The sequence below is a fragment of the Polistes fuscatus genome, unplaced genomic scaffold, assembly GCF_010416935.1.
Source record: "Polistes fuscatus isolate 324 unplaced genomic scaffold, CU_Pfus_HIC Scaffold8, whole genome shotgun sequence".
Lineage (NCBI taxonomy): Eukaryota > Metazoa > Arthropoda > Insecta > Hymenoptera > Vespidae > Polistes > Polistes fuscatus.
Window position 1 is genome coordinate 2,999,418 of NW_025113162.1, and position 50,862 is coordinate 3,050,279.

The 50,862-nt window shown below is 32.0% G+C and overlaps 2 protein-coding genes across 2 annotated transcripts; one reads left to right on the forward strand and one right to left on the reverse strand.

Annotated features, from left to right (window-relative positions):
* Positions 1-4,553: 4,553 nt before the first annotated feature.
* On the forward strand, positions 4,554-45,890 carry LOC122525015 (venom dipeptidyl peptidase 4). The gene is made up of 11 exons (XM_043647544.1): positions 4,554-4,631; positions 9,975-10,177; positions 21,525-21,694; positions 23,444-23,683; positions 24,622-24,857; positions 34,479-34,704; positions 37,097-37,284; positions 39,925-40,119; positions 44,445-44,605; positions 44,994-45,205; positions 45,313-45,890. The coding sequence occupies exons 3-11, from the start codon at positions 21,617-21,619 to the stop codon at positions 45,409-45,411; spliced, it is 1,635 nt and encodes a 544-aa protein (XP_043503479.1). The 5' UTR covers positions 4,554-4,631; positions 9,975-10,177; positions 21,525-21,616; the 3' UTR covers positions 45,412-45,890.
* Positions 45,891-46,705: 815 nt separating this feature from the next.
* On the reverse strand, positions 46,706-48,246 carry LOC122525019 (DNA-directed RNA polymerase I subunit RPA12). Its single transcript, XM_043647547.1, has 3 exons — positions 47,762-48,246; positions 47,171-47,387; positions 46,706-47,036 (listed from the first exon to the last, which is right to left on the reverse strand). Exons 1-3 carry the CDS (start codon positions 47,895-47,897, stop codon positions 47,012-47,014), a joined length of 378 nt encoding a protein of 125 aa, XP_043503482.1. The 5' UTR covers positions 47,898-48,246; the 3' UTR covers positions 46,706-47,011.
* Positions 48,247-50,862: the final 2,616 nt, after the last annotated feature.

Genomic DNA, 50,862 nt, shown 5'->3' on the forward strand with positions numbered 1-50,862 from the left:
ATGTAAAAAAAAAAAAAAAAAAAAAAAAGATCGGAATAAGGATGAAAGATACGACGGCGGGACACGAACCGATATGGTCGCTATTTGCGAAATGTCGTGAAAAAATATTGCCGATAGTAGTAAACTTTCCTTTGTATTATAATATCAATAAAATTGTAGCTCTGCAAATTGAATAAATAATATAAATATGATACACAGAAAATATTTTCTCTTCTGAAATTAATCATAAATATATATGTACATAAATATAAATGTAATTTATTAACACATACATACGTGTACATATATATTTTTCTTCATTAAAATATCATATTAAATTATATATTTTTCGTATTTCTTTGTAATCTTTTATTATTACATTTCCCTTGTATAATTTGTTTTAATTAATTTTATACATTAATAAAATTAAATGAATTTTTTCTAAAACTGCGAGTTGTGCGTGTATTAGAAGGAGAGTATTTTAAAAATGGTTTTGAATGTTATAGAAAGAATTGCACTAATTCGTGAAGTTTATCGTTCACTTCTATACCTATTGTTTATTCTTCAATAAATGTAATCTTACATATATAATTATTATTATTATTAATATTCTGTAACATGAAATAGTAGCAGAATATTATAAGAGATTAAACAATACTTCATTGATATAATTCCATAGAAAAGTGTGCAAGCAAAATTTTGACGAATCTTTCTAATATATATTATTAATAGTTTCGAAGAAGGATGCGCGTGTCTGGAATTGCATATCATTAGTTATGAAGCTTACCATTACGTTTAACGCATTGACAATCGCTGTCGTATTATCGAATATCTTTTCTACCCGAGTTCTTAAACAGACGATACTTATAAAAGAAACTATAGAAGAAACTTTAATATAATTTCGCGTTCTCTTCTCCTCGTGGTTATCATTCAAAGAAGAAATTATTAAAACTTTTATCTAACAAGTGGAATATAAGAACTTTTCTATAGAATTTTATAAATAATTAACATAAAAGAAAATAAAACCAAATAATTTAACTGATTATTCTAAGCATTCGCAAAAAAAGAAATACGTACACAATTATTTTCATATATTTATTATAAACTATTTTAAAATGAATCTGAAGAATTTGATACAAGTACCTTAGCAAAAAAAATATTAACATTATTCGTTGTAGAAAAATAAAACCCGTAAATTCGAATAGATAGAATTTGATTTACAAAAATAAAACAAAAAACAGATATATAACCATTTTTTTGTCATTTTAATTTTTGATTAATCCTTCCATCGACATCAATGGCTGATAATATTAAAACCAAATACATGTACCTTGAAAAAGTCTAGATTAATTTGATATTGATAAAAAAAAAGAAAATAAAAATGTACAATAAATACAATAGTATCCATCCGATGCGTTATTCAGATTGTTATAAAATTTATCGAATCATTTTCCGATATGATGTTACAGATAATTGACTTATCGTGTATGTATGAATATAAATCGATAAAATGAATAAAAAGAATTATATTTTATTATTAACAATAAGACACAAACTATAGATAATTTCGACATATACTCGTTTTAAGGATCGGTCATCTATCTTACTAAACAAAAAGATCTAAAGAAAGTCCTCTAACGGGAAAATCGTTAAACGAGATAAGAAAACCGTACCGTGTATCACCGCATCGGCAATCTTACTTGAACCACGGAACCCTTGGCAATAAAAGCGGAACACACGATAGCAGCAGCACCTTTCTGAAAAGCCACAAACGAAGAAATATATCTCTACTTTCTTTCCATCTTTCTCTTTCTCTCTGTTTCTCTTCTTCTCGTTTGCTTTCGTGCTTATGTGAATAGGTCGTAAAGCAAGCACCAGTAGAACTTTTATTGGGAATACGTTAGCGTCGATACATATTCGATTTTAGACGAACGTATAACAGAGTAGTGGGGATGGATATGAGGATGAAGAAGAAGAAGAAAAAGGGAGTTTGAAGGGTCGCGGTAACAGAACGAGCGTGCTTACAAATACCTTTCTCCCCGTTTTGAATTTCAATGCCGTCCGAACATAACGTCGTCGTCTTCGTCTTCGTCGTCTAACCGATCTATCGAACGACGGATCGATCGATCGACGATCAATCGTAAAAACGGCTGTCTACATTTTCCTAGCTATAGGAATATAAAATAGAATGGGAGACTAAAAATAGACTATTCCCCCCCCCTTTCATCGTCCTTTTTTTTTCTTGCATCCCTCGAGAAAGGATGACGATTGAAAAATTCAACAAACCGAATCGATTTTCTTTCCATTCTTTTGTTTTGTTTTTCTCTTTCTTTTGTTTATTATTTTACTGGATCATAAGACAAGTATCGCGTGCTAGAAAGGTACTCCCGATAAATCTATCAAAAATGTTCAGTTTCTAACTAGATTTTTTTTTTTTTTTTTTTTATTTTATTCATTACAGAACATACAATCAATTCTCGACGAGAATTATAAGTACTTTAGGCTGACGTGATGTAATAACATGAAATGTAAATAAATAAGATATACAATGGTGAGTGTAGATATAATACATTAGACTCAAATAATATTACGATGTTTTAAATCATTCAAATCTTGTTTTAAGGTCAGAAGGGTAGAACCTTTTTAGTCTTCGTACTAGTTCATTTGTTTCCAGTAAATTTTTTGCTAAAGGGTTGGGATGTTTGGCTAAACGGGAGTTGTAGCGTTCACTGAAGCTAACAATTTCTTCTTTTATTGTAGATATTCTTAAATCTTGATGAATTCTTTCGTTTGTAACGTACCATGGGGCATTGCAGATGTTTCGTAGAATTTTTGATTGGAACCTCTGTAAAATCTCTATATTGGAGTTACTCGCAGTTCCTTCTAACTAGATAAGGATCAATCAGATTTTTTGAAAAAAGAAAAAAAGAAAAATTTACTAACCGTAAATTATAAGTTTTTCTCCTTGATCAGTCGATTTCAATGAAAATATTATTTCACAAGCGAAACTTACGAAGATGAAGAACGAAGAGAGAATTTTAAAAAGAGCAAGATATTTAATCATTTTCAATATTTTCAATATTATTCATTTGCTGAAATATTTATTTGTGTATCAAAGATCAGTAGTATTCGTTACGTTGTAATGTTACACGTGTAAAAACTCACAGCTCGCAACTCGCAACTCACAGTTCACACCTCGCACCTTGCATCACACCATTTTCAATCATTCGAGAAATTTTCTATAGAACCCCTCCGTGCAATCCAACGTGCGAATAGTTGAAAAGGCGAGAGAACGACTATACGATGAAAATGAGCATCGATCTCCTCTCTCTCTCTCTCTCTCTCTCTCTCTCTCTCTCTCTCTCTTTACTCGTGTTCTAGACCACGTTTATACGCGGCCGTGCATTTCACAGAATCGTGGTAGCCTCGAATGCGTGAAAATGGCGTTATTCTGATCTTATCGGTCGATCCGCTTGATTTATGATCGAGTCCTGAAAGAGTTAATGGAGGCAAAATAGCGTAGAGACCACCATGAATCGTTTCATATCGAAGCGAGCACTATCGATGTTCTCCGTTGATGGTGAACGTCGTCTGGTACACTACATCCCATACCCTCATACTACTCCCCCCTATCCTATTTTCTCTCTCTCTCTCTTTTTCTCTATTTCACTCTATCACCTCGTTCAAACATAATTTATGATCCTGATGTAACTGTTAATCATTAACCGATCGCAGAAATCCCCAAACGATTTATCGGACTTCGCTTTCGAGTAAAAAAAAAAAAAAAGAAAAAGGACTACGAGTTTATCCAGAAGCTTGACATTTTTCAGAAAGTTAAATGGCGAAAAGTTATCGAGGAAGAAGTACTGACTATAGTAGTGGTAGTAGTAAAAGAAATAGAAATAGTAATAGTAGTAGTAGTAGTAGTAGCAGCAGCAGCAGCAGCGGCAAGGGAAGTTAAATTTATCCATCATTTTACGACGGTAAAGATATCGAACGCTTGTATAATATTTGTTTTATATCCGATGGAAAATATCTGTAGAAATATATACATACAAAGTTGATAGAACCGATGTTATATGAAATTTATATAAACATTAATAAATTGAACTTATAAAAATATAAAAATATTACAACTTTTTTCCAATTATTCCTACAAATTTATTATGTATTCATTGTTATAGGGAGGGTAGAATTTTATTAAAAAAAATCCAAGATAAACCAAAAATATTTCATTTCGTCTAGAGTTATACGTTCACCTAAATATATTACATTGTTTAATAATTCATGAAAATTCTTGAACATTCAACATTCATCCAATCTTCCTAATCGACATTTTATACATCAATCAAGAAGTATAATTTTACTATCAGTGTGGAGTAGTCTATTTAAAATAACCCTGTTCTCGTTATATGTTCTTTATATTCTATCTTACACAAAGTTCTATCCAACAAGAAAATAAAATCTTCTTGATCTCTCTCTCTCTCTCTCTTTCTCTCTCGCTCTTTTTCCAAGTTTTCCTCGTTAAAGTCGTTCGCTTGGCGTCTTTGTTACCAGAAGAAGGCTCATAACAAGTAACCCGTTTGCTTCTTGTTACAGCTATACCGGCACACATACCTGGCCCACTACAGGATCGTGAACCTGAAGACTTTGTAAGTAAACGAGCAATGCCTCGAGGGCATTTACGATAATCATATCTCAGACTTATTCATGTGGTCGAGTCTGGATTTGCATTTTAATCTCACATTCTCCTAGAGTACTCGTAAGCTAGAGCGAAATGAAGAAAAAGGATGGAAAGAGATAAGGATAGGTAGAAAAGTAAAAGAGATAAAAGCCTAAGGCGTACCCGTTTGGAAAAGCCTGTAGCGTAGAAATTACAAACTACGTGAAAATTTAATCCTAGCGTCGTCTTACCATCACCCTTTTTCCGTTACCACATTGGAAGAAAAAGAAAAAGTAAAAGAAAGTAAGGGAAAAAGAAAGAGGGAGATAGAGAATACGAGAAAGTGGTTTCCTTCGCGGATTTGAACGTTAACTCAGCATTTAAAAAACCCTTATATCACGATGAGAGTAAATACTTCACCATTTTGTTATTCTCTTTCTATCTCTCTCCCTCTTTAAAATGTTCGAGAAAGGTAAGGGAAATAAGTGAGGGGAGGTCAAAGATAGTTGGAAGATTCGAAAATGAAATTACTTACGTGAGAGAGAGAGAGAGAGAGAGAGAGAGAGAGAGAGAGAGAGAAAGAAAGATGGGGGAAAGGGTGGAAGAAAACGGAACAATTCGCAGTGTAATAGACGAAGTAGATTTTTTAATGGGTTTAATTTCTCTCCAAGGGGACAAGCGTGGTTTGGTTGGAAAGGGCTGAAAAGTGTGAGGGAATATAAAGAGAGTAGAAGCCGCGGGAAAGTTCAATTCTCGAAGGTCTCGCAATGCTACATTGTCGGTTCATCTGTTAAAAACTTTTCTTCGAGCATACCAACCTAAATTCACTATCCCCTTATTCTTCTTCTTCTGCTCTCTTTCTCTCTCTCTCTCCTTTTTTCTTTTTATTTCTTGCTTTCTTTTCTCTTAAAGCGCGATTAAACCAAACCACTCTAACTTCTGATATGTTTACTATCTCTTTTTCGAATACGTTGCAATGGTGTTCTATAACATTTAACAATAATACAATGAAATATTTCTATAAAAGAGAATATAAAAAGTTACATGTTTAACACTTAACAGATCTAGTATCAATATACTCTTTCATCTAATTTCTTATACGAACAACAAAACATTTTAACAAATATATATTCCTGGAAAAGATGTAGAACAAGATAGTATACACCAAGATATTAATAATATAAATTAACGATAGGTATAGATAAGAAAGTTATTATCAAATACAATTCTATATTTAAAATTATTTTTTCTATCGTTCGCCTCAATTGAACACACGTTTCATAATTTATTAAAAATCAATTGTTTCAGAACGTTTTTAGAGAATACTTTTTCTTCTTATTTAAAAAAATGTCTCAGGTGTATATATTAATCGTATCGATATTACAAAATTCATCAAAATTCAGTCAGAGACAAATTAAGTGTCTACGCTACTCGACAAATTGTAAAAGTCGTGGAGGGAAGAAAAAAAAAAGGAAAAAAAGGAATGTATAAAAGAAACGTGCAAGCCATTTTTTAAAATGTACGAGCCACAACTGTCGATAATATTTTGTCTCTCCTCTCTTGCTCTTTCTTTCTTAGGTACACAGAAAGTAAGTATAGTATGGGTAGGTACCTTTTGTCAGGGACGAAAGTACCAACGACTTTTCCTCTCGTACTTTCCTACACCTGCACCTACTATAAAGGAACGCCACGGAACGGGGACGTAAACTCTCAACTTTTAAAAATCGCGTTATTTACATTATGTTTTTAATACTTACTCGAGCGTGGTTCCCCTTCTTCTCCTTTTTTCTTTGTTTTTTTTTTTTTTTGTAAAAACTTCGACTTTTCCGTAGCTTTTTGTCAACTTTTTTTTCCACGTACATACATGCAATACATGCAAATATACTTTTTTTACCAGCCAGCGAGAAACGTTATCACTTTACAAAAGTCGCGTTAAAGTTTAATCCAACGATCAACTAAAAACAAAACGAAAAATCATTTAACAAAATCGCACGAGTGATTGCACTTATGTTTTTTCTTTCTTTTTTTACCATTCTATCGACAGAATCAAAAACGACTAATAACATATTGTTGGCAACTAGTGAACCACTACAATGAATCAAATTTTGGTATTATATCAATTTCAATTGATTTTTTTGTTAAGATTTAATGAAGAACAAATAATAATGAATGCTAAGTGTACTATTTATTTTCATTTTTATTAAATATCCGATGTCAGTAAAAATAATTGCAAATAATTTTACGTAATTTCTTTATTTTTGATATGAAATAACAGTAAGGTAAAAAAACTCATATTTCCGTCCTCTAATAATCCTCGTAAAGTGATACGTAATTAGAGTAAACCGTGATGTTAGAGGAAGTCGCGGAAAACATAGTTCTCTCTTTTACGAATTCCAAGTAACTTCTCTACGAACATCTTTTCATACTTATCCAATACTACCAAAGAAATCGCGTCTTGTTTCTCATCTCTTTGGAATCAACAACACAAGGTTTTTATTAATTTCAAACGAATGGTGGTCACCCCTATCCATTTTTCTAACCGTGCCCACGTTGCTTTACTTTAATAATCTGACAGAAACTAGTAAAATCCAACGTGATGGTTAAATCGTTGTCTCATTTTTACAGTAACATTTACATATCAATGAAAAATCGTTGGAACTAAATCAGCTATATATATATATTTAAATTTTACATGTTTAATGATAGAGAAAATTTCATAACCGTAATGGTTCGTTAATTCAACATTCAAAAATCAAGATGATCTTGAGAGTTTCTGTACACCTACGAAAAAAAATATTAATACTACCTTATATACCTTTTCATGCCACATAAGTTTTGCATGTAACATTTTTTTATATTACAACAAATAACGGAAATATTTAGATGCTAATAGTTGTTGAGACCATCCTGTATATGTTGTAAACGATAAATTATAAAGAAAAGATGATCACGAAAAAGGGGATCGTAGGTAACATTGAAATGAATCGCAAATTTCAACCAAGTGGCTGTTCTCACGATAGATAGAAAACGTAAGCTATCGTCGTCGTGTTTCTCTACGACTTTCATCTTATAGTGTCATAGTCGCAAAGTATACAGGGGGAGAAAGAAGAGACTTGTATGCACGAAGAACAAAGAAGTCATAAGTTCTTACGCTTATATATATGTATATTTCTCGTAGAAAACCGGTGGTAAAAGAGGGAACTACTACTCGTCTACCATAAACTCGGTTTGTACGCTGCATGAATACCGTCGACTTTATTTATAGCTTTTCAAGAAGAAGTTTGCCTTTGAGCTAGACGAGGAAGAGTAATAATATCTGCGACACCGCAGTCAAACCACAATACAAACCGGATCAGGACTAGTACGAGCCCACCCCTCCCCCCTCCACTCCTCTACACACCGATCAATTGTTATCTAACTTTTCTTTTTCATTTTTTTTTGATTGATTAAATTACTTATCATAAGAATTTGATAAACTCGATAAACAAACGATTGCATTTTCTCTCGAACGATTCTGGTAATAAATTCGATTAAAATATTCGATCAATTTAGAGAGGAGAATCGAAACTTGTATTTTTGTATAGGAAAGAGAATAATTTCAATTTGTTATATCATATTTTGATTGTCGGAGATATATCGAAAGAAATAACGTGATAAATTCAATCGATAATATACTTTCTCGTTATTGGTATTACAATTTCGATTGTAATTTTTTCACTATCAGAAAGTTAACCTTTCTGATTGTTATAAAAAAAAGAACATAAGAGTGAACATAACATTAATTTGTAAATAATAAGATATAAGCATTAATTTTCTATATTTTTGTTTTCTTTCTTTTTTTTTCATAATAAATCACAAGCAGAAATAAGCTTTGTATATTTCAATCGAAAGTATAATGAAACTATTGTTTTTTAAATCTTGATTAACTATTCGATGTGTGTATTAATTATTTGAACGAGCAATTGACTTTCTATCATTTTGTTTCCCCTATTGGTTGGACCTTATTAGAAAATATGACAACTTTTCTACGAGACGTGACAAAGATATCTCTATGAAAAGAACAATATTCCTCAAGTGATACGTTCGTTTGAAATAAATCTTTGAAAAGTTTTGAAGAGAACGTAGGTGAAAACTCGTCTTCGAGAAACCTAATACCGATGTAGAACATAGTCAGAAATGGCGGTGGTTTGTTCGAAAAATTCATTTTAACTTTCACAACTCGCGATAAAATGTTTTCAACTTGATAGAACGTGCCTTTAGTGAAAATCGTCCTTTTCTTTCCTACGTGAATCCTTTCTATCTCTTTTAAAGGAATGAATATAAGAAACAAAAAAAAAATAAAACAGTTAGAATATAAATAAAAAAAGAAATTATTATTATTATTATATATTTAAACGGTATTATTTTTTTTTCTTTTTTCTTTTTTACAAAAATAATTCACAAAGATATTCCCAAGGTTTATGGACACTCACCAGCTGCAATTTTCATCCCTTTTTCGTAAACATTTTAAAACCAATCTACGAAAAGACGCTTTGTTTTATGCTCGAATAAGAGTTTTTCCACATAAGAGAAAGTACGTAAAAGCTTGCGCATCCGTGCAACCATCAAACAACATTTTCTCGAACTTTTTCCGGTTATTTTTTTCCAAGTAATCATTAAATAGATTCAAGATAAATTACGATAATATTTGTCAAAGTTCAAAAGTTCATATGTATTACATATCATATAATTAGAATCAATGTTACTGAAAAAATCATCTTCGTCTCTAAAAATTGTTATTAGAAACTATATCACGTTCTCAATTGAGACAAAAAATTTGCGATGATGAAGGTATGCGAGAATGAAAAAGAAAAAAGAAAGTATTTTTGTTTTAAACTAGAAATGCGTTAAAAGTAAGAAAATTTACGAATCATCCACGAGGAGCGAGAAACAATAATTTTAAGCTTCCAAGATATAACAAATTTTATGACACAGTTCTGGCATCACTTTTGGAGTGGTACTATGACTCAAAGATAACGGTCTACGCAATTAAAGCGTCGTTACACTCCGTGTGCAGTAAAACGTGGCCGGTCGAAATTTTGAGAATGTCGTTTCTGGAATGCAATTTCGTGGGAGTCGCGCCAACGTGATGGCGACGACGTTGACTGCAGTGAGCTAGCTAGCTAGCTAGCTAGGTACCTACTCACCCACCTACCTCCTACCTCTACCATCATTCTGTATGCGACAAAACTTCGTTAGAAATACAAAACATATAACGACTCCATGAAATAACGACGTAATCACGATCTCCATATCCGAATAAACATTCAAATAGAAAAATATTTTTTTTCAGAACTGAAACTTCATTGGTGGCTGCTAACGATTCCATATCCCTACAACTTGTTACCTGGGCACCACGTGGAAACGCTTTGATCTATGTTCACCAGAATAATATCTTCTACCGACCATCAGCTGAGATTCCTATCGATTATCAGATAACTGACAGCGGAATTTTCGGTACCATTTACAATGGAGTACCTGATTGGGTTTACGAGGGTGAGTCAATATTTTTCATTTATCTAAACATCTACTTATAGAATATCTTCTCAAACTTTTAACAAATAATAATTGAATAATTATATTAATAATAATAATAATAATAATAAGAATAAGAAGAAGAAGAAGAAGAACGAAAAAAATCACGAAATGGTTTTTCAATGATTGCTTTTACTATCGATAATGAAATTATTTTGAAAATATTCATAGTACGAAATAGATTCAATAATAAAATAGAAAATCTAATAGAAAAAGCTTTCCTATTCGAAATTTGAAAATTGTATATTCGCTTATACGATGTAATATTATTTTTCTCTTTTATTATAAACGAATAAAACGATGATAGATTTTTATTTTAACGTTCGTTAACCTAAGTAATCTATTATAGTATTTGTTAGTTATCTTGCGAAGCGTTACGAGCGAATTACACGATGCTCCCGTGAGACTTCATTGTATAACGATACCTATCTCTTATTCCAACCTTTTCTGTCTCTCTTTCTCTCTCTCCCTCTCTCTCTCTTCATCTATTATTTCATCCTCTTTATCATGGGACCTTCTGTCTCTTGTGATATTTCAAACGTCTATTTACTATCGGATTTTGTTTCTGCAAAAAATAAATAGTAATATAATAAGATTAAAATGATTCGTCCCTATTGAAAATATAATAACTACGAGTAAAAAAGTATTTAAACACGCACACCTTTTTAAATTTAAAAAGGGATTACTTTAATATTTATTATATTATTCTATTTATTTCTTACTAAAAGAGAGCATTAGACAGATTGAATATTTTAAGCGAAATCCTGTGACAACTCGGTAAAATTTCTCGACATTTTTAATATTTCTAATGTGTCCGAAATTACATAACGATATTCAACATATGTATATGTAAGTATATATATCTACGTATATTACGGATTCAATATACGATTCTATATGTATTTTTTTTTCTTTTCTTTTATTTTTTATTTTTGTTTTTTGGTTTCACGTTGACTTTTTGCTTTATCAAAGAATTTTTTTCTTTGTTCCTCTTTTTTCTTCTTTTTCTTTTTTTTTTTTTTGTTTAGTCAACACAACGATTTTTACACCAAAGTATATTCCTATTTCGCACGGAACAATAAAGTATGGTATATTGTGCACAGGTAGCATCATGCCATCGAGGGTAATACGCATAGCTGATGTTCGGAGAAACATCGGCCGCGTTTGCATATTTCCGGAGCTTTCATCAGCTATGCTCTTTCTAACTTTCCTGCGCACTTCCCTCCCCCAACCCCCTTTTTGTCCCTATCAACGACAACGTCCCCGCATTTCTTTGCTTTCGTTCAGCCCGAACGAATGAAGCGTAAAAATTCATCAGGGAATTTTGATGTTGTCAAAAGAGAAAAGACAAAGTGCACAGAAGGAAAAAAAATTACAAAAAAAAAAAACATTTGAAAATATGAAAAAATAAATTTTGTTTTGTCTTCTGTGTTAGATTCGAAAAATCTAAAATCGATGAAGTCCATGACTTAAAACAATTTGTAAAATATTATGTACGAGTACGAGTAATATTTAAAAATTCAAATGTCCAAAATATCGATGAATAAAATTGATATTTTTGTTTTTGTCACATTTTCTTTTGAAATTAGAATACTTCGACGGATCTGGAAAAAAAGAGAGGAACATTTTTAAATGTATATTTCATAGATTAAAAATCAACCTGGCTAGTTAGTTTCTTCCTTTTTCGTTTGCTCGTTTGTTTCTTTTACAAATTGATGTAAGAAAAATCAATAACTCGTAAATAAGCTTTAACGTAAGCGTTAGAAATAACGCTTTCCAAAGAAAACGAGTAATAGTGTAAGACAAAGAAGGAGGATCGTTAAAATTATTTTGTGAATCATGTTATATTCGTCAACATGGGTAGAAAAATTATAATATCGCAAAGTAGATGAAGAAAATTGAAAATAAAAAAAATAGTATATGAGATGAAACGAAAAACACAGAGAGAGAGAGAGAGAGAACGAAAAAGACAAAGATAACTTGACGAGGTCGAAGAATGAAAAAAAAGAAACTGCTATGTCATGAGGATAGAATAAACAAGACGAGAAGGAAGAAAACCTCGAACGCATTTTATTGGATAAAAATCCCTTTTCTCCTAAGAAAATGCGTTGTGTGCAATAAAAATGTGAACGCCTTGTTGGTAACTTTCTCTTTCTATCTTTTTCTTATTTTTTTTTCTTTTTTGTCTTTTTCTTTTTTTCTTTTTTTCTTTTCTTTTCTTTTCTTTTCTTTTCTTTTCCGTAGCAATGAGAGAATAGGAAAAACCAGCGTTAAGGTATAAAACCGTAAAGGGATAAATTTTAGTACAGGCGTAAAAGCTGAAGAATAAACACGAAAAATGCGAAGAAGGAAGAGTGGATAGGATAGAAGGAAGAGGAGAAGGAGGTATTCTAGCGCATAGTGTTAGGGAGTAAAAGTTCAGTCGGATGTCTTTAGGGCTTCTAGGATGGAAGGCTAAAGTAGCGTAAAAGCAGATGAAAAAGAACAGCCAGACAAGAACGGGAAACCTATTTCCTCGATATACTTAAGTCGTACAGTGACAAATTAACGGCGAATTCGAACGGATGTTTTCTTCTATGGGAAGAGGGGGGGCGGGGGAGAATTCGAGAGGAATGAAAAAAAAAAAGAAGAAAAAAGAAATGCATGCGTATTACTTCGATATATCTTACTTTATATCTCTCTGTTATCGATTTTAAATTTATAAAAACGTCATCGTTAATTACGTTAACACGATATACGTATTTTTTGTTTGGTAAAATAAAGCAGAGCAAAAATTCGTACAAGTCCCCACAAGCGTTTGTTTAAAAGATTTCATTTCAATAAATAAGATATCCAAGAGAAAAGTATAATATAATTGTTTCTTTTCTTTCAATCTTTTCTCTCTTTATTTCGTCTCCTTGCAAATTATTTTAATGACAAGATCACCGCTAAAGTAAAAATAAAAATCTAAGGTGTTACATTGTGTACGTAAGTACGTACGTATAAAATGATATTAAAAGGGAGCTTTAAGAATAATTATTCCAGTTCTTAAAGAAAGCAACGAAGCTTTCTAATCTGAATTGTTCATCTAAAGCGCAGTCGCGACTTCCTTCTCGTTTTATGTATTCAGAAAAGGATATCGGGTAACTCGCGAGCTAGGAAAGAAAGTCCAGCAGAAGGAAGTAGCTGCCTTCAAACGAGGGTTTTACTATGCACGAGCAAGCTCCCTCGTATCGCACTGTTTCTTTCTTTCTCTCTCTCTCTCTCACTCTCTCTTTTCTTTCTTTTTCTCTTTTACTCTTGTTCTCCTCTTTCTTTCTTTTTATCTCCTTCTCTCTATCTTTCTTCTTCACATTCCGTGAAACTCATGCTCGGAGAAAAACCACGGGAAAAGCGGTCGACTGACGTATTTTAAAAGAAAATAATGAAGAGAAAGAGAAACAGCGAGAGGGGAAAAAAGAAAAGGCCGCGGAGATATACGAATATTCCAGCATAGATTAATATATAAGTGACGACGAGAGAAAACAAGCTCGTGAAAAATAATAAGATTGACATTTTTGTTCTCTTAAGTTTTATTATATTTCTTTTTTTTTCTTTTTTTTTTTTTTTTATTATACCCCTTCTCTAGTATTCTATTTATTTAAAACTTGCATTAAATTCATTTAGCGGTGACTAGAAACGAGCTTTGTTATCGTTCAAAAATATAATCTTATTTTTAACATTTTATTACGACAATCGTCGTATCTCACTTGGCATTGAAGTTCGCATATTTTTCAAATATATTCGGAAATGACAGAAAAAAATGATATATCCTAATTTAAAAATATTTATCTTTTCCTATTTGATTTTCTTCTAATCGTAAATAATTTAAAACGTGATCTACCTTTTAATCTACCTTAATTATTATAATAATCATTTGTCAATTTTGTTATACATTCATTAATCGTGTTTGACATTAAAGTTCTTAAATCAATGAAATAAAAAAAAAGAAAGCAGAAAATAAAAAAAAAACTAACTTTATATTTCGATTTCAAAGGTCTACCTTTTCTTATTTGATTTTCCTCAACTTCACGGATCCGTATCTTCCTTAACTTATTTTCTACCTATCTAGGAAGAAGAAACGAAAATATCTTTCTCTCTCTCTATCTATCTCTCTTTCTGTCTTTCTGTATGGAAGGAAGGTAACTTGAGAATTTTCGAGATACGTGAACGATACTGACTTAACGAAAGGGGATCTTCTGATGTATTTCCTCTCGATAGCGTTAGGAACAATCTTTGTGAGCGTTATTTCGTCAGAGAAGTTCCTAGTGCATTAACATGAACGCCAATCGGTAGTTCAAACTCGGTTTAAAGTTCCTTAAAGGGAATCACGATCCACTTCGGTGGCTACTGTTACTTCTTCCCTTTTTGTTTCACCTTCTTCTTCTTCTTCTTCTTCTTCATTTTCTTCTTCTTCTTCTACTTCAGTTTCTCTTCTTCTTGTTATATACTTGCAATACAAGTCCGAAAAAGAAAGAGAGAGAAAGAGAGAGAGAGACGAACGTATTTTCGGTTCCGAGATGCAATACGGGCAGGCACTTTGCACGATGAGAAATGTCCAAGCGGTTCAACGGGCCGAGCATAACGATAACACGAAACGCGACGAGAAACTAAAAACTTTTCTTCCTGCTACGGATTCACCATAGTAATTCAAGAAAAGAATAAACACAAAAAAAAAGGAAAAATAAATAAAATAAAATAAAAAACAAGAGAGGAAAAATATAAAGGGGAAAAAGAGAAGGAATAAAGTACTCTCTCTCTCTCTCTCTCTCTCTCTCATTCTCTTTTTATCTCTATCTCGTTTTATTATATATGCCACGTAACGTCATCCTTCTGTGTAATAGAAAAAGTGAACGAGTCGATTATCTCGACCATAGTTGTGAACGCAAAAAAAATTATGCGCTACTGTTCGTTGAAAAGGAATGATTTCTGAGACCGTGGTCTCAAAATTCTAAAAATTGAGTCAATCGTTTGTATCTGTAAATGACTCATTTATGAACTACGTAAGTTGTTTATAATCATTTTCTATAAAATATGACACAAGTATTAAACTACAATATTTGAAGATTCCCATTTTATTTGTTCCGTTTAATTTGAAAATAATGTCGAAACTATAAAAGAAAACTAATGATTCACCTAATATTACTATATTACAATAAATACTTCATCGATGTCTTGAAAACTCAGAATCTCGCTTCTTATTTAATCAGCCGAAGATGTTAGTCGATACTTGACAGGTTGACAGGTGCCAGTTGGAAAGGTGCCGTGCTCAGAATTTCATCGAACCACCATCGGGAATCGAATGTCACCATTGTGCTGTCGTCTCAAGCGAATGCTTCGACGTTGCATTTCAGTCGATTTTATTTTTAAGAATTTTCAAGAAGTCTACTTATTTTCCTAGTTCATATGTATAAAATATTACATAACGGTTAAAATATTTCTAATATAAAATAAAATAAAAAATAGGAAATAGATAATTTATCGAGATCATTTTCCAACTAGATCAATAATGTTATACAATATTTTTGACAGAAATATAAGGATAATAGTGAATGATATTTGAAAGGACGAAATATTGCGATAGATATTATAAAATAACTAACATCTAAATGATCTCGTAACGTAATCATTTTATACAATTATACGTTAGATGATAATAGACAATGATCTCCTAATTATGCAGCTCGCATATACAGAATTTGCATGTATATACATTTAAGCGAACGTACTTGCTTGCGTACGAATAGACACACATAGACAAGTTATATCGCTACGCTATTAATCATGATTAAACGATCCGAAGTACTATTATTCTACGAAATCCTTTGATGATAGGGCTAACGATAGTTTCGATGACGATGATGCATAGCGATTAATTTGAATCCTAGCTCAATTTTCCAATTAACTATCACGTGTGAACTATTTTCAAGAAAATTAGTTAAAACTTTGTCTATGAAGCAAACTTCGTCTTATATTCTTGAAAGATCGGGTGAGTAAAATAATTTACATTTATAGTCTAATGTTCGAAGTAAGCTCACGAGTTATTTAGTTTTCTTCGAACTTTTGCTTGCACAATTATTTGATCGATTAATTTTATATTAAATTTATAATTCCAAATTATCTCTCGAAAATATATTCACTAAAACGAAAGAAATAAAAAACACAAATTGTATTTAAATATTCTTACGTGTCTATAAAATCACGACGAATTCGATCTATAAAAGTTTATTTCTTTCATAAAACCATGATATATATACATGCAACGATAAATTTATGAGAAACACCAAGATCTTTACAGTAATATAATTTAATACTCGAAAGTTGTATATACGATCCTAAATATAGTCAAGCACTATTGTCTTTTCAATTTCGTTCGCGTTTTTTTCATGATTATATCCAACTTTCATGGTATATCTCATCGTTGTAAATATAAATGTTCTCTCTATATTCTACAAGTTTACGAATATTATTAAATACAAATCGATAAAAGGAAATATATTCGTTAAAGCATACATATTTATTACTAAAACTAAAAGGAAAAAAGGGACGAGGGTGGGAATTTCCTGTAGCTTTTTGTTATCCACTTGAAAACTTCTCTAAAATAACGTTTGTATTTTCCCTATCTAGATTTTTAATATTTACATATCTTTCATTACAACATTATGCTTTATGTTCTGCTTCGCGTAAAATATTGCTTTTTTATCGTCGAAGTTTCCTCCGGTGTTTCTATCTCATTCCTTTTTCTTTCGTAGCATCAAAAGCAAACAACATCCTTCGGTAAATTTTTCTTGCGAGAGAAATAAAAAGAAAAAACTCAAGATATTATATTTTAAATTTAATAAAATTGATAAATACGAAACGATCAATAGAAAGTAATTAAATATAATTCTATATTGGAAAAATTCTATTCAAGGGTGAATTAAAATCCTATAATTTATCAAATTTCTCTGCTACTTGTTTAAGTTTAAGTAAAGGTGGTATTGTGTCACGAAGGGTGGAAGGGCGTCTTGATTAGAAATTCTAACCGCGTTATCGTCGGAGTATAATACGTGGGTATGGTTAAGATGTTGGTATTAACGAGGCAAGTGCACATTCTGAGAAAGCAGATGCTGAAGCTTAGTAGAGAATAAACGACGTAGTAGCGTTCGTCTTCGTAGAAATAAAGCACAGCACAGCTGTGTGCCCTTTTAACGATCCTTCTAACCATACGAATCTTCCTTTCAAGTAGTGAAATTTGTTTATAGTCTGACTTAAGTTAATCTATATGGTTTTTCCAAAATGACAACCTATATATATATATTTTTTTTTTTTTTACTAATAATAAGAGAATCTTATTCTTTCTAACTTTCTCTTCCTTTATTTTTCTTTCATTTATCTTTCTTTCCCCTCTACTCTATTCTAACGTCAAGAACCTCACTCAAAGCACACCCTTGGGTACATTCTCCTTCTTACTATTGCAAGAACGTACTGAAAGAGTTGTAACAGATTTTCCACAACTTCACCGAATACTAACGAGAAATTTTCCAATTTTGGGTTCATTAACAAACTTATATATATATATATATTTATGTATATAGATATATAAGAATTAAATCATAGTTTTATCGTAATAATCAAAGATAGTTGTCGCATTAATTTCAGTTATGAAATTATACTTATTTCTTTTACAGTTATTATGTTATCAAAGTCTCATCAATGCTGTGAACAAAATATTACTCGATGAGATTTTTTTACGAGTAAATCGCGTGTTAAGTAACATGGAAAAGCTTTCAACTATATCCTTTAAGTAAAATAGAATTAAAATATTTAGATTAACCTTTTCGATACTAACAACGACTATTATTAAACAATTTTTGTACGTTTTATTAATATACAGCACGTTTGAATATAATTATTCTCTACTAATATTTTTTTACATTACACGACAAATTTTAATTGCTATGTTATATTTTTCCGATAAAATAATGTTCGCGTTATAATTATTCAATACATACAGTGACAATGTATTCCCGGTTCAATTGTTCCTATAATGAAAACATAGTTACGAAAAACAAAGTCCTATTAAAAAAGTTAATGATTTTTACAATAATCGATAATAATAATTCCTTTTTAAGATATAATTTCCAAGAACATTTCTTGTTTGTACTTTAGCTGTGATCAAATGAAAATTTTATAAGTAACCGCTATACCTCGAGGCAAATTCCACGGTCGGGAATAACGCTAAAATTGATGCTAACAATTTCGCTACTCCTTATACTTACGATCCTTACTTAGCAAGTTTAGGAACAAAAGTCAAATATTTCTTAGTATAATAGTTTGCCTATGTTGCATTATACAGTTTTGTCCCATTCGATGTCACAAAAACCAAAAATAAATAATAATGACTATCAAGTGATGTTTCTAATATCATCGAGAACAATCTTCAATTTGAAAAAAAAAAAGAAAAAAGGAAAAACGAAAACCAAAAAAGATGCGATGAATTGTAAAATAAAAAAAATCATTTAACATGACTATGAAATGATTCCTTCAATTACAAGTAACCTTTTAAATGATCGATTTTGTTTTGATCACTTCTATGTACCATATTCGAGATCATCGTAATATCTAAATCGTAACAAACATTTCCTCTGTGCATGTAAATCACATTAACTAGATCTATAACTAAGTTTAGACATAATCGGTTCTGATATTCCTCAAGTATCTAGAAGATGATTCCGTCTCAAGTAAATCCCATAATATTACCAGCAATTATATAATTAAATCGAAATATATAGAACTGTGATATATCTTAAAATCCTATATTTATATTTCCCTCGTCTAATCTTTATTGATAATGTCCCATTAAAAATCTTTTATTTCAATTCGATCATCAACATATAAATCAAAATAACGAAGAGAATAATATTCCAATATGAACGTGTCTGATTTGCTTATATATTCCAAATACATGTTCCATATGTATATGAAAGATAGAGAGAAGGAGAGAAGTGACGAAGGGGAACGAGAGGGAAAGGAAGAGTTTTGATCACGTTCTAAACTTCTCTCTTCCTTTGATCCTCCAGTGAAACTCTATTAAATTTATTAAGTCTATACTGCGAAAACAAACAGCATCCCTTTGCTAGAGAATTTAAACTATAAGGTAATATCGTTTTTTTTTATAAAAAAAAAATGACGCGGTACTGAACTCGTCACAGTTTTAAATTTCGTAGAAAAGAATAATATTTTCCTCGACAAGTGTACCGCGAATCGTTTCTTCTTTCTGCCATCATATCGTCACGAAATTTCATACCCAATCCCCCCCCCCGCCGGACCACTTATTTTTCTTCCTTGTCACGTTCACTGCAACGAAACGTTCACACTACTACGTACTTTTTCTTTCCTTCTCAACGTATTTCTTCATCCACCTCTTTTTATCCTAACCTGCCTCTCTCTATTTCTCTATTTTTTTCTTCTTCTTCTTCTTCTTCTTCTCTCTATTTTATTCAACTCTTTCGTTGAACAAAGTTCTCAGCTTCTTTTCTATATCTAAAGTCTCGCAAGAAACTCCTTGAAGAATTCAAGAAAGGAATTCGCTTTCTATATTTCTCTCAAAGAGTTATAAGAAAACAGCACCGATCCTCAAAATATGCTACTACCCCTTTTACTTCACCCCTAAACCATCAGCAAATCTTACCCTCTCTCTTTATAGTTTACCTATCGTGGCGGCTTCTGCTTCTACGAAAAGACGCCGTCAAAGCTTCGAATCTTTTTTGCGATCTTTCCAAAGTACGTATTTATGTATCTTTCTTTTTCCATCTCTCTCTTTCACTCACTCTTTTACTATCAGTTTATACATATATATATATATATATATATAATCTTCTTTCTTTTCGTTCTTTCTTTCTTACTTCTTTCCTTTCTTGATGCTACACCACTAAGGTAGCCTATGTATCTCCAAGCATACTAAAACGAAGACTCTGGAATCTCTTTCTTTCATGTCACGATCGTTCGTGCCATGACCCTTTCTGAAATATCGAACGAACTGCTTTTCAGTACCAGCAATGTCTACAATCGTATAAACTGAAACGATCTCTGCTAATCTTTGAAACAAAACAAAAAAAATTAAAAAAAAATATCTTTCCGTACAAATATTATATAGATAAGTTTGAAATGATTTATAAATAAACTAAATCGAAAAATGTATTCGAACTAAATTTTTAATAGATTCTTTTTTGTTTTAATTTTTTTTTTTATACAATTTTATCCTATTATTTTTTTTTGAAACTTTTACTACGAATAAATAGAACGTTTTGGAATAAAATTTTTGAATATTCGAACAAGTCGGGGAAGAATTTAAATCGAACTATCGTTTATTACACATTGCTTTACTTTCTCGAACCCTTTGAGAAATGTGTAAAATTAATTAAAGTTAGTTTCTCTAGCGTTTTAGAATTAACACGAATAAAATAACATAGCCCATTTGTAAAGACCTTGTCAAAGAATAGTTTGTCGAAAGAATTCACAAAATGTTAATGTATAATAGTTTCAATTTAGTCAGTTTTCAACATTTTCTATTATCTACCTTATATAAATATACATATTCGAGTGCACAAATAAGAAGAATTCGTATGAAATACATTTACAATGATCTTTACGTATATTTTAAATCTTCCATAATTAATTCCAAACATGAGATTATATGATAGAAAATTTATTTCTAAAGAAAAGAAGAAAAACACAAAAGCCAGATAGTACAACGTAGAACTCGTTGCAACGTTTTACTTAAAAAAAAAAAAAAAAAAAGAAAACGATATGTAGTCGCGTTTCATTGGGACGCGAAACGAAAAGCAAGACGGAAACTTTTTGACCTCGATAAAGTTTTCGTGCTGGAAAACGGTCAATATACGGCCCTGCGAATTTAACCAGTCAGATAAAATAAAAACTGTCGTAATGCTGTACCTCTCATCATGATTAACACTTTGCACTCGAGAGGTTATTCTCGGTTAACATTCGATTTGATGCAGCAACTCGGCAGGTTTAACACGATGATTCGTACGATAACGATGTTTATTTAAATTGCGTGTGAAATCATTTCAAGATAATCATAAGAAATTCATCAAATATGCGGAAACTCATCTCGAGTTACTCGTTAATTTGTCACATGACTTATATTAAAAATTCCTTACTCCTTAACAAAAATAAGAGCAAATAATTAAAATTAATAATATTACAAAATTATTTTGTTAATTATTTAAAACTTGAAATACAATATTTCAACTTATCGACGCGTGTAAATTTTGTTCTTTTTCAGAGGAAGTATTCAGTTCTAACAAAGCATTATGGTTTTCACCGAACGGCTCGAAACTGGCTTTTGGATACTTCAATGATACCTTGACGCCGGTCATGAACATACCATTTTATGGATATCCAGGAAGTTTGACTTTCCAATACACGTCAGCTATACCAATTCACTATCCTAAGGTAAGCCGGTTAGCCTTCAAATCATACATGAGTACGTTAGCCCCTTGAAATGCATACATACTATAGCTATTGGCAAGGTATCCTTGTTCGAAGTATAAGTACTTCCGTTTATGATTAAATCCGTTGCTGACTCAAAGAGAAACACTTATCTCGACTACTTCTATTTAACATTATAGTCACGCGTAATGCATTAATAATTAAACTATCTATGTATATATTTTCTCTGCTTATATATATAAATATATATATTTTGTTTAATTACCTTTCTCATTTATTTTTTATTTTTTATTTTTTATTTTTATTTTTTTGTTTCATAAAAAGAGGTACGCCTCTGAAATCGAATTTTCATAAATTCTCATAAATATTTTGTTAATTTCGATAAGCAATCAAATACCACGATCTATTGACAATCCAATTAGCTGCAATCGTGCAAATTAATCGTACGCCTTGCACGAGTATCGTGTCACGCGCGCGTCACAAATGATTACATAGTCGTAGTTAGTTAATTGCTTTACGAGTCAACAATACTACCACCAGCATCATTCTCGTCGTCGATCGATAGGAACATGTACCTACTTGTCGAATTTGCGATTAAATTATTTTACTTATTAAGTACCAATCTCATATATGCTCTAACACAGAAACAAACACACCTATCTTTGCACGTTTACATATGTGAATTTTTATTTTTTAACTAATCGTGATATCTCGTTTGTTCTTATTCAACGATAATGTGAATAGTTTATCTTGATATGAAAACTTATGAAAAATTAGTTCGCACGTGATGAAGGTGAAAATATCGTAGCACTTTAGAATGCCACGACCTTAAAGTGAACGTTCTCTCTCTCTTTCTGTCTCTCTCTATCTTTGTCGTTGCGGTACCCTCGTTTAAAGATTAAAAGCTCTCTAACTAGAGTTTAAAGCTGAGAGTAGGAAATGAGAGAACCGACCGAGACACCTTTGCATTTTTCAACACTCTTTTGTAAGTCGCGATTAATGTCACCGGTTTAAAAAAAAAAAAAAAAAAGAAAAGGAGAGATAGATGGTATCTCGCTATCAAGAAGAAAAGAAAAGAAAAAGAATTAGAAAATAAAATACCTAAGCCAATCCGACGCGAAGAAAAATATATTAACAATTTTGTGATATATATTTGATTTACTTATTCAAAACACGTACGTTATTCATACGGTATTGTAGTATATCTAGATACATAATATTATATAGTTCAATAAAAACTTACTTTGCAATTTTTCTCTTGTTCGATAAAAAGAATCAAATCACGGAGTGATTTTTCAATCTGCGTTCAGCTCGACTTAAACAACACGTGACTTCCATTAAAAAGATCCCTTATCCTTCTTCTTTCAAGCTCCTCAATTTCCTTCCGAACGAAAAATCATTTTACTTGTCGGGAGAGAAGATTTAAAGGACGGAGAGACAGCAGCTTGCTTAAAGGACCATTCTATGGATTAAAAAAAACTACATCTCTATTGGTGAGAGCTAACGCGTCCCGTTTTCACTGAGGGTGCGCTTTTAAAGAGACGCATCCCATTATTTCGACTTCAATTTCGCCCGTATAAAAGAGAGAGATCGATTCGACGAAATTCAAATGATTTGAAGAGAATTCTTTTCGTCTATCCCGCGCGAAAGATAAAAAAAAACAGATTGATAACTCGTTAATCATCTTTCATTCGTTTTATATTTTTGTATTATTTTTTGTTTCTTGATTGTTTACTTTTTATCTCGTTTCAGAGTGGCACGACGAATCCTACCGTGAAACTTTTCTACGTGGATCTCGAGGAAGTGTTACGTGGTAACACAAGGTTAATCGAGATCGAGCATCCTCCGGAATTGTCGTCGGTGGAAAGGATATTGTCGGCTGTTGGTTTTCCTACCGACAATCACGTTTACGCAACTTGGATGAACAGAGTACAGAATATGGCGTACTTCCGGCTTTGCGACGTTGACAGCCACGTTCCAAATTGTACAACGGTAAGTACAATTTTCTCTCTATCTCTCTCTCTCTCTCTCTCTTTCTTCCTATACCTTATTCTTGTTTCCGTGCTCTCTTCGAGGCCAATTTTACAACAGTAGAGAAACCCTTTTGCGTCCCTCAACAATTCTCGTTGGTTCTCTTCCCTTATGGATGCGACTAAGTCGTAATTTTGACGACGTAACGCGACGTACGTGAATACATATATGTATATAGGATATATATACGTGTGTGTGCGTATATGTGCACATGAATTGTATACATTTCTCGTGGTACGTGATGATGTTAGTAGTCTTGCTCAGCTCGCTTTGCGATATTCTAAAGCTACAGTGGGACCTGTCAAAGACGAATGTTGCGTAATTACACTTCGCCTAGTTCTCTCGCTTATTCTCTTTTCTCGTTTCTCACCATCGAATAGAAGGGAGGGACCCCATTTGAAAGCACGAAATTACGCGATCAGAAACGGCAAGGCTGTTCTCTATCTACGTTTCTTGGTTTATATGTATATATATATATATATGGTCGAACGTTTGTTGTGTCGATAAGTTTACGAACGCTTGCTTACGTCGTTCCGCTAATTGATTTTCGTGAATCCACGTTCTGTCAACTGTAACATTTCAATTAATACTGTTATTCGATTAAACAGAGATCCGAGGGAATGATTTGACATAGACGAGACTACCACAGTAAATTGCTTCGATGGGAGGAAATCTTACTCGCATTTTAAGAGAAACTCGATAAAGTGGACTTGATTGAAATTTGTGTACAGTTGCAAAATTGAAAACACCAAATACATACTTACTTTCTTTCTCTCTCAGTTTTTATTTTATATTTAAAAGAAAATAATTACGTTTATTTATATTTCTACAAAAAAAAAAAAAAAAAAAACAGAAAAAATAAAAAAATATAAAAGAGTAAAACAAAATATTCTTTTCAGGCTTTGACCTACATCGAAAAGCACGGTTGGGTGGAACAATTCGAAACACCGTTGTTCAGCAAAGATGGCACTTCTTTCTTGTTAATATTACCGAGAAAGCAAAAGGACGGTACTGACTGGAGACATCTCGTTTTGGTTAAGAATGCAACCAGCGGAAGTCCGATTACGGTTTCTCTAACTTCCGGCTACTTCGTCGTAACTGAGATAGTTTCATGGGATGAAGAGAATTCGTACATGTAAGTATATGTTATGAATTCCTTAGTACTAACCACAAATGGAGTACAACAAACTGCTTTGTATAGAACCAAATTGTGCAGCTGTATTAGATAGGCCCGACTCGATGATAGTCCTGGAATCGGCAATTAGTGTGAATGAATTATTAGGAGAATTTGCATAACACTCGCGTTGATGCGAATTTGATTTTAATCGATAAACACTAACGTTTGTATTCGGTTTTTCTTTCCCAGTTTGTTTTTCATTTTTTCTCCCTTCTTCCTTCTCTTCGTTGACAATAAAAATCATTAAAGATATATATTTAAAAACAAAATAAATGAAAGAATTGGAAAAATGATCAAAATCTTGGATATCAACAGTGGATGATAAACGAAATTAATATTTACGTTGTATCATCATTTATGTTTCATATTCTATTAACATTCTCCCCAAACCTCGTCGCGAGTATATTTTCTGTAAATGCATATTTAACCGCGAAATTGGGGATAATCAATGGTTCCATACGGACCTTTCGTACGTAGCGCACCTGAACGTAATATTCCTAAAGCACGCTAGTCCATCGATTAAATAATCATTAATAACTCTTTCACACGCTAATTGCTTTGCCGTTGAGGTCCAACGTTGCCTATTATCCGTCCAGGGATGTTATTTTCATTATAAATTAATTAATCTTTCGACTATCGAAATTCCCTTTCTATAACGAAAATCGGGAACATTGGTTTATTATGAAGCTCGAAAGCTAAAGAAAATGTATTCATTACAATCACATAAAAAAGAAACTATTACTTAAAGAAAGAAAAGAAAAATAAGAATAAACACATATATATATATATATACACAATTAATCATTCATTTAAAAAGATAGCAAGAATCATTTCTACGAATCAAGAATACTAACCTACATTTTAGTTTTATCAACGTGTTCATTCCGTCGCATTAAGATCTCGAAGTAAGGAATTAATCAGTGTCCCAGGAACTTAATCGAAACTCTGTAGGGTTCAAGTTTGCAAGAGCAACCGAATTAAACAAATTCACAAGTTAACTTTCTCCGCGAGCGTGAATGAACATCGTACAAATTCATTCGCCCTTTCTCCTTCGAACAAATCTTGACATATATTATCGCTTTTACTTGAGAATTAACATCTTCGAAACTGGACCGCTAAATGAAACGACAGATCTTCATTTTCTCCATCGTACTCTCGAATCCAACAAGTTATATCGACTTTTATCTATCTATTTATTTATGAACATCGTATTTATCATGATGTAATGCTAATGCGAATACATAATTCTCTACAATTCGATTTCGGTATTACAAATATATTTTAATTATTACATGAAATTTATTGACGAATCAATTACGCGAATTTAATTGAATAAGTAATATTTACATACATACATACATACATACATACATACATACGTATACATGTTAAATGCAAAACATCGAATTTTCAAATTCTTTGCTAACTCGACTCATTTGATCTGCAGTAGCTATCATGAAGAATATAAGAGGGCTTATCCAGAAAGCTAAAGATATTCAGAAAGATAGTGAAGGAACGAAATGGTCCGGAAGTAATTTACGAAGTGAGAGCAGAATTTCTCCGAATTTTGTTCTCTCTCTCTCTCTCTCTCGGCCCCACCCTCTCTTTCTCACTTTCTATCTTCCTTCGAGTTTCGAGTACAGCAAAGAAAGAGATAGGAGATAGGTAAAAGGGAGAATGGTAGTCCACGGTGTAGATTTCTCCGCAAGAAGTCGCTGACTTAATTGCGCGTTCATAAATTAAATGAAATCTCCTACGAGTGACTGCGCGAATCCTGTTTTTCCGCGTCTGCGAATCCTTCCCGTTCAATGCTGAGTGCCGTTGTAAATACATCTTCTATCTCTTTCTTTTTCGCTTCTCTTACTCGTCCACATTCGAAGCCGAAACAGGAAGAAAAGCATCGTTTTCTATTTTCTCTGAAGTACCTACGATTATGGAAAACAAATATCCCAACTCTTCCTACCTTCCTATCGCATTTTTCTTTCTTCCTATTTTCCGGAATAAACGCACTCTACCTTTGTTGTATCTTTGCCATGGTAAATATACGAGATACGCTTTAATATTTGAAAGAAATACCAAATCGAAGTTTTTTAACCCATTACGGAGGAAGAACGTTAATTGCGATTTTATTTTTGATAACATTTAGCAAATAGCTCCCGAATAACGGGAAAAAATAATAGAAAAAATCTTTTTTATAAAAAAGTATTTATTTTTCAAAAAATCATATATATGTTGTAGAAAAGCAACATTTTTTAGTTATGAGGTATGAAATTTCTTAAAAAAATTGTTTCGTTTGTTGTTATAACAAAGAGCAATCCCACATATTTTGAAATTCGATTGAGTATACCCGCTGCAGTCGGAATATTTGCATCTCATATTGGTATGCTATAAAAATGCAACGCGGATCCGTAAAGGGTTAAATACTGTTTCGATAGTATTACGATATAATGTCATTTATTAAGTGCATTAATGAATATTAAGACAAAAAAATGGCATTTTGTAAGATATTTTGAAACGTGCTTTTAAAGATTTTCAAAAAGGTTTTCTTTGAGGAAAATATTTTGATCTATGTACGTTTACGGTGTTGATTAAAAGAATCTTTTTTCCATCTTTTCTTATGTTTCCATATGTTAATGAGAAAACGGATTAGACTGGTCGTATCGATGCTCTAACTAAGTAAGTAAATAAAACTGCAACTAATTGCCATGTAATCCCCTTGAAATTACACGAGCAGTCTATGCAAAGTAAAGAGAGAGAAGGAGAGAGAGAGAGAGAGAGAGAGATAGATTTTAAAACCCGCATTTTTGTGTGTCTTCTTTTGTTCTTTTTTCCGCCCTATAATTCACTCGGCAAAGCTCAGTCTCGATCTTCTTTTTCTTTACTTTTACGATTCGGTTTTCTTTCGCTGATGTGAAAGGGAGAGAGAGAGAGAGAGAGAAAGACGCGAACGCAAAATTTAAATTTGCAAATGACAAATATTTATGCAGTGTTTAATGTAAAGAGTATATATATAGATATAATTTATTACAGCAGAAAAAGAAAAAGAGAGGAAACTTAGGAAAATTCGTTTTTATACGTTTATTACAAAAAGTACTTCTCTTCGTTCGAGAAAGAAGAATTATATCTTGCTGTTCATATTGAAATATCAAATAAAAAAATATTCATAGATAAGAATATAAGAGATGATCGTATAGCAACTGAACAAGACTTATTATCTTTTCCTTATATATACATATACATATTATATTTGTATTTTTAATGAACGTTCTTTCAACGATACTCGAGGATCCCCATTCAAGAATTTTTGCTCTTTAAAAAAGAAATTTTTGTTACCAACACGGGGATCACTATTTGTCCCAAGTTCGTTGTCATGAAGTTTTTCAATCGTAACTTCTAGCGAAAAGAAGCATGGACAAAAAAAAATAGGAAAATGTAGAAAAAGAAGAAGAAGAAGAAGAAGTGGGATTAAAAAGAGTGACATTTTCAGCAAAGAATGTGCGTATAGTAAAAGTTGCTTGGTGATATAGTCTAAAAAAGAGGTAAATTCGACGAGGAAAAAAAAGCAATTTTAATATTTTCTTTCTAAAGTAGATTCGTTCTACTTCGCGAGATAGGTTGGCTCGTCTATTACGTTCGTATCAAGGTTCACCAACAGGTCAACCCAAGTAGCTGTTTCATCGTTCGTGTTTTTCCTTCTAAAAATTCAGTCCAGAGAGAAAGAGAGAGAGAGAGAGAGAGAAGGTTACGGTTTTACTTAAAATGGTCTCACAATTACTACAACATTGCATCAAAGAGAAGCAACAGACTGTCATCCGTTTCTTCTTGTGGTTGGTAGGAAGCTTACGTTCGTTCAAAGACAAAAATTTACAAAAGAATGTTAAAGCGGTATAATAACAACTACTTACCCTGGAAATAAAGCTTGGTAGTAAAGGGGGAGGAAAGGGGGATCGGCTTCTTCTTTCCCTTTTTTCTTTCTTTTACTTTCCTTTATCCTTCTCCTCTCGCTCTCTCTCTTTCTTCTTTTTTTATTTCGTTGCTTTATTTAAAATTAAAAAAGAACACTAACATAGAGAAACAATAAGTAGGTAAAGAATAAACAGGTTTGTCTAACCAACGTGGGCCAAGTTGAGTTTCGAGATAGCGGAAAATAAAAGTACGTTGAGCGAATCGATGAGAAAAAGATAGTTAAAAGAGAAAGAAGATGAAAAAGGAGATAAGGGTGAAAGGGTGGATAAGGTAACAACGAGGGATGAGTAAAAAAAAGTTAAAGAAAGAAAATAAGATAGAAAGTAAAAGGAAAAACGGTAATAGAGAAAAAAATGAAAAGAGAAATTGCTGAGGAAAAAGAGTTACAATAAAAAATCGAATGAAAGGAGTCGACTTTAATTGCAAAAGGAAACGAGCTAATAACTTTGAACCGAAAAGCGGATCGATAAATTTGTCGCGCAAAAATTTTCTCCGATGCTCGTTCGAAAAGCTTGCTTCCGATTAGATTAAAATTATTCATAATGAACTAACAACATGGTGAACGATTTCTTTTTTTTCAACGATTTTACGAATAAAAAATTTATATATTCGCCTTTAGGGGATAAATAAAGAAAAATAACACGAATACGAATGGGGAAGGGAGGGTGGTGGGAGAAAAATACTGAATAAGTTTGCGATTTCAAGCAGAGAGTGATGAATTTCTGAAGTGAATTGCTTGCGAGAAGATAGAAAAGTTGGATAAGCAATTCTGTTAGAAAACCGTGCGAGAGATAAAGCATGTGCGAAAGCACGCGTTTTTTTTCAACGAACGTTGCGGAAACGTTTACGTTGCTTCGAGATTCACTGCTGTTCATTCTTCTAGGAAATGTTTATATCCACGAATTTGAAAATTTAAATCTTTCTCTTATATTATAATATCCCCGCCCATTTCGTAGTAACTCGAGTACTCTAAATGATTTAGAATATGATCACTTTTATTTTCAATAGGCGTAATATTAAATGATATATTATAAGTAAACTCCCGTATAACGCGATATTCGTAAAACGTATTGTATAATTTTGTAAATGCGATAATTTGACTATTATAATAAATAAAATATAGAAAATAAAATTGGACATAATAATAATAATCATTAATCCAAACATATTATTCATATTATTCGCGTTTTACGAGGAAAATTATTTTATAATACAATTTCGTATTATAAAATGAAATAAAATTCCACGTACTAACGAGGAGGGGAGTCTTTTGGTATACACGGATGATAAACTATACAAGTAAACGTAATTAAAATATCATTTAAACTTGGATTATTCTTAATTCGTTGTTAGATATCTTAAAAGTCAACGTTCTTTCGGGGAAAATTTGAAAACTGAAAACATTAGGTTTGATCAAAAGCAAGGTAAAACTCATTTGTATCGTTACTCGCGCATAGTTAATGAACTTAACCGAGTTAGTTCGTTATATATCATGCAACTCATCGGTACTACACTGGAAGCGTGCAAGAAGGAAACAGGTCGGTTGTAGGATGCGGAGTAATGCGCATGAATTAATCATTAAGGCGATATAAACGCGAAGGGTTAAGGAAGGAGTGTTGAGGGTGAGAGAGATGCTCTAGGTATTCGGAAGTTATTCGCCGATGCTGCATTTACAGTTCGCGCATGCTTCAACACGATACTCAATGTAGTACAAGTCAAACATGCTTAAACACCCGATATATGACGATCGATCAAAGAGAATACGAAACAGATATTAAAAGGGTTAAAAGTTCTACGAACAAAGAAAATTGCATTTCTAATTTCTCAACGATTCTTTTCAAGAAAAAGAACAACTTTAACATAAGAAAATAATATTTAACTTTATTAATTATTTTATTTTTTTTTAATTTATATGAATATTCCAAAATATTCAATCGTATTGGATCTTTTAAAATCTCTCTCATATATCTATCTCTCACTTACGAGGTTAATTCAAAAACAACTTGTACATATGCATATATTTATATAAGTAATTTGTATAAAAATATCTTCTTTATCTTTTTTTTAAATTAAATCATAAATCGTTTGTTCAGTAATTATAGAACAAAATATTAATTTATTGATATGGTAATAGTAAAGGATTAAATAAATTACATGGGATATACGTGTTCGATATGTTTTCATTTCTGTATTGAAAAAAAAGAAAATAGATAAAAATCGTGTTTTTAAAAGATCAGACAATTACATACAATAATCCTTTTCCTTTCTTTTATTGAAGAAAATCAATTTTATCGACGATTTTTATGGAATATTAGAACCTTAAATTATAAGAAATTACTACTCGTTTCGCTTCTCTTTCATTAACACGTACTATAATAAGTGCCCAAGTACTTTACATCTGAGAAGTGTTCTTGTGAAAAGTAGCAATTAGAAACTATTGAAGTTGGTACTCTTAAAGAAGCAATTCGAGTATAGAAATAACTAGACGTTAAGGAAAAACGTATTAAATGGTCACGCATATTTTTCTTACCATTTACTACGATGCAAGTTTAATTGCAAAGTGGGTATCATAAGTTTCCATAACTTTTTTCAACGAAAGCAGTAAAAGTACCTTATGTAGTCAACATCGTGAAAAATGTTCACCCATTCTAAACTTTGGTGAAAAAAATTTTAATTTTTTTAAATGAAACTTCTTCAGCTACCGAAACGATAAAATTTGTTTATGAACGTTTGTTTATGAAAATATTAACAAAGTACATTAGAAAGTGTTCGATATAGCTTAAATGATTGTTAATTAATCTAAGGAAATGCATATTTTAGTCTAAAAGTATTGAATATAAGTTTGACGTACCTTCTTCTTCGAAATCCATCGTAAGACTGGCTCGGTGTCTTCTATGAAAGTTATTTTATTGAATGTTGTTTATATAACTTTTCTAAGGCTTCCTATACATAACAACACATAATAAATAGAATTTATTCTTTCTCAAAGTCATATAAGCATACAGAATTGTAATTGATTTTTAAGTATACAAATCTATACGAGTATTGCATGGACTTAATCTAATCAAATTTAATACACACTTTAACTTCTAATAATAATAATAATAATTAATAGTTTAAATTTCAAGTTAATCGGTAAAAAATAATAAAAGTATAAGTCAATTCACAAATATTAAAATTGTTTTTAACTTCATTCCATAAAGCAAGAATCTAATAATTTGTTCATATTTCGAAGAATTTCGAGCGCTGTGGTTTCACGTTAATCGTTCGTTTAACGATAATCGAGTACTCCGATTGTTTCTCATTTTATCGCATTATTCAAATTGTTTGGTACAACAAATTAAAATAATTTCTGTTAATAAGCGTGAAAACTCGTTTCACTACGATATCTCTATCTGTCATATTGGATCCAATTAAAAGCCAAATATAATCGCGAATCTTACGTTCGTAGCACAACCTTTCTAAAGGAAATTTCACGAAACGATCAAATCGAAGGAAACTAAGGTAAACCGCGTTTCGGAACTTTCCATGGTTTCCTTGATTTTACCTTTGATCTAACCAACAAACTTTCTTCGACTCTGAGTATTATTAAAGTATGAAGAGAATAAAGTGAAAGGGAGAGCCAGTAATTCAATCTTATAAGATAATAGTTCTGAAATTCTACTTCGAAATCTCTACTCTGGCCTTTTACTTCTCTCTTACTTCCATTATCTATCTCTATTCTCTCTTTCCTTCTCACTTAACATCCATGCAGTAACCATTGAAGCAAAGCAACCGACTGAGTACTCGAACAGAGCAGTAGTTTCGCGGAACTGGCAAGATGGATGAGTCTGCGGGTCATTCAAATTGGATTAATTTGAGCATGCTGTTAATTTGGCCTATCGCATCAATCTTAAAGGACCTCGTCTATTCCTCCTTATACTCTCTCTCTCTCTCTCACTCTCACTTACTCATTCACTTGCTAGCTCATTCATTCATTCACCCACATTCACTCACTCGCTATTTGTCTCTTACATAAATAACTTACTCGAATTCGTGACACTCGATGTCGATTCACTTTTCGTCTTTTGTTAAACGAGGATCGATTGATCTTCTACCAATCTATAAATAACTATCGAAGAAAATGTTCTCCGAAAGAGAATAAAAATTCTTGAGGAAACTTTCCAAAATAATTATCACTTATCTCTTCTTTATATTTTTATCAAAGATTTGAATAATATGTACCCTATCGAGTTAAAAATTATGAATTCTATTTTCTTGACTGCGTATTAACTTAACAAGAAGTTCCGGACGTACTTCGTCTTTTGTCTCTGAATAAATGAATATAAGTTCGTCTTTATTCGGTCATTAAATAACCACTATTCGTTACTTATTATTATAAAAAGTCTTGGAAGTTCGTGAGACGCGATAAGGGTTTTATTATTTTTAAAGTATTTTTTGAAATTAATAGCGAAGAAATTTGATCTATTCCAAATGACAATTTTTAAAGGAGTATTGTCCTTCGAATATTATCCTTATCTCTCTCTTTATCTCAAGTAAGAAAACGTTTTCTTTGGGTTAGTTAGGTATGTGTCTTATGAAAGGCTTTGAACATAGTAATTTCAAGTTGACGAAACTTTGATGCATCTGCGCTTGAATTTTCTTCTCTTCACAAAGAGAGAAAGTGAGAGGGAAGGAGGAAAGAGAAATATAGGAGTGTTATCGTTTAGGAAACGTGATAACACACAGTAAAACGACCCACTTTTCCAATATTACCACGGGTAGGTGCGTATTTCAATACTCTTTGATTTCCGAAGTAAACGTGATTTGAACTATATCGAATTTTGTATTGTTGTTATTTGAATTTAAAAGTTTATTACCAATATCCGGTTAAATGTTTGTTTCAAAATAATAAAAGTAAAAATGCGTCTGTACGTACGCAATTCGTTTCAAAGTAAAAATAAATTAAATTTGTTCCTTTCTTTTGTGTGAAAATAATTGCTTAACGTATTGTTAAGAATGTGTAATTAAATTTAACAAAATTCATTTCAATATTCATATAACTGATTCAATATGAGTTCGGAGAACGTGTATCTCGTTAACAAAATTTCTATTAACAGTTGCAAATATGCATCGCGAACGTGGATTAAAATAATGTTCAAATTATCATACAACGAACGGAACGAAATGAAACATAGAATCCGAAATTATTTCGATTTATAAACAAACTAGTATTCTATCTCGTCTTTACGAATTTACTCGTCACTTACATATTGACCAGATAATTACAAAGTTTTCGCGTATAATAACACGCGAACAAGTAAATCGTTAAAATGAACACGCGCGTATACCTTTAAGTAACTAACAAAATAATATCTCTATTTTGCAATTGAAACGTTAAAAATATTTGTGGTCAATGTAACCTTGCTTCGAAAATATTTTAAAACATAATAATAATCGTAATATATCGTATCTCGTTCCCTTTATTTTCCCTCCTTTCATTTTTTAATTATATCGATTTTAATAAAAATTTTAATAAAATTTTTATAACGTGAAATATTTATGAGTAATATCCGAAGAATCCTATGAATTTTTTAACATGTACTAATAAAAAATTTGATTTAATCGTTCCAGATATTATCTCGCCACGTCCGAACATAAGACGGAACAACAACATTTGTACAGGCTGTCTCTGTCGACGGCGTTGGACACCCAACCCAAGTGTCTCAGCTGCGACATCCTCAGAGAATCCGATAGCACTCGCTGTTTGTACAATACTGCCAAATTCTCTACCGACAATTCATATTACGTGCTAACCTGCGCTGGCCCGGGTGTACCAGAAATTTTCATTTATGACAGAGTAAGTATTATTCTTTTACAAATATTTCATTTCTTTTAATTTTTTCCTCTTTAATTATTCCACACTATCAATATACAACATACCTGTAGATTAAAAATCGCGAATAAATCCTCGTTAAATAAGTAAAAATTAACGAATTACATATAGAACAATGTTGATTTTGATAAAAAAAAAAAAAAAAAAGAGAGAAATACTTGTAACTCGTATACGATTTAAACGATAACGACGTTTCCAATTAAATCAACAAAATAAAAGATTTTTCATAAATATAAAACTCACAATATATACGAGGAATACCCCTTGCTCCTGTCCTCCTTTATGCTTTTTATAGAAAGTATACTCTGTCACGAGTTATTAAAGCTTACGTAAGTTAAAAAAAAGAAAAAGAAAGTAACCTAGCTTTGGTCAAAGGAAAACACTTTAAAAAGGGCTGGGGAAACAATAGTAGTGATTGACAATTATCGAAGACATTCGAGAAGGTACAAGAGGAAAGTATTCTTTCAGTGAAAAGCATACGACTCGTCGACTCATGTCAGTGACGAATCCATCAAACAGAACTGAAAGTGGAAGCAGAAGCTCTTGCAGTACTTACGGGTCAAAGAGAAGCTCGTTTACTCCCCGTCAAGCCTATTTTTACCGAGTGAAAATCTTCCAGTCGTACTACCTCTACAACCTCTTCTACCTTTTTTCTCTGTCTCTCTCTCTCTCTCTCTCTCTCTCTCTCTCTCTCTCTGTCTGTCTATCTCTCTGTCTATCTCGTTTATATGTTACGCTTTTTTCTTCTTATTTCCTTTTTCTCGCTAAGAAAAACGTACATTTTTCACTATTTCACGATCGAACTGATTTATAAATTCATGAACTCGGTATATTTCATTAAAGATTGAAAATAACATTTCTTTTATCGATTTTTTTATTTAATTCAGTTATTTATTAAATTATTTGATTATAACTTACTCAAGCTTTCAATTCTATCATTAAATTATGCATTACTTTCAATAAAATCGTAATAATCACTGAATTTTATTCGATCGTATTTCTATAGAAAAAAAAAAAAATTAATTAAAAGAGAGCAACTGCTTTTATTAAAATTTAAAAAACTTAATTTTACAAAATAGACATGCGTTTCTAATTATCTAAAAAAACAAATGCAACACTTGTGTCAAAACGATGAAACGGTTTAAAACTGAAATAAAATGTTGTAAACGTTTCTTTATCTATCAGTATCTCCCACAAAATGAATCTCAAGCAATATCGATAATTTCCTAATTCGAACTTCTTAACGTTCGCCATTCCGTGAAATAGGATTCTTAACAAGCAAATGCGTCGATTATTGCCATTATAATCGAATTAGCACCTGGTGAATGGATAAGGAGGAAGGAAGTAAGGGAAAATAAGAAAATTAGGAAATGCTTCTCTAGTACCGGATGAGCCATGAAAGAGAAAGAGAGAAGAAGAAGAGTAAAAACGGGGAAAGGAGTAGGACGATTTTATCGCGATCGAAAGAGACAAAAAGGCACGAAGGCGAAGATCTGACTAGTCCGCATCTTTATCGTTTACTTCAACACGACTGAATAGTGCCGGTAATTAGTTTTCCTCAGACTGCTCCGGTAATTACGTCGGTTGCCTTCCTTTCTCTGTATATGTGTATTTGTCAGAAGAGGATGAACAATAGGATAAGAAAAAAATAAATAAAAAATAAGAAAGAGGGAGAAACGAAAGAAGAATAATATTCGAAGAGAAACTTCGAGTTACTCCTTTACGCATTTATTTTTTTATTTCGAAATACGGTCTTAAAATAAGCGGACCATTTTATCGAATAACTCATACACAGTTTCTCTCTCCAAATGATTTCTCCTTTGATATACTATTTCCTTACGTTTGTAAAGGTAAACACAGTATAGTGTTTCCAGATAAATAGTATTAAGATTGCAAGTTATTTAAAATCTATTGTCATTGAAGTTAAAGAAAGAAGAAGGAGAAAAAATTCTCTTTTGAAAGAAAATGTTTCAAGAACATTAATTGTAATTAATCTTTAGATTGTTTGAAAGCTCTCTTCCGTTAATAACTACAAATTATGCAAACTTCTGTCTGTGTTGGTAGCGTTTCAATATTCATGTTGGTATAGTGCTTAGAAACGTTACTATTAAAATATATTTAGCTACGAAATAGAGAAGTGAAAGGGCCAAATCGAATTAGGTGTACTTTCCTAACTAGGAAAGTTTATTGAATACATTTAATTAATATTAGTAAAAACAATGATTGAATTATTAGAAAATAATAATTCCATGTAGTTCTCGTATAATTGGACCTATTTGTTGAGCTATTTAATTTTTCGTGTTAATGTACTGTATTTACAAATCAATTAAAAATTCCTATTGCTGTTTTGTTTCAGAGTGGCAAAAATATAGCCATCTGGGAAGATAACAAAGGCGTTGCAGAATTATTGGCATCAAAGGCTCAGCCGATTGACCATAAGTACAAAATACCCGTTCCCGGTGGTTTTAATGCCAAGGTGAGGCTTCTGATCCCACCCGATGCTGATTTGAGTGGTGCCACCAAGTATCCTATGCTGGTTTACGTGTAAGTTATTCGGTTATTCCAACCCTTTAATTCATCCCCATAACCTTACCCTATATATCTCATAATTTAATTATTTTTATTACAAATTATTTACATTTTGCTTTAATCCTTATCATTTTTTATTTCAATTTATATTCAGAATTGAGTTCGCTTACGATCAATCACAGCTAAAAGAATAATTTCATACGAAATCAGGAACGTAAGATAATTGAGTGGCTGAAAAAGAAATAAGTACAAGTAACATTGTTTTTTTAATTTGAAATGAGTGCATAACTACAAATTAGGTACTCAATTAAAGTGAAATATTATAATTTCAATAGGTGAATCTAACAAATTTCTTAAATAAATAAATGTGATCTATGGAACATGATCGAAACTCTAGTTAATTATCATAATATTATATTATAAAATATATATATGTCCAACGGGTGGGGTTTAATGATCGAATGATAAAGCATAACAAAAGGAACACATTCTAAGTGAAAATCGTGTATGTATCTTTCGACGAAGAGATTATTTTTCGACAAGCAACTCTTTATTCGTAACACTGATAAAAATGTGTTTCACGTCGCATCTATCTTCGCAAATTTACATATCGCGCGTTCACGTTTACGTAACACTACCTCAGCCTTGTTGGTTCGGATATATTCCCCTACACAATCGAGTGTTTTCAACGAAAGCACTTAACTCTCTCACTCTTCTAGCCTCGGCGAACTTTTAGCATCGGCTTTTTCCTCGATACATACATATCTATACGGTCAATGGTAGGACGGCTACGGAGAAATGCGGGGAAAAAAGGGGAGGGAAAGGAAAGAAAGATAAAGATAGAAAAAGGAACGAAGAGCACTAAAAGCATCTATATTTTCTTTTCTCCGGCGGGAAATATGACGATGCATCACGAGGAGATCATCAATCGGTTACAGCATAACGTATCTATGTTTCTTACGCACTCAAACCGGATACGGCAGTGATAAACGAAAAAGTACGATTGAACGTTCGTCTTTTTTGACGTTCGAAGTTTAAAAGAAAAAGTAAAAAGTAAAGTAAAGAAAAGGAAAGGAAATAAAAGTTGAAACTTCCCTTGGAACGTTGCGCTTTAGGAATAAAACATTTCACGATGACGTAGTTCTACGAATCTACGCGACAAACCCGCTTCATTTCTATTTTCTACTCGCGATCTAGCAATAAATTTCTATTCCAAGCGTGTCAAGACAAAAAGACCAAAAATATTCCTAAATCGAGTTAAGTTACCGAACGATATACCGCCAGACAATATTTCTGTATTTTGCAAAAGAGTAAATACCTCAGCAATAGAAAGCTCGCTGTTGCTTTTTAGAAATAAATCTATATATATATGTATCAACGTTGAAAATACGATCGAAGTATAGGAGTCGAACATAAATCGTAATATTCTCTCGTAAAAATAAATGTGATTAAGAAATATAGGAAATGTCGTATTACGCAAAAACCATCGTAGAATCCCTTCTTACCGATCTTCGCGTATTTTTCCAAAATTCTATCTAACTGGAAATTCTTCTTATCGTATTCTTTCGATCTTCACAAAATGCTTGCTCTCACGGTAATACACATTTCAAAAACATTTCCATAAACTTTAGCGACGTAACACGACGGTTTGGTAGGAAAGGATATATAACTAAAAACAGGAAAGATCTTACAGCACGTGAGGTTATGCCATTAAATATGTACAATGAAATGCGCGAGCGAGTTTTCGTGTTTTCGCCACTCGCAGTTCTGAATTTAACCACACACACACACACAGACACGTGTAACCAACCTACCTTTTCTCGTATATACTTACGTATTATACATAAACGCGCGACACGCAAATGGCGAAAGTATAGCTCGCGCTACCGTCGTTGTTTCCAGTGCCGATATAACTTCCGACGTAAATCCTAATAACGTCTAATTTGTAGTCGGACCCGCTAGAACGGGAACCGAACTTTTAAGTATGAAGAGCTTATAGGCGTTATACTCATGACCACCTTCTACCTTCCCCTACTACTTTCTCCATTATCTACTTCAGCTCGTAAAATGGCAAAAACCCGTCTTGGACATTAACCAGCTGAAATAAGAAAGCCTTTTCGTACTCCTACTTCCTCGATCGAACCTTCTCTCTTATACCTTCAAGTTCGTTCAAGCTCGTTCAAGCATATCCTATTCGTCGTTTCGATCGAAAGTTTTCAACATAGACGTAAGTACTTCCAGCACGTGTTTCCTATTGTCGAGCAAGCAACCCGATCACGAAATACGATATTTTTCCGCGCGAAAGGAGATCAACAGGGAATCTCCACTCTAGCATCAAGATTTCATTACCTACGGATCTCAATGTTGTCTGAATCGGATAAAGGATATTTTTAAAGATGACGATAGCTAACCGAATCAATTTGAATCGACGTAATAATAGCAACACAAATAATCTCGTCTATAGATATACACGATATAGTAGTGGGACATATAATGAATTTACTTCGAAATTTATCGAAATAGAAGTTAACGATAGAATAAGAAAATACAAATAAGTAGGTAATAATCTTTGCCATACTAATAAAAGATGAATAAATTGTTGACGTAATATCCAATTATTCAATGTTATGCGATTTCCTTTCCTCTTGTTTCCAGATACGGCGGCCCGGACACATATCAAGTGACAGAAAAGTTCAACGTTGACTGGGGCACATATCTCGTGTCAAACAAGAGTATCATATACGCTGCCATCGACGGCAGGGGCTCCGGATTAATGGGCAACAGCATGCTATTCGCCGGATACCGGAACCTTGGTACCGTTGAAATCATTGACCAGATTAATGTAACGAGGTAAGTTTCTCGACAAATATTACGAGAGAAGGAGAGGGATAGAACATTTCCCGCTATTCGCGTGTTCACGCTTAAACAAGGAAAGTTGGTCCGATATCGTTTCGAATAATCCATGGTAAAAGTACGTAGAAAACTTTGCTATATGTGGCGATGTAGAATTACACTCGAACGAAATTCGAAATGAATTGCTCGTGTATTATGCAACCACTTTCTGCATTTTCTACGTGTAGATGGGTCAAACTGCAGAAAGCAGAAAAAGAAAAAGAAGAAAAAGGGAGAACAATAATCTTTTTATTTTTTGTTATTGTGGGGGGGAAAACTTTATTTTATTCTTTTAAACCTGATCGTTCTTTCGCATTCGTGTTTTTTTTTTCTTTTTTTTTAGAATTTATAACGTCTAAAGGAGAGGGAGGGAAGATAACGAAAATTTGAAACAACTAACTTGGTTCGCTTGAGAATCGTTAGGGAAAGTTAGCTCGAAAACTAATTATAGGCTAGTTCGTTTTTTTTTCTCGTTACACTCGTTGACCGTATAACTTATTTCGCACCTGGATTGCTAATTCTCTAATCCAACTGCTCGAGATAACTAACTTTTAAGTTCTAACGCCCAATTTCTGTCTCTATCTCTATCTCTCTCTCTTTTGGTTTCGAATGAGTACTTTCAACGAACTTCTCGAAGTCTTCTTCTTTTATACATAGGAAACTACAGAGATACGTTCGCAAGAGGAAAATTGCTCTTTAGCTTTATCCGAATTTATAGGCCCACGAGTAGAGCATCTTTTCCCTTCCTTTCGTTCGACCCTCCATCGCTCGCTTCTCGGTACGCTCGTATTTTCCTTTCGCTGTCATGGGTAATTCGTTTCGACGGAAAGGGTCCGAAGAACCGAGGCAAAAGCTATCCCTTTAAGTTATGGCATAGCAAACTTATATGTTTGATAAAGATATCGCAATATTTTACAACTTTTTTTCTTTCCCAATCTACCAACAGACCTTCCATAGATACGAAATGTTCGATTATTAATTAGAATCAAATATATCATATATATATAAAGAAATCGTGGGACGTGTAGAAATTTAACGATTATCTATCATTCGAATAATGATCATAATTTAGGTACATCAAATTACTCGTTAATGATATAAATTCCACATTAAAACTTATTCGATAATTCTATATCCATTACTTACCATCTACATATTTGTATTTAGTAAAATATAAAATGTTAGAAAGGAATATTAAAATACTTCTATTTTCACAATACTATTCTAATATTATGTCGGATCGTTTTTTTTTATATATATTTTAACCGTTATAATAAATTCTAAAAATGTATTTAGCTAGATAGAAAAATATTATTTCATCTAGGAATACGATTCGACCAATCGACAAATTCTACGTGACGTATATACATATATCATTCAGTTTCCCGAAAAGATACGTATCTTCCAATAAAAAAAATGCATGTCTTTTCTAGTAGAAAAACGAAACATTTCGAATCCGTTTGGTTATACGGAAGTGCTGTTTCACTGGAATCCCCGATTGTCTTTCCTGTAAAGACGATTTCTTCAGAGATTGCTCAAAGCCTTGATTCTACCAAAGCTCGAATTTCCGTCCAATTGATTCCTACAGGAAATCGACAGATCGTCAAAAGACAACCGGATAGTAAACCACATTGTGTTTCGTAACTTCTACTCTTGGTACTACGTTAAAAGTGAGATCTTCTGAAAAAGGGATGGAGATAGGATAGTAAGAGAGAGAAATAAAAACGTTGTAGTTCGATTTGCTGTACCATTCCTACATATACACACACACACCATACACATTCATTTATTTTCGTATATACGCATGCGTATATGTATCTTTATATGTAGATATATACATACATATATGTATGTGTGTATATATATATATATACGTATAGAAAATACGTGCAAGTATATACAAGGAGATGTTTTGCTGGCGCGTCACATCGCGTCCTCTCTGTAAAAAGCCAGTCGCAAAATTGGAAGCCGTCCAAGCGATTGCGGAATCGTCCGACTCGCTTTAACCTCTACTCTTCATCCCTCTTCTTCACTCTTTTCCTCCTTCTCCCTATCACTTTTAGCTTTCTAAAACTTTCCTACTTCCAGTGCATTGTCCTCTTTTAGAACCATTTTTACTTATATCCTTTACTATTCGTATATATTCATTCAATTCAACTTTTTCTCCTTTTATATTTTGATTAAAAATTTCATTGCCATAATTATAAACAATTCGTAGGTTATTAATAGAATTATAATCGTGTGATTGATATTAATGTTATCGTTAATTGTTGACTAACTACATTCTCGCTTTTTCGTTATTTCTCAATTTCGAAAATTGCTACAACCCACGTAGTTTCACATAATATGATCGTTTGATTTTATCTCTTACGTGAAATAGTTTTAAACGAGTAACGCTTAGATATCTACCTTGCATTCCTAGTCTACTTTTTTTTCCTTCTCTTCGTCTAAAGTTCCATTTCATTTCTCAAAAAAGAGAAATAAAAATAGAATGTAAAAAATGGCAAGAGCGTTCAAGAGTTATCTAGGTATATGATTTATTCAAATTGAATTTTTCATAAGAATTATGACTTATACAAATATGAGAATAAGAAATTAATTACAAGAAGAGGAACGTTGATTATTATAAAAAGTTGTTTTCTTTTAATAAAAAGATAAGGAATATGAAAGGTACTCGAAACATTGTTAACAAAATATTTCGGCAACATATTACTACACGTACGAAGAAAAGTAGAACATTGTTCACAACAAAAGAAACGTCAATAGTACAACATTGACAATAGAGAAAAGGAAAAACTATGAAAAAGATATAGGAAGGGTACAAAGAATAAGAAACGGAAGCAAAGGAAGCAAATCAACAAAACTATAAAGAGTCGTTTTCTATCAACGCTAGTGCATTACTACTACTACTACTACTACTATTGGTGTTATTGTTCTATTTCCGTAACTATTGGATTCTTGCGTTCAAAAAAGAGAAAGAGAAAAAGAGAGAGAGAACCAAAGATTCGTCAAGTCTTTCAGCTCAATTTACAAAGCGAATAAGTTTCGAAGAAAATGCGATCCACTGTGTTCCTGACTATATCTCTTGTTACAAAATGAAAGCACAAAAAAATAAATAAAAAGAAAGAAAAATAGATAGATAGATAGATAGATAGATAGACAGATAGACAGAGAGACGAACGGACAAAAAGGGATAGTGGTGCCCTACGACACATTACCACATAGGATACAAGGATAGAACATGGTCCCAGTGGGGTCATTATTAGCAGACGCACAAGAAGCAACAAGACAATGTCTTTTGAAAGAATCGGAAAAGGAACCTGGGATAAGGATCTTATTTTTCACCACCCTCTTCTCCAAATCTAGATACGAGAGTATCGTATAGGTATATCGATAAAACATAGAAAATTAGGTCGACGTGATGGATATTATGTTTTGTACGATAAGATAAATATATTTATTAGGATAATAAAGGTATATGCTTTGATAAAAGTTTAACTTTATTTTCTTCCGATGAAACAAGTATGAAAAACAAAGTGAATTAATTGATTTTAATTTAAAAGCCTATAATAGTATAAACTAACAAAACATTTTAATTTTCAAGTAGTATTATATAGACCATGACATTGTCAGCCTTGTAATAAGATATCACGTTAGTCCGAAGGGATTTCACAACCATGTGCTGCAACAAAAACTCTCAAGCCACTTATCTTGTCTTGTAAGGAAGACAATCGTGTTACCTGAGCATGCACACCAAGAGCTTGGATATTTCTATGCTATGAGAGGATTAAGAAGAAGGAAGGATAAAAAAGATGAAGAAGAAGAGAAAAGAAAGGAAAAGGAAGATGAAAGGAGAAGAAGAGAAGGGGTGGTTAAAGTCAGTCTTGATCTTTATCGCGTTTCTAGTCGAGCATCGTGAGAAACGCTTCTCTCAGAGAAGAACAGGGTTTTCCTTTTACAAGCTACGTTACTTTAGCGCGTTATTCTCAAATAAAAAAATAAAAAAAAAATAAGAAAAGGGTAATTTCATACTTGCTCTTACAGAATCGCTACCACTTCCGGCCGAAGAAGTTGAAGAGTGCATTAAAAATTTGCCTTAAGGATTATTTTAAGATCCCTCAACTGAGTTCGACTTAGAAAGGAAAAATAAGACGAAAAAGAAAAGAGGAAAGAGAAGAAGACCTTTCTCACGTCCTACTCGTCTCATTTCTCTATCCTATACCTTGTATTCCTTCCTCTAAAATTTATCGTTGCTCCACGTTGCGTCTATCTCTGTGTTTCAGGCACCTGCAGAATAAGTTACCCTTCATCGATCGCACTAGGACGGCAATTTGGGGTTGGAGTTATGGAGGTTACGCTACCGGTATGTCACTCGCTATGGATTTCAATGGTGTCTTCAAATGTGGTATGTCTGTTGCTCCTGTCACGGATTGGGCTCTTTATGGTACGTCTTATTTAATACAAACTTTTATTTCAATTTTGACTTATATCATTTATCTTTTCAATCTTTTCACTTCATTTATTTCTTTTCAACGAACATTCGTTCCAACGTAGTTTCAAATTAAGAATTGCGACGGTTTAATTACGAATAGTGGTACGTGCAATGAAAGAGAAAAAATAAGTTTGTGAAAAAGAGATCGAGGGTATAAATGACCACGCGTTAATGAACATTAATTACCAACTTTCCGCACAGCAGCCGTGCAAGTTCTATGAACGCGATACATAACATGATGCCGGCCCTCTCTTTGTTATACCGAAACACATTAATCTCTTCTATCGTATTAGCTTTACCGAAGGAAATCCTTTAATTAGTAACCTAACTTTAATTACAGATTCAATATACACCGAACGATTCATGGGTCTACCAATCGTCACTGACAATCTTCAAGGATACAAAAAGGGTCAATTGTTGAACAAAGTCGATAACATAAAGAATAAAATGTATTATCTGATCCATGGCACTCTAGACGACAACGTGCATTATCAACAATCTCTTTTACTCGCAAAAGTTCTCGAACAAAAGGACATTCTTTTTAGACAACAAGTAAAAATCTTGATTATTTTGTTAATCTCGCGACGATGATTAACTCTCGATATATTATTTATTTCAAATCGCATACGTATAATTTTGATTTCTTTTTTTCTCCTTAGACGTACACCGACGAGGACCATGGAATTCTACAATCGCGAACGCATCTCTATCACTCGTTGGAAAACTTTTTAGACGAATGCTTTCAACCGTCGTCATGATTAAAGCACGGAACTTTTCTGACAATCTAGGCACCTTATACATCACTTGCCTCACAGTCCATTTGTAAATAATTTACCACTTGTACATAGTTAATGTACAATAATGTAATATGAGGTTTAGTGTACATAATTCGGGAAGAGAAAAATAAGAAATAAATAAAGAAACTAAAGTTGTCGTCGTTATCGTCGTTGTTGACGTTTAAATGATAATGATACCGACGACGATGTAGTTACGAAAGACAGATTTATGAGAAAACGTCTTTGATACATTTTGTAAAAAAGAATAAAAAAAAGAAATCTGAATTCATTAGTAAAATCGAAGGCCTAAGAAAATCAGAGGCGCATCGGCGCTTTGATTTTCAGATTCCATAAAGTTTTGAGTGCACGCACATTTATATATTTTATTACCAATTAAAAAATCGCTTTTACTTTAAGCGATTCCGATAGAATATTTATCTCCTCTTGTTTTTCTTTTCTCTTTGTACGAGAAACTACGCGCGATTTCTAGTTAGATTTTTAAACAAATATTCAATCGCGCAAGCCTATTGAAATTTGATAAATGATACTTCTGATACGAGAAGTTATTTATGCCTCTAAGGTATAAGATCTCGAAATTTGAAAGAATATTTTTATCTAATTGGCTTACATTATATTATACTTATTTTTATTATTATTATTATTACATATATATATGTTTAGGAATTTTAATGTTAATATATTATAATTTCTTACTTTTCCAATCACTACGAAAAACTCTGAGAATGGGTCATAATTTTATTCTTTTATCTAATGACACATAATATATATTATATGAACTATATTTTAATGAAAATCTTGTGTACTTCAAATTTAAATAAAAAAAAAAATTAATTAATTAAAATTTAAATAAATGTATCATCTAATCGGCAGGTTTAGTCTGAAAATGGTAAATAATAATTACATGTATTTAAATAATTTTCCTTTTATATTATGTATTAATAATATGAAACAAAGTTGACTATATATAAGTCCAATAATAAGAATGCCCTCGCAAGAAATTGCAAATGTAAGTTTTTAAAATACAAAATCAAATTCTTAGAATTTTACTACTCAGAGTTCACATAAAGTTCCTCTATTAGTTTATGAAAACTTTTTTCTTGTGACACAAGATAGCATATCTATTATAAAATATTATTAGAATGTGGGCAACTAACAGTGTGTTAATGTCAAGTGAGACTATAAGAAGGAGAATTATCGAAGAAAAAATTTATGACTAATAAGATTTTTTAATCAAAGGACCACTATGTCATAACAGTTTTAAAAGTGGATCAAAATGAATTTATTAAGATAATTGTTACCTTTTATGCTGACATACTGTATATATCAAATTACTTAATTACCATTTAATTAAGATACCCATATATTGTTATAACAAAATTGTACTATTGACCCTGTAGAGTTATAAAAATACTTATACCCTCCTCATTCATCATTTGTTGAGTGTATTATAAATAAAATTCTATGTTTTATTAGAAGAGAGTGCAATTGTATTCAAATGAATTAAACTCCCATATTTAAAATTCTTTACTTTGAAAAGACTAAAACCCAAAACATACTCAAATCATGAATTTTCTGTTTCTTTGAATCTGTAACGTAAAATTAAATTTGTTATACATTAATCTACACAATTGAATTTTGTAAATCTAATAACTTATCATCTACGCTATTAACTTTCAATGAAATTAAAACATAAGCTGTGCACTTATTGCATAGTACATACTTGCACTTAGTACATGTGTAAAACACAGTTTGTCCTTCATCGGCTGATCTTAATTGCAACGTTGCATATGACATTTTTTCATTTTGACACTGCGGACATCGACGTTCAACTACTGGACCATCACCATCCTCATCATTCTCATCGGTTTCTTTTAAACGAGTGTAAGCATTCTTTGATTGAAAATGAATAGTATAAGACATAGCCATGTTACCGAATACTGAAAGTAATTTAAATTTACATACGACACTAAAATAAAAATTACACAATGTAATAGCGAAGAATGGAAATTAATATTTTCAGTCATCTAATGCAAAGCTTTCAAAACATTTTCTCTTTACACTCGAACTACATGTATTTCATTAAAATATTAAATCTGTAGTTAAAAATAATCAATTATTATTAATTATTCCTATATAAGATAAGATAATTTAATCTGTCTGTGAATTGCAAAAGAATTATCAAAAGAATTATCGAAAGAGAAGAAACCAAATAATTAACCTAATTATTTGCAAGAGAATTAAAATTTCTCACTAAACTTTTGCACGTGCGCACTACCATCAAGCATAAAACGAAATATGTAAATACTCTAACCTTGAGGTCCCCAGTTACGTTTGCAGCAATAACAAGATACAAGGCCTTTTTCATCCAACAAAGGAAGAATTGATCCACATTGTGGACAAAAGCCTGGCGCTGTAGTGAACGACACGGTATTTGTATCTAAAGACATATTTCTATTATTTCTCTTTATAATTTAACTACGTAAGCGTATTTCAGTATGTAGTAATGTAGAAATCCCTTGTGAAGTAATACGCGATGTCACATAACCTCTTATGATACGTCGTAGCGTTTCTAACCTAACATAACCCTTACAACTACTCCTACTATTTTCCCCTACACTACGATCTAATTTTTTGTCCTTCTTTTTCGTTACGGTAACACTCTATGAATGAATTAACTCGAAATGAATGGTGCATTTCGAATCAGTGCCATCTAGCGTTTAAATCTTAATTCAAATACTTTCAAACAATCTAATTGTCAGTGTTTCATAATTGCTGCGACACAGTACTACGCTCTGACAGCATTAAAAATATGACATAAAACATCAACAACTGAAAAAAATGAATATATGCATTTAATTGCTAGCTATTTGCTAATTCCAAATCTATAATTGCTAACTCTTTTAATTAATTATTTAATTAGTTATTAATAATTGAAAATGTGAAAATTTTTTTTTTATTTCTTAGTAATATAGAATTTTATATAATTATATTTAATTTTTAATATATAAACATGTGTGTGCCTTCAGAAATGCATTTATATATATATTTTAAAATGAAGCAATGTAAGGCACTCAAATAAAAAAGAATCCAGAAGGTTTGATGATAAATCTAACGATGATCACCTGTAACAAGAAGAAAACTATATTAATCATACAATCAAGTGATACAATAGCCTGACATAGTAATCGTCCAATTCGCAGATGCACTTCTCTCAATAGAATTCTATATTTATTTTTATCAAATCTCTAATTACCGTTGCAATAAAATTAAATTTAAACGCGTGATTTTACATTTATATAAAATAAATAAAAATAAAGAAATAGGAAAAATAAGAAGACTAAGTTACTAAAAAAAATAATATCTATAAATTATTGTGAAATACTTTTAAACTGTATTACATAGAAAAGAAAAATTGCAAATTTAATAAAATACAATCAAAGTGACAAATTTTAAAGACGAAACAAGAAAAGAGAAATTACTGTAATATTTACCGAACGTTATTTAAGCTTCAAAATTTAATAATACAAAAATTTTAATATTTCTGACTCAGACTAAACACAAATGCATCTTTTGGACGATATAGCACACAGATTTGATGTGTCGAAGAGATGGAATGGTCCATCATCTCCAATTACAACTACAAATTAATGACGAGCAAAAATGTAATATAATAAAATATAAAATATGACTAGAGAGCTATTTTCGAAAAGTTCGAACTCGCAGTTGAACCTTCGAAAATAACTCAATAGCCTCAATAGTAGTTGCCCTCTTCAGCCACATTTAAGTGGGGGCCTCTTCGGCATAAGCCTCTTCGGCATTTAGCCTCTTCTTTCTTCATGCCCTAAACTCTGCTGTGAGGCTTTTTCTAAACGTATTTTACAATACAAGTCGTATAGTTATATTTACTCGAATGCCTCAACAGATATTTGATCTAATCGATGAACCTATTATTAACACTTTGCGTTTAAAAAATTAAATAATATCGAACAAAAGCAGAAACTTTGTCATACATCTTATGGTCTTACATTTTTACTCGACCATTTTTATCTTTTATCTTTGCTCTACTTTGTATTTACTATACATATATAACAAATGAAGTATTCAGTAAGAATTATTACACAGCAAAGCGTTAATATACTTAATATTAAGTAAGTATCCAACGTATTCAGCTATCTTCGCTTTTGCGAAAAAAAATTAATTTTTAAGAAAACGCAAAGACTTTTGAATCGTTCGATACTGATTTATATCTCGCGGTACAGAGCATCAGCAATATATGGAAAAAATGAAAGAAATATTTAAATGATAAATGAATCTAAAGGTTGCTGAAACTTTGTATAATATCCGGAGAAGAAATTGTCCACTCCTGAGTGGAAATTACAATCGCGCGACTTCTCCGGTCTCTACCTACTTACAAATTAAATAAACATTCACACCTAAGTATGCTACCTGCGTGTATATTGGCAATATCTAAAAAGAGCAAACATACATACATACCCACCCACTCACTCCACGATTCTCTCACATACCACCAGGGTGCAAAAGCCTAAACTAGAGAGCATGCCCCGGAGCACCTCCGACACCCTAGTTCAAACGCGTGTTTTCTAAACTTATGGGAGTACGTACCAATTGCTGTAATCGTCTGCCAAGGCTAATGATTATTGCATAAATGACTAATGCAAAAATACTAGTATATACTAGTATATATGCATACTAGTAATATACAAGTATATCAAAGTTTCCACAAATAAATGCGGTAACTCTACTATTAAAAACGATTTTATATATTACAAAAAAAAAATGAGAAAAATTTAATATAAATAGAAAAATACAACTATGTGTATTTTTCATATTACACCTAACTCTAGGTGTGCTATACTAAGTAGTATTCTAAGTAGTAGATAATGCATTAATTAAAAGCTATCGCGAAACGATGTACAAAACACTCTGCATAATACGAACACACAGGTGTAAAGTACATCGTGCAATCACTAGCACAATGACAGCCGCCAATAGGGGAAAAACTTAAAACTAAACCTATACCAACCGTTTCTCACCCATACGAGTAGCACCTGGGCACACGTATAGATGAGAACGCAGAAAGTATAGGGAGGAGAAACGGGAGATTAGTACATTAGAAGCTGAAAATCCTGATCTAAAAAATATGATTAAAAACACATATATACATAACATGTAAATACATTTTTATAAAAATTCATCTAAGCGGCTAAGGACTCTACAATTTATTTAATAAATAATGACTTTGAATATCTTTTAATATCTTGTAATATATTTCAAAACCTCGGACGACTCCTTTCATTAAGTTGGTTCTAATAAAAGAACTGGGCTTTGAGCCACCACTTAACTGCTAGAATCTATCCGTCGCGAATGAGTTTGTCTTCTTGCTCATTTATT

What these genes read in the sequence shown, in the direction of transcription:
- LOC122525019 (XM_043647547.1), bottom strand. Translation starts at nt 47,897, where the DNA reads ATGTCTTTAGATACAAATACCGTGTCGTTCACTACAGCGCCAGGCTTT. An exon ending in ACGTAACTGGGGACCTCAAG is followed by an intron (nt 47,388 to 47,761) that starts GTTAGAGTATTT and finishes AATTACTTTCAG; the next exon opens with TATTCGGTAACATGGCTATG. An exon ending in TACACATGTACTAAGTGCAA is followed by an intron (nt 47,037 to 47,170) that starts GTATGTACTATG and finishes TTTACGTTACAG; the next exon opens with ATTCAAAGAAACAGAAAATT.
- LOC122525015 (XM_043647544.1), top strand. Translation starts at nt 21,617, where the DNA reads ATGAACATACCATTTTATGGATATCCAGGAAGTTTGACTTTCCAATAC. An exon ending in GACCAGATTAATGTAACGAG is followed by an intron (nt 40,120 to 44,444) that starts GTAAGTTTCTCG and finishes TCTGTGTTTCAG; the next exon opens with GCACCTGCAGAATAAGTTAC. An exon ending in ACATTCTTTTTAGACAACAA is followed by an intron (nt 45,206 to 45,312) that starts GTAAAAATCTTG and finishes TTTTCTCCTTAG; the next exon opens with ACGTACACCGACGAGGACCA.